We start from the raw sequence: 72,089 nt of genomic DNA, 5'->3' as shown, positions 1-72,089 counted from the left end.
GTTCCAGCTCTGAGCCCTCTCCTTATATTTATCTGGTTTACAACAGTGGGCAGGACTCAGGTAGCCTGGAAAACAGTCTACACACAGTTAACTACTTCCCAGCCTGAACTAGCTACAATTAATACAACAACAGAAATACATTCAAGGACACCCCACAGCACCTGCTTACAGACAAACAACATTTTCCAAAGGGCGTGCACTAGATGCTGGTTTATTCATTGACATGGTTCTCTTAGATCCCTGCTTGCTGGAATATAATCAGGGGTGATTGTGCAGTTGATGAGACTCATCCTAACGCTTTGGAGCTATTCATTTTTCTTTTAATTCTTTTTTGGATAGGCAATCTCAGTGTCTACTTTGGATGGCCATAATGTGATGTGGAGACGCCTTCCCCATCCCACTATTGTGGAAGTTTGGTTTTCTGATGTAGAAACCATTTGGAGATGACTTTTTTCAGCATATTTTAAATGATATATGTTTTATTTACATATTACACTGCTTTGCTTACAATGTTATCCATGAAGAAGGAGCCATAGTCTCCGAAACACATCGGGTATTTATCTTCAATTTCTGTAAACATGTAAAACTTTGTAATATTTGTATCATGTATCACAATTTTGTATGAATATACTGTAATATACACGATTTCAACAAAAGAAAGTTTTATGATGATAGTGGAATAAAGATAATTGAAAATTTTAAATACCGTATTTGCCGGCGTATAAGACGACTTTTTACCCCTTGAAAATCTTCTCAAAAGTCGGGGGTCGTCTTATACGCCGGTATACGGCATACTGACACTTTTTAGGGGGGCGGCGTGTTGCCGCCGCCGCCCCCCCCCCTTCCCCCAATGGAAGGGACACTAAGTACAGGGGTGGGCAGCGGCTGTTTCTTACCTGGTTCCGGTCCCACGACGATCCGGTCCAGGAAGCGCGGCTGCGCCTTCAGTTCGGCCACTGGATGTTCGTGCGGCTGCTCGGCTCCTCCTCCTCACCAGTGATTGGCCGCCAGAACTGTAGCTCAGGAAAGGCACACAGGCGGCCAATCACCGGCGAGGGGGTGGAGCCGAGCGGCCTCGTGAAAATCGAGTGCAGGACCAGCAGGTAAGTGGTCAGTGTAGAGGTGCTGCTGCAACCACATATGCTGGCTGCAGCAGCACCATACGAGAACAGGGTCAGCAAGTGTCAGTGGGAGGAATAGTGCCCCATCATTGGTGTCACTGATACCAATGATGGAGCACTATTCCTCCCACTGATACCAATGATGGGGCACTATTCCTCCCACTGACACCAACGATGGGGCACTATTCCTCCCACTGACACCAACGATGGGGCACTATTCCTCCCCCCCACTGACGCCAACGATGGGGCACTATTCCTCCCCCCCACTGACACCAACGATGGGGCACTATTCCTCCTCCCCACTGACATCAACGATGGGGCACTATTCCCCCCCCCCCCACTGACACCAATGATGGGGCACTATTCCACCCCCCACTGACACCAATGATGGGACACCATTCCTCCCACTGACACCAATGTTGGGACACCATTCCTCCCACTGACACCAATGATGGGGCACCATTCCCCCCACTGATACCAATGATGGGGCACTATTCCCCCCACTGATACTAATGATGGGGCACTATTCCTGCCACTGATACCAATGATGGGGCACTATTCCCCCCACTGATACTAATGATGGGGCACTATTCCTCCCACTGACACCAATGATGGGGCACTATTCCTCCCACTGATACTAATGATGGGGCACTATTCCTGCCACTAATGCAAATGATGGGGCACTATTCCTGCCACTGATACCAATGATGGGGCACTATTCCTGCCACTGATACCAATGATGGGGCACTATTCCTCCCACTGATACCAATGATGGGGCACTATTCCTGCCACTGATACCAATGATGGGGCACTATTCCTGCCACTGATACCAATGATGGGGCACTATTCCTGCCACTGGTGTGCATTGGAAGAGGGGTAGTCTTATACGGCGAGTATAGCTCAAACACTAAATTTTAGCAGGAAAAGTAGGGGGGTCGTCTTATACGCCCAGTCGTCTTATACGCCGGCAAATACGGTATATGTTTTTCTGCCTTTAAAGTGCCACTGATGTGGGGGAGGGGGAGCCTACACTGCTCAAAAAAATTAAAGGAGCACTTTTTAATCCGAGTATACATGAAGTCAATTAAACTCCTGGGATATTGAACTGGTCAATTAAGTAGCAGAGGGGGTTGGTAATCCGTTTCAGCTGCTTTGGTGTTAATGAAATTAACAACAGGTGCACTAGATAGGCAACAATGAGACGACCCCAACACAGGAATGCTTTTACAGGTGGAGGCCACTGACATTGTTTTCCCCTACTCATCTTTTCTGACTGTTTTTCACTAGTTTTGCATTTGGCTAGGGTCAGTGTCACTGCTGGTAGCATGAGGCGATACGTGAACCCTACAGAGGGTCCAATAGAACACCTCTGGTATATCATGTTTCGGTCCATCCGATGCTGCCAGGTTGCACCTCAGACTGTCCAGGAGCTCAGTGATGCCTTGTTCCAGATCTGGGAGGAAATGCCCCAGGACACCATCCGTCGTCTCATTAGGTACATGTCCCGACGTTGTCAGGCATGCATACAAGCACGTGGGAGCCATCCAAACTACTGAGTACCATCTAAAAGGAAAAGAACAGTGAGCGCTGGTCCTAAACAGCAGCTAAGCACTCTAAGCAACCGATAAATACTTATACAGAATAACATAAAAAACAGTGCAGCGCTGAAGGTAGTAATGATAGAATAGAAATAAGTCCACTGCAAGTCCAGTTCATAGTTCCGGCAGCTCGTCCCCGTCCCCCCCGGCCGCTGTCATGACTGAATTCTGGATTGAGGATCCATGGGCTTTTGATATATACTGCTTATATGTATCTTCTTTCTGGTGAGTGCGTTTTTCAGCCACTTCCTCACGGATCACCAACATTGAATTTTACTTGTCACCTGACATGTTTCTATGAACTGGACTTGCAGTGGACTTATTTCTATGTTATCATTACTACCTTCAGCGATGCACTGTTTTTTATGTTAAACTACTGAGTACCATTTTGAGTTGCTGCAATGAAATTTCAGCAAAATGGACTAGCCTGCTGCATCTTTTTTCACTTCGATTTTCAGGGTGTCTTTGAATTCAGTCCTCTATAGGTTGATAATTTTCATTTCCATCAAATGATGGAGAATCCTTGCATTCCTAACACATTACCCAGTCCATATCAGTATCCTACATTATATCCTACATTATATTTTTCCCTATTGAGATCTGATGTGTTTTCAAAGTGTTCCTTTAATGAGCAGTGTATTTATGCATATTCCTCGAATAGAGATGTTGACAGATGCATGGAGGACCTCTCTTAGTTGTCATGTAAAGAGAATGCTCTTCCCTTTCACCTGCCTAACAGATTAGAACCACACAGTGTTAGCATTTTGTGTATTTTTTCTGAGTAATGTTTATAAGCTGTATATTTATAAGCAATATGTATATATTGCATGCTGATAGATGGGTCTGGGGGCAATAAAAAAAACTGAGATGTTCTAATATATGATATTGTGCTTCAAGCAATTAAGTTTTATCATATTTCATCTTATATGATATCAATAAAACTTCAATATTATAAAAAGATTAATGTCTTCTTTCTGGTACCTTAAAATTCCACCTCTGTTCCCTGACCTACTTCAAATGGATATCCAGAATTTGTTGGCTTTTTAACCTCCCCACATAAGATAACTAGCAAAGGTCCAATCATAAAGAAGCCTAAAGGGACAGGTAATGGCACATGACAATTGCACTAATTAATTAAAGCAATGTAACTACATTACTTAGCCAAAAAGTGTTGCCTTTTAGGGCAAGGGGAACTGGAGAAATGTTAAACACTACTTTAGGAGGAAGTGGGGACATAAGTTGTTATGTCCAGAAGATTAATTATGTTCTCAGTTATTTAGGGTTTTCACAAATCTTCCCAGTTCATGTCAAATTAGCTCTTCATTAGATATCAGTTCTGCAAATGTAAGTATTTACCTCAAACAAGCTTTGGTTACAGTTATCTTGCTTGAGTTTGAGCCATACAGGATCTGACTTTGCCACAGATGGCTCCATCACAGATCTGGGAAAATTCAGTGGGGAACTGACTTTGTACTGGTAGCTAGAAATTTCAGCAGGAGAGTCAAGGATCAAGGGGTTGTTGAATTATCAGCCTGCATCCTAACCTATACTAAAATACTCCTCCGGGAAAAGTGTAACATTTAATTTGCTTGTGCATTCAAAAGTTGAATATTTTATTTCATGACTCGGGTATGGATTTTCTTTATTATCATACACAGAGAATCATACAAGGTGTGTCCAGAATATAATGAGAATGAAGTTCCTAAGCTCGAGAAGGGCTCTGTGAAGGGAGAAGCTGGCCAAGGTCACTTGGGGTGTAATGATGGGTATACTTTAGGACACTGATCAGTTGCATTGCAGCCCTGTCAGAGTCGAGATATTTCTTTTTTTGTGACACACTGTTCAAGTGCCTCATATTAGGAAGAATGCAAACGAGTTTGGAACAGCGGTACATGATAGTATTTTATGTGAAATTGGATAAAAGTGCATCGTAAACTTTGGAAATGGTGAGGAAAGTTTATGGAGAATCTGCGTTATCATGTGCACAAGTGTACTAATGGCACAAGGCCTTCAAGGAAGGACGAGAAGGTGTTGAAGATGAACAATGATCAGGATGTCACTCTTCATCAAAAAAAGAACAGAATGTGGATGCAGTGAGGTCTGTTCTCAACTGTGACTCACGGCTCACTATCAGAATGATTGCAGAGGAAATGGTAATTACCAAGTCAATTGTTCATTAAATCGTGACTCGGGATTTGAACAGGAGAAAAATGTGTGAAAAACTTGTTCCAAAGAACTTGTCACCTGATCAGAAGGAACACCGTCAACTCATTTGCCAACACCTGTTGGCCTGTTTGGAAAGTGAGCCTGATTTCTTGAGTCAAGTGATCACAGTAGATGAATCCTGGGTGTTTGAGTAGGATCCCTAGATGAAGAAACAAAGTTCAGAATGGCACACACCCACATCACCTCACCCCAATAAAGTACAAATTAGCAAAAGTCAAATCAATGGTCATTGTTTTTTTATTCACGTGGAATTGTATCTACTAATCAAACTGTGAGTCAGAGATTTTACCAGGAAATTCTTGGTTTCTTGAGATAGAGTTTTTTGTGTGTGTCCTGAGATCGGCTCAACTTGGATCCTTCATCATAACAATGCAACAAGTCACAGAAATTTGGCTGTCAGAGAGTTTTTGCCAGAAAAACACATCACATTGCTTCTCCATCCACCCTACAGCCCTAACTTTACTCCTTGCAACTTTTCCATATTCCCAAAGATGAAGAAAGCTGTGAAAGGACACCATTTTAGTAGTGTGGATAACATCCAAAGAGCCACTACGCAGGCATTGAATGTCATCCCAATTGAAGACTTCCAGGGATGCTGTGAAGAATGGAAAAATCACTGGGAGAGTTGTGTACACACACAAGGTGCATACTTTGAAGGAATCAATGTTCAATTGAACCATTTTTCAATAAAATAATTTTTAAAATATCATTCTCATTACTTTCTGGACACACCTCGTATGTAATCAAAATACATATAAACAAACAAGAATAGATAACCTGCAAGAAATAAGATGTAATACATTTCTTAAATTATAGGGTGTGGTGTAACATAACATAATCTAATACCTTAACCAGCGGTGTCAAACTCTATTTCATCGTGGGCCGTATCAGCATTATGGTTGCCATCAAAGGGCTGGTTGTATCTGTAAGACTAGATGTCCAGAGCATCCCACTCCCCATTACATCAGATGTCAAGAATCCCCCCCCCCCCAACATCACCGTGCACCCCTTTTGGGGGCAGAGCTGGAAAGCAGAAAGTGCAGGGTCTGGAGGAGGACCAGAGGAGGAGTGAAATCAGTTACCAGAGTGTGCTGAATGCTGAGACAAGGGGAGGCAGAGATGAAGGGGTGCTGCAGCTGCACTGAGAGGTGCAGGATTTGGCAGAAGAGTTCTATTCTGCTGCCAACTGCTGAGACAAGGTGGGGGTGGAGACAAGGGTGTACCTGCAGGAGATGTGCAAGGAATAAATGAAATGGCCTGGAGGGCTGGATTTGATCTGCGGGCCTTGTGTTTGACACCTGTGCCTTAATGAACATTTACACTGTGGCCAGTTTAATTAAATGATGAATGAACATAAATAAATGATAACAAAGACGTAAGCCTGTGGTGACTAGCTAATTGAGGTGAGGACCTTTTTTGGTCTAGGAGGGAATGAAGGGGACCTTACTTTGAGCAAGTAAGACTGGCCATGATACACATTACACAGCCCACACTATTTCTGGCCACCACTACAAGGAAACTCCACCCCAATCTAGCTGGCTGACCACACAAGGGCAGACACAAATCTGGCATGCAATCTGGCATGCAAACCACAAGGGCAGACACAAATCTGACATGCAATCTTTTCCTCCCGTTTTCCTCCCACACGCTAAATACATGCTGATAGTTTAATTGGGCCTATGAATGAATGTGAGTTAGGGACCTTAGATTGCAAGCTCCTTGAGGACAGGGACTGTACAATATATACATGTAAAGTGCTGTTTAAATTTATGGCGCTTTATAGGTACCTTTAATAAAACATTTCTTTTTACACTGACTTTGTTTCAGAAAAAAATACTTGATGAACAGTTCTCAGCTGATTATAGATATGTCCATCTGATGTCTGAGATCAGCTTTTCGTGAGAGCTGGATGGTTAGATGCTAAATTCAGTCTTGATCTGAACAGTGTAGATAGTAAGCCATAATGAATTTCAACTGGATACGTTTCTTATTCTTTTCAAGTTTCTTTTCTTTTACATTTAGTATGTAAAATATGTTGAACCAACCAAATTTTAATCAGTGTATGGCCAGCTTTACACTCTGGGCTCTGCTGTACAGGAACTGCAAGAAGCTGCTATTAAGTCATATTCGGGTATTTACATCCAAACTGTCCTCTCTGCTCCTCCCATGACCTCTTGTTCTCTAAATCCCTTGTCTCCTCCTCTCATGCTCATCTCTAGGACTTCTCCAGAGCCTCTCCCATCCTCTGTAACTCCCTACCCCAATCAATCTGGCTGTCTCCTACTGAGTCCACTTTTAGGCGATCCTTGAAAATCATTTCAAGGAAGTCTATCCTGCCTTCAGCTAATAACTGAATCTTTTATTTTTCCCATCAGCTCGTCCCCCACAGTTGTTATCTTTTGTTCCACCAGACCCTCCTTATTAGATTGGAAGCTCCCAGGAGCAGGGTCCTCCTAACCGTCTTGTATTGGTTTCATATTGTCTTCCTTTATATCGTAAACTGTTGATGCTATATAAATCCTGAATAAAATTAATAATAATAATACAGTGCTGCATTTAATACATATGTGATGCATTAACTATTACAGAACTGAATTGGTTTGTGTATATTAGGGTTCAGCTTTAAAGTGGTTCTAAAGGCTTAAGATGTTTTACCTTCATGCATTGTATGCTGAACCTGAACTTGGTCCAGAAATGTGCACGGGTCTCTCCCTCTTCATTGGTTGGGACACAGTAGTGGAAGCCAAGAAGGGAGTGGAGAGGCGGGGTGGAATTATGGACTCAGAGAGCGAGGCTCAGGGGTGAGCATGCACCAGTGCCCCCATAGTAAGTGGCTTACTATGGGGGCACTGCTCAGGAGGGAGGAGCTAATAGCACCTGCAGGGGATCTGAGAAGAGGAGGCTCGAGGCTGCTTTGTGCAAAACCACTGCATAGAGAAGGTAAGTATGACATGTTTGTTCTTTTAAAAGAAGAAAAAAACAAGCCTTTGGTATCACTTTAATGTTGTTAATGGCATTTTTGGGACAATGTGATCCCAAAGTGACTGTTTTATTGTTAGTTCTGTAGATGCCAAAAAGGGAAAGGCTTTGCTGAAATTACAGAGCTATATGCATATATGGCAGAGAGAGATTAGCAAAACAAATCTTTGGCGACATTTATCATTCAACACTAGTTCCTGAAACATAATTAATGAATTCATTTATTAATTAATTAGTTACTTAAATATGCAAATACAATGACTGAAAATGGATTCAACATGCCACAATTATGCATCCTGACTGCGTGAACCAAAAGTTAAATGTGCTTGTATTGCAGATTACATATTTTTAATCACTGTGCTTGAATAAATCATGATAGGAAATTAACCCTATAATGGGGCTTATTAAGATATAATAAAATGTGACATTTGTCTCTGAGCCCATCATATAACATCAAAAGGATTTCTTCCCCTCTTTCACAAGACCAGGAGGTGCCACATCAGATTTCACGTGTACTGTCATTTAGGCTGCTTTGTAGTGTAAAAAATTCTGTATACCACATGCTGCATTATCTGTGCATTCAACAAAGTAGAGAAAGCCCTCATCAGAAAGAGGTGGATTGCTTATAGGAGTGTGAGGATTGCAGCAGCATGTTACTCGGCAATGGCATCGTATTGCAGCAGTATGTTACTCAGCAATGGCACAGTATTGCAGGAGCATATTACTCAGCAATGGCACAGTACTGCAGGAGCATATTACTCGGCAATGGCATTGTATTGCAGCAGTATGTTACTCAGCAATGGCACAGTATTGCAGGAGCATATTACTCGGCAATGGCATCGTATTGCAGCAGTATGTTACTCAGCAATGGCACAGTATTGCAGGAGCATATTACTCAGCAATGGCACAGTACTGCAGGAGCATATTACTCGGCAATGGCATTGTATTGCAGCAGTATGTTACTCAGCAATGGCACAGTATTGCAGGAGCATATTACTCGGCAATGGCATCGTATTGCAGCAGTATGTTACTCAGCAATGGCACAGTATTGCAGGAGCATATTACTCAGCAATGGCACAGTACTGCAGGAGCATATTACTCGGCAATGGCATTGTATTGCAGCAGTATGTTACTCAGCAATGGCACAGTACTGCAGGAGCATATTACTCGGCAATGGCATTTTATTGCAGCAGTATGTTACTCAGCAATGGCACAGTATTGCAGGAGCATATTACTCAGCAATGGCACAGTACTGCAGGAGAATATTACTTGGCAATGGCACCATATTGCAGCAGTATATTACTCGGCAATGGCACCATATTGCAGCTGTATATTACTCGGCAATGGCACAGTATTGTAGCAGTATATTACTCGGTAATGGCACCATATTGCAGCAGTGTATTACTTGGTAATGGCACCGTATTGCAGCAGTATATTACTCGGCAATGGCACCGTATTGTAACAGTATATTACTCAGTAATGGCAGCGTATTGTAGCAGTATACTACTCGGCAATGGTACCGTATTGTAGCAGTATACTACTCGGCAATGGCACTGTATTGTAGCGGTATACTACTCGACAATGGCACCGTATTGTAGCGGTATACTACTCGACAATGGCACCGTATTGTAGCAGTATACTACTCGGCAATGGCACCGTATTGTAGCAGTATACTACTCGACAATGGCACCGTATTGTAGCAGTATACTACTCGGCAATGGCACCGTATTGTAGCAGTATACTACTCGACAATGGCACCATATTGTAGCAGTATGCTACTCGGCAATGGCACCGTATTGTAGCAGTATACTACTCGGCAATGGCACCGTATTGTAGCAGTATGCTACTCGACAATGGCACCGTATTGTAGCATTATGCTACTCAGCGATGGCACTGTATTGTAGCAGTATGCTACTCGACAATGGCGCCGTATTGTAGCAGTATGCTACTCAGCGATGGCACCGTATTGTAGCAGTATGCTACTCGACAATGGCATTGTATTGTAGCAGTATACTACTCGACAATGGCACCGTATTGTAGCAGTATGCTACTCGACAATGGCATTGTATTGTAGCAGTATACTACTCGACAATGGCACCGTATTGTAGCAGTATGCTACTCGACAATGGCACCGTATTGTAGCAGTATGCTACTCGACAATGGCACCGTATTGTAGCAGTATACTACTCGGCAATGGCACCATATTGTAGCAGTATGCTACTAGACAATGGCGCCGTATTGTAGCAGTATACTACTCGACAATGGAACCGTATTGTAGCAGTATATTACTCAGTAATGGCAACGTATTTTTGCAGTATATTACTCGGTAATGGCATAGTAGTGTAGCAGTATATTACTCAGGAATGGCACCGTATTGTAGCAGTATATTACTCGGTAATGGCACAGTATTACAGCAGTATACTACTCGGCAATGGCACCATATTGCAGCAGTATATTACTTGGTAATGGCACAGTATTGCAGCAGTATATTACTCAGCAATGGTACTGTATTGCAGAAGAATATTACTTGGTAATGGCACAGTGTTGCAGCAGTATATTACTCAAGATTGACACAGTACTTTAACAGTATATTACTCAGTAATGACATTGTATTGCAGCAGCATATTACTTGCCAATGGCACAGTACTGCAGCAGTATATTACTCAGTGATGTCACAGTACTGCAGCAGCATATTACATGGTAATGACACCGTATTGCAGAAACATATTACTCAGCAATGGCACCATATTGCAGAAACATATTACTCAGCAATTTGAAATATATTGAATATGGCCAAGATTGTAGCATTTCAAATATATGTCAATATATTTGGGAAGAATAATTTAAAAAAATATTTCAATTATATTTTTCTTCTACGTGGGAACCTGCATAGGTGTGAACCTAGCCTTAAGGTGTTTCAGCTCTGAGATGAATGTATGAGCAATGGAGACACCTTTGGACAAGAGTGTTGTCAATCCAGGAGAGGGTAGTTTTAGACTGGCAGATTTAGATGGACCTAATTAATGAATTAAAGCTGAACTCCAGTTAACTCATAGTTACACAGTTACATAGTTAGTCTGGCTGAAAAAAGACAAAAGTCCATCCAGTTCAACCATTAAAAAAAAAAAGTTATAATCCTACACCCACAGCTGATCCGGAGGAAGGCAAAAAAAAAAAACCCAGCAAAGCATGATCCAATTTGCTCCTACAGGGAAAAAAATTATTTCCTGATCCCCAAGAGGCAATCAGACATTCCCTGTATCAACTTTACCTATCCAGTTATATTCTGTGTATCCAAGAAACAATCCAGGCCTCTTTTAAAGCAATCCACTAAGCTAGCCAGAACCAACTCTTGAGGGAGTCTATTCCTCGTTTTCACAGCTCTTACGGTGAAGAAACCTTTCCGTGTTTGGAGATTACATTTCTTTTCCTCCAGACGTAAAGAGTGCCTCCTTGTCCTCTGTGATGACCTCAGGGTGAATAACTCCACACCAAGTTCACTATATGATCAACTATGTTGATCATATCCCCCCTAATCTCCTCTTCTCAAGAGAGATTACATTCAGTTCCTCTAATCTTTCCTCATAGCTGAGCTCCTCCATGCCTCGTATCAGTTTGGTTGCCCTTCTCTGTACTTTCTCCTGTTTCCCAATGTTCTTTTTGTGAACTGGTGCCCAAAACTGAACTGCATATTCCAGATGAGGTCTTGCTAATGATTTGTACAGGGGTAATATGATATCTCTCTCTCTGGAGTCTATACCTCTTTTAATACAAGAGAGGATTTTGCTCGCTTTAGAAGCTGCTGCTTGGCATTGCATGCCATTATTAAGCTTGTGATCTACCAGAACTCCCAGATCCTTCTCCACCATTGATTCCCCCAGTTGTACCCCCCCTAGTATGTATGATGCATGCATATTCTTAGTCCCCAAGTGCATAATCTTCCATTTATCAACATTAAACCTCATTTGCCACATAGTTGCCCAATTAAACAGTGCATTAAGGTCGGCTTGTAAATTGGTGACAATCTGTAAGGATGTTATTCCACTGCACAGCTTGGTGTCATCTACAAAGACTGAAATGGGATTTTTAATCCCAGACCCTATATTGTTTATAAATATATTAAAAAGTAAGGGTCCCAACACTGAACCTTGGGGTACACCACTGACAACCCTAGACCATTCAGAGTATAAATCCTTAACCACTACTCTCTGAATACGATCTTTTAGCCTTAGAACTCTTTTTAGGCAGTTGCAGCAGTTTTTTTCCTTGTGGGATAAAGGTTGTACATAAATAAAAAATAACTGACCATTGTAAGCAAATCTGAGTGGTAAATGATTTGTTTCAACCCTCTGGTTGCTACTTTTGCCAAACAGCTTGGTCTGTTTTGGCAAGGAAGTTGAAAAATAACTTACAGGCAGGATCACCAGGTGAATATGAATAAAATAAATAAATAAAATAAATAAATAAATACGTACACTAATGCAGCCACCACATCTAAGAAATTAGGAAATGTTTTTCTCCTTTGAATGTATTATAATTTAATGGAGAAGCAGCTGTATCCTCCTGCCAGCTTCTCTAACCAAACCCATGCTGTGGTCTGCAGTACTGATTGTATATGCACTATATCGCCAAAAGTATTGGGACGCCCCTCCAAATCATTGGATTCAGGTGTTCCAATCACCTCCATAGCCACAGGTGTAAAAAACAAGCACCTAGGCATGCAGACTGCTAATACAAACATTTGTGAAAGAATGGGTAGCTCTCAAGAGCTCAGTGAATTCAAGCGTGGTACCGTGATAGGTTGCCACCTGTGTAATAAGTACATCCATTAAATTTCCCTGCTACTAAATATTCCACAGTCAACTGTTAGTGGTATTATAACAAAGTGGAAGAAACTGGGAACAACAGCAACTCAGCCACAAAGTGGTAGGTCACGTAAAATGACAGAGTGGGGTCAGCGCATGCTGAAGCACACAGTGCGCAGAAGTCGCCAACTGTCTGCAGAGTCAATAACTAAAGACCTCCAAACTTCCTGAGACCTTCAGATTAGCACAACAACAGTGTGTAGAGAGCTTCATGGAATGGGTTTCCATGGTCGAGCAGCTGCATCCAAGCCTTACTATCACCAAGTGCAATGCAAAGCGTCAAATGCAGTTCTGTAAAGCATACCGCCACTGGACTCTAGAGCAGTGGAGGCATGTTCTCTGGAGTGACGAATCATGCTTCTCTGTATGGCAATCCAGTGTCTGGGTTTGGCAGTTGCCAGGAGAACGGTATTTTCCTGACTGCATTGTGCCAAGTGTAAAGTTTGGTGGACGGGATTATGGTGTGGGGTTGTTTTTCAGGGGATGGGTTTGACCCCTTATCTCCAGTGAAGGGAACTCCTAAGGAATCAGCATACCAAGACAAGCATTTTGGACAATTTCATGCTCCCAACTTTGTGGGAACAGTTTGGGGATGGCCCCTTACTGTTCCAACATGACTGAGCACCTGTGCACAAAGCAAGGTCCATAAACACATGGATGAGGGAGTTTGGGGTGGAGGAACTTGACTGGTCTGCACAGTCCTGAGTCCTGACCTCAACCCGATAGAACAACTTTGGGATGAATCAGAACAAAGACTGCGAGCCAGGCCTTCTCGTCCGACATCAGTGCCTGACCTCACAAATGCACTTCTGGAAGAATGATCAAGCATTCCCATAGACACACTCCTAAACCTTGTGGACAGTCTTCCCAGAAGTGTTGAAGCTGTTATAGCTGCAAAGGGTGGGCCAACTCAATGTTGAACCCTACGGACTAAGACTGGGATGCCATTAAAGTTCATATGCATGTAAAGGCAGGCGTCCCAATACTTTTAGCAATATAGTGTTTATTTTTATCATCCCTAATACAGTTTGCATCACTGAAAAGGCCATGTGGCTATCATCTACGATCCAACCATTGATTGTGAAAACAAAGAATAAAATCAACCTTCTCCCGAAAATGAATTTTTTCTCAGTAGCCTTGAAAAATGATTTTCACCTCTATTATTGATGCTTTTGATAGGGAGTATGACAAATAAAAGCATAGCTGCAGTAAGGTTGGAGTGAGGAAATGTACCATCTAGCCTAGTGGTCCATCTAGGAGTTTGTCTAAAGACAATTTCTTTTTGGGTTACAAAGGGAAAGAGTTTGATCTGCTGTCAGATTTTTACTGATGTCTGTGTCCCTGCTGAGTAAATGTTTTTGGTATGCAAAAGGATGAAAGGTCCAAAATGTTGCTGTTGTCACCGGAACAGGGGGCAAAGGGACATTTTTCAATGAGGACACCTATTTTAGTGAGTGTGTGAGAGGGGATTTCTCCTTTGGGAATATTTCCTTTTGTTTATTGTTGTGTCTCTGGGAATCAAAGTGAAGGGAAAACCCCACTGAATAAAAAAAAATAACGGGTTTTAACTATTCCCTACTTTTTCTAAAACAAACAAAAAAAAAGCTTGGCTTTAGATAGACTTTTCATCCCAGCCCTTTAAGGAGTTTCTGATGCCAGGAGGCGGGGTTTAGGGTCATGTGACCACCGTAATTGGCTGTCACAACAGTCATAAGATCTCTACTTGTGGGAGCATGCTATGAGGCTCCGGTAACTGTGCAGGGCCTAAAGAAAATCTGTATTCTGACATTGATGACCTCTTGCTTGAAAATAACTGTTATCTGACTGTCTCTGTCTTCAGTGTTTTCTTTGCATTTGAACTGGAACAAGTATGCAACCAGGGAAGTCATATTTGCATACTTGTTTTGTTGATAGCATTGGAACCCGAGGATCAAACTGAAAATCAAGCAACTTGGAATGTCATTGGAAGACCAACAACAGCAGCCTACATATTTCTGTTAGTACAAAAATAGTCTGGTTTTAGGTGGGCCTATGCTTTAACCCTCTCTCTGCCAGACTCTGTGCTCCATTTTAAACTCTGGTGGTCAGGCCATTTTTTGCAATTTTCCATTTTTCCTAATTTTCCCTTACAGCTGTCAAATTTTGTGAAAGACCCCGACCCCCCCCCCCCCAAACCATATATTTTCTGAAAGCATGTCACCAGTAGAATAAAAGTAAAATGCTACTGATTTTTCAGGCCCTGTGATATTTGCACAAATGTTTATCAATCAATGATTTTGCTAAAATTACACTAAAATCCTAAGTGGATACATACATGGCAAACTTTACAAAAATTCTGCTAAATTCCAACTAAATACAAAAGTTAAATCTGTACTGAGTTAATAAATAACAAATATTTGTACATTTTAAATTGCGCCTTTTTGTAAAATGGGAGAAATGGAAGGAATGCAAAACTGTAAATAAAAACTATTTACTCATTTTTCATTCACAACTTTTAGAATTTGTAAAAGACCCCCTAAAACCATATATTTTCTTAAAGCACATGATCTATAGCAGGCCCCAAAATTTCAGCTCACCTGCTCATATTGGCAAGTGGAAATATGGTGGGGGTGAGTGTATCCCCCAGGGCCGTCTTGCTGAGCAGGCTTTGAACTCAGGGCAGTCTCTGTCACTCACACTGGGAGCCATCAGACTGCTCAATAATTGAGCAAAGTGAAAGCAAAGGAAGGGGGGGTGTGTGCTGTGCTCTCTGCCTCCCCCTAAAGTGTAGTAACCGGCTCTGTGAGTGAAGGTAACAAAGTACTGCAACTTTTTATAGGGCTGTGTGTGCGTGTGTGTGTATACATGTGTCTGTATACATGTGTCTGTGTGTATATACATGTGTCTGTGTGCATGTACATGTGTCTGTATATGTATCTGTGTGTGTGTGTGTGTGTGTGTGTAAATGTGTATGTGTGTCTGTTTCTGTGTGTATGTAAATGTGTCTGTATCTGTGTGTGTGTGTATACATGTGTCTGTGTGTATGTATGTGTATGTACATGTGACTATGTGTACATGTGTTTGTGTATGTACATGTGTCTGTGTGTATGTGTCTGAGTGTATGTACATGTGTCTGTGTGTATGTACATGTGTGTGTATGTACATGTGTATGTGTGCGCATGTGTCTGTGAGTGTGTATGTACATGTGTCTGTGTATGTGCATGGGTATGTGTATGTACTATGTATGTGTGTGTGTGTACATGTATCTGTGTGTAAACATACATGTATGGGTGGTTTGGACAGGTTCAGGATGATGTGTTATTATGGGTGGTAGAGTATGGGCCATATGAGGTATTGCTGGGTTGGATAGATGGTAGGATATTCTTGGCAGAGTTATGGTTTGGTGAGTGAAAGATTATGGGGGGTTTATGGTTGTATGTGGTGCATGGTCTAAGTATGATGGAGTGTTTAGGGGGACATTGGAGGCCTTGATGTAATGTTGGGGGACTCTGGGGATGCTGATGTAATATGGGTAACATTCAACAGTGTCATTTCATGAGTTAATTTATGAGGGTGTGTTTAGAGGCGGGGCGGGGCAGGGTAGGGTTTGGGTGGGGCAACTTGTGGCTAGTAGCTCTCAAGGCCTAGCTAGTAACTCAGGACTTGAAATGCTGAGCCCTGATCTATAGAATAAAAAAATTGTGCTACTGATTTTTTGAGGCCCCGCAATAGTTCATGAAATTGCTATTTTCACAATACACTAAAATCATTATTAGTGGATACATACAGTTGTGTTCAAAATAATAGCAGTGTGTTGAAAAAAATGAATAAAGCTCAAAATCCTTCTAATAGCTTTTATTCCCATACACACAAATGTATTGGGAACACTACACATTCTATTCCAAATCAAAACATGAAGAAAAATAGATCAAATTTGTGTTGTTCCTCTAAAAAAAATTGAAGAAAAGTGAATATTAGACTGTTCAAAAAAATAGCAGTGTTTGTATTCTTCTTTACTAACTCAAACATTCACTATATAAAATGAAAAATGTTTGAAGATTTTGCTTTCCTTTGAATCACTTAATGAATATTTAGTTGTATAAGCACTGTTTCTGAGAACTGCTGTACATCTGTGTTGCATGGAGTCACCCAACTTCTGGCACCTGTGAACAGGATGATTGGATTACATTCCACAGTTCTTCTCCATTTCTTGGTTTTGCCTCAGAAACTGCATTTTTGATGTCACCCCACAAGTTTTCTATTGGATTAAGATCCGGGGATTGGGCTGGCCACTCCATAACGTCAATCTTGTTGGTCTGGAACCAAGATGTTGCACGTTTACTGGTGTGTTTGGGGTCGTTGTCTTGTTGGAACTTCCATTTCAAGGGCATTTCCTCTTCAGCATAAGGCAGCATGACCTCTTCAAGTATTCTGATGTATTCAAACTGATCCATGATCCCTGGTATGCGATAAATAGGCCCAACACCGTAGTATGAGAAACATCCCCATATCATGATGCTTGTGCAACCATGCTTCACTGTCTTCACAGTGTACTGTGGCTTGAATTCAGTGTTTGGGGGCGTCTGACAAACTGTCTCCGGCCACTAGACCCAAAAAGAACAATCTTACTTTCATCAGTCCACAAAATGTTGCGTCATTTCTCTTTAGGCCAGTCAATGTGCTCTTTCTATTCTTGCAGATAGCTTGGCTTCACATAGGCATCTTCTAATTGTAACAGTACTCACAGGTGACTTTAGACCTTCTTTGATCTTCCTGGAGCTGATTGTTGGCTGAGTCCTTGCCATTTTGGCTATTCTTCTATCCATTCGAATGGTTGTTTTTCGCTTTCTTCCACGTCTTTCAGGTTTTGGTTGCCATTTTAAAGCATTTGTGATCATTTTAGCTGAGCATCCTATCATTTTCTGCACTTCTTTATATGGTTTCCCCTCTCCAATCAACTTTTTAATCAAGGTATGCTGCTCTTCTGAACAATGTCTGGAACAACCCATTTTCCTCAGAATTTCAGAGAGAAATGCACTGTAACCAGCATGTACAACATTTGCTGCCTTCCTTCCTTAAATAAGGGCAATAATTGCCACCTGTTTTACAAAGAATGAATGACCTCACTAATAGAACTCCACACTGCTATTATTTTGAACATGCCCCTTTCAATTAGTGATTCAATTACACAGAATCAGCAGCATGCATGTCATGACTGTTGGGTCTGTTGGATTTCTGTTACTCTACTACACCTGCTAGTAAATTATTTGCCATGTAGAAATATCATTTCTACCAAAAACAGTGATTGATCAGGTTAGTGATGTCTGATTGCTGTTATTTTGAACACAACTGTACATGACAAGATTTACAAAATTCCTGCTAAATTCCAACTAAATATAAAAGCTAAAACTGCATTGAGTCAATAAATAACAAATATTTATACATTTTAAATTACACCTTTTTGTGAAATGATGAAAACAGAATGTGCGCAAAACTGTAATTATAAACAGTTTGGTCTCAAGATCTGGAGGTTACCATTTTCAATTTACAGCTTTCAGAATTTAAAAAGACCCACCAAACCATACATGTTCTGAAAGCACATGAGCTGTAGAATAAAAAAAAAGTGCTACTTGTTTTTTTTTGGCCCCGCAGTAGTTGTGCAAATGTTCATTAACTTGTTGCCGACCGCAGATAGCCGAATGACGGCTGCACTGTGGCCGGCCAGTTCTGAGTGGATGTCATATGACGTCCCCCCAGAACGCGCTCTCCTGCGCGCCCCAGGGGGCGCGCACCCGGCGATCTCCGTGATCGTTATGTCCTACGGACACAGCTGATCACGTGATGTGGTAAAAGGCCAATCACAGCGGCCTTTTACCACCTGATCAGCGGTGTCCAATGACACGCTGATCAGAGGGAAATGCAAGTGCTGGTTCTCGGCTGCACTTTCCTCACGCTGTCAGATCGTGAGGAAAGTACTGCCGAGAACCGGCAGTTGTCAGAGCGGAGATCGGCACCGATCATCAGGGCACTGATGATCAGTGCCCTGATGATCGGTGCCCAGCAGTGCCACCCGCAAGTTCCGCCCACCTGTGCCCAGCAGTGCGCCCACTAGCTCCGCCCACCTGTGCCCAGCAGATCACCCACCTGTGCCCAGCAGTGCACCCACCTGTGCCACTCTGCAATGTCACACACCTGTGCCCAGAAGTGCCACCTACCTGTGCCCAGCAGTGCCACCCACCTGTGCCCACCCACCTGTGCCCACCAGTGCCACCCACCTGTGCCCACCCACCAGTGCTGCCCACCAGTGCCACCCACCAGTGCAGCCCAGCAGTGCTGCCAGTCAGTGCCACCAGTCAGTGCCAAGCGGTTGTGCCAGTCAGTGCCGCCAGTCAGTGCCCAGCAGTGATGCCAGTCAGTGCCGTCTATCAGTACCCATCATCAGTGTCACCTATCAGTGCCGCCTATCAGTGCTGCATATTAGTGCCGCCTATCTGTGACACCTCATTAGTGCTGTCTATCAGTGCCGCCTATCCGTGCCACCTCATTAGTACTGCCTATCAGTGCCCTTTAGTGCTGCCTATCAGTGCCCATCAGTGCCGCCTATCAGTGCCCATCAGTGCCGCCTATCAGTGCCCATCAGTGCTGCCTCATCAACGCACATCAGTGAAGGAGAAAAATTACCTGTTTGAAAAATTTTATAATAGAAACAAAGAAACTTTTTTTTTTTTTCAAATTTTTGGCAATTTTTTATTTATAGCGCAAAAAGTAAAGCGCCCAGTGGCGATTAAATACCACCAAAAGAAAGCTCTATTTGTGAGAAAAAAATGATCAAAATTTCATATGGGTACAATGTTGCATGACCGCGCAATTGTCAATCAAAGTGCGGCAGCGCTGAAAGCTGAAAATTGGCCTGGTAAATAAGGGGGTATAAGTGCCTGGTAGGCAAGTGGTTAAAAAAACACTAAAAACATTATTAGTGTACACAAACACAACATGACTTTTAAAATTCCTGCTAAATTGCTATAAAGGTCTTGTTCGCATGGGCTGGGTTTACCCACATAGGGATGCTCAGGTATTCCGTGCATTCCTGTGCAGACAGTCCTATTCATGCCAGTTGGGATGCAACAGCTGCATGGGCATAACTGCTGCTCCTAATGTGACATCCATGTGGGTGTGGGTGTGGGTGCGCGACTCTGAACGCAGACATAGTGAGCTCAGGTACATGCACCCGGACCCACATAAATGTCAAATTGGGAGCAACAGCTACAGTATATTTGTGCTGTTGATACATCCCAAATTACATCAATGGCACTGCCTGCACAGGTATGTGGGTAAACACGGCCTTGCAGGGGCGTACGCTATATATGCTCTGATGCCTCTTTTTTGCGACAGAGAAAGGGACTGCAGACAGAGGGAAAGGAGGGGAAATGGTGAGGGGGGGGCTATTGTGGGGGGGGCAAAGTGGTGGGGGGAGGTCAGAATGGAGGGGGAGACATGTTTCTGTGCTTCAGAGCCCCTGCAGCACTCGAAGCAAGCTGGTGGGAGAGGTAGAGGAGGGGGGGGACATTTAATAGAAGGACAGCAATGCGGGCGGTGGAGAGGCTGAGACAGGGAAGCATTGGCAATAGGGGGAACATTTGAGACGAAACAGATGAACAGGTTTGCTATAAGCTCATGGTCACTAAAGAGCAGAAGCAGGAATGCCGGTCCATACGAAAGGGTTAAAGTACAGTTTTGGATAGAGTGGAGAGGGGTTCAAATTTATTGATGTTGTGTTTAGGGAGTTTCACCCTATTTGTCCTGTTTACCATTATCAATTTGAGTAAAAGATAAAAAAGGAATCTCAAATGTGGGGTTGTCACTAGACCAGGTATAGAGGGGAAAGTTTTCCAGGAATTTCCTCACTTTGTAGGGATTTTCTCCGACTTCCTGTTGAGGCTATGGGACAGGAAGTGAAGGGAAATCTCTTCAATTGCACACTAATGGCAAAAAAACCTGGTGGGGGTTATAACCCTCCCTTACTTCCGAAATTAAAAAAAAAAAGTTTTGCCTTTAGTTCTACTTTAATATCATTATTATAGCATAAGAGGGCCATTCTAACCCACCTGTTCATTCTAAATTGTAAATATATTACAGATTGGAAATATAGCAAACACTATTTTATGAGAACACTGCTCACATCTTCTCTTTCTGTTTTGTATCAGAAAGTTAGAATAACATCATTGGCAGGCGAGATGGGATCGGATCACTTCATTAGGCTAATATGGTTTGTTAAGGCATTTTCTGTGTAGAAAATCATGTACATGAAATTGAAGTATGTACATAATAGCAATGTTGAATAGTCTTGGAGAATAGAAATAACACTTTCAGCTTTCATATTTCTAAACTATCAGTACTGATGTTCCTATTATTATAGACTATCAAGTGTTCCAGATTTAAGCATTTCACTCGCTGCTGGAACTGAGCAGAATGTAATGAACCTAATGATGTTAGAGGGTCCAGCAGAGAGTGCTGTGGACCTTGCAGCATTTCCACTTCAATTTATCTGATGAAAGATTTGCTACCGACAGACTAATTGATAATCATCAAAATATTTATTGTCAGTTTTTCCTGTGTACATTTACTTTTATGATGTCTGAATGTGAGATCTATCTTAGCTCTTTTCTTTGTCATCTTCTCAATAATATAATTTATACTGTGCTGATACAGTATACAGATATTTGAATATTTCAGTTTTTCGGAGATGGAAGAAGTGTAAAATATAAGAGGATGTTCATTTTTCAATAACAACATGAAATAGAGTGGTGGAATGAAATGAGTAAAACCCAAATGGTGGAATTGACTGCTTCAAATACTTTTCTTTAGTAAAGGTACCTGTAAACATGAGATGACAGTCGCCCGAATGACTCTTTTATTTGTACAGGAGGCCCCCTTCTGGCTGCCATCTGGGGAAAAAATCCAGAGGATTAGAAAACCTGCAGCAGTGGCTATTGTTCCCTTGTCTGAACAGAAGTGCAAGATGCATCTGCCAGCATGGCTCATCTCCCCCATTCCCCTATTTAACACGATACTCTGTTTGCTCTTTTCAAGAACCAGCCACCTAATCCTGGTGCCCAAAAGTGCTTTAATGGCCCTAGTAGGTCCACAGAACATCATACTCAAAGAGGGGCTGGGAACCTTTAGACTTGCATGTGTAGTCAGATGAAGGAAGACTTCAGACAAGCTCAGCCTCCCACACAGTAAGGCTTTCCTCAATGGGCACTCAACAATATGTCAAACCATAGAAATACAGGGGGTTATTCACTAAAACTACATGGTGCAAAATCTGCATAGAAACCAATCAGCTTCCAGGTTTTATTGTCAAAGCTTAATTGAACAAGCTGAAGTTAGAAGCTGATTGGCTACCATGCACAGCTCCACCAGATTCCGAGTGCTCCAGTTTTAGTAAATCTCCCCCACTGAAAGGAGTACCAGACCAAAACCGGACAAAAGAATCCAAGCTAATTTTAATTGTTGGTATATGACTTTTTTAAAATCAACAATTAAAATAGTCTTGGGCTCTTTTATCCAGTTTTAGTATTTCTAGTAGGGCCTCAGGCAGCCTCAACCAAGCAGTTACAAATAGACATGTGCACGCTGTAAATTTTTGGTTTCCTTTGGTTTCAGATGAATTCATTCATTGAAGAATTTTGTTTCGTTATGTTGAACCAATATAATTTTGGAATTTGTTTTGTATCTTCGGCATTCAATTCTTATATTCGTTGTCTGGGTAGATAAGAAAAATTTTGAAGTTTTTCCAGTAGATTGGTATATATTTGATATATTATCGAATCAGACGGATTTGAATTGGAAGGATTCCATATTTTCGGACACTAGTCCAACCCACCAAGAGAAATGTCATGAGCTGATTGAACAATATCGATTGACATCTTGTGCATCTGAAGTAGCGAATGGAATATTATTGAACACATTGGAAAATGGAATTTATTTCCCCATGGGCCTGAACTACAATCGTATAATGTGAAACTAATGCATTTGTTAATTTCATTATAACTTTTTTTTTCATTTGGTGACTATCGTTACTATGTCCATTTGAAGATTCGTATACATCCAAAATGAAATTTTCATCCAAAAACATGAATTGTAAAAAAAAATGAAAAGTGCATGTCTAGGTACAAATGAATCCACAACTCTCAACAGCCTCAGTGTGTACCAACCTGTGTTATGTCACTCTCTCTGTATGTTCTTCATATACCCTACATGTTCCAATGCTCCAATCAGGACTGCTGCTCTTGGATCAGACTTGAGTGACCATCTAAAATACATATAAAAGACACACCAAAGAAATCCTTTCATTAAAACCGCATTAAACAGAAAAGCAAACATGTGTTGTATTGCAGCTTACCAGTTCTTGGATGTGATGGCTGCATTAGTTTTCTCTGTTAGGCTTTTTTCTTCTATTTTCATCTGGTGATCCAGCCAGTAAGTCTGTTGTTTTTTTTAACAGAAAACGTTCTTCTTAGTTTCTATTATAAAATTTTGCAAACAGGTAATTTTTCTCCTTCACTGAAGTGCATTGATGAGGCTGCACTGATGGGCACTGATAGGTGGCACCGATAGGCAGCACTAATGGGAGCTGATAGGCAACACTGATGGACACTGATGAGGCGGCACTGATAGGCAGCACTGGTGGGCACTAATAGACTACACTGATAGGCAGCATTGGTTGGCATTGATCAGGAGGCAGTGATGAGGCTGCACTGATATGCGGCACTGATGGGCACATAAACAGCACTGAAGGGCACTGATTGGTGGCACTGACTTGCGGCATTGATAGGTGGCACTGACTGGCTGCATTGATAGGAAAAGATTGGCTGCACTGATGGGCACAGATTGGCAGCACTGCTGGGCACTGTGGGCATATGATGCCCTCCCAGAACTGGACAACCGCATCCCCGTTATAGTGGGGTCAACAAGTGGTTAATCTATCCATTCTTATATGTTCTCCTACTATGAAGGCTCTGGTAATTTAGATCTAGGACCACAGTATATATAGAGGTCCCTTGGCATGGGCACTATGGTTTACACATAAATTTACAAATGTGTGCAAACAAAACCCTCTGCTTCTAATGTAAACTGTTAGACAGAGCCAATTCGGTTGTTTTTGCAGGCTGGCTGGTAAGCGTGCTAGGAAATCCTTTGTTTGTGATGTGCATTGCCCTTCCATGTACACTTTACTGCAAAGACCAGTTATGGACTGGGATGGTTGACATTTTTTTATACAGATTAAACTTTGCTTTACATTTCTTCAGTTACTTCTAGATTTCCATGCCTAGACAAATTATGTCATACTTACCAGGAGTCTCCAGGATGGAAGGAAGGGTTTTCTCAGCTAAGCACACCCTCCTGTCTGTATGCCTGGGCTAAGGGCAGATGGAATCCATGAAACAGTTGTTAAATGAATCATCTGCACTTATACAAAATGCCTATGGCCATAAATACTAGGGGGTGGTTTTCTAAGTGATTTCTTAGCAAAATAAATCATGGAAACGTGCATGGATGTGTAAGTTTGCTTTGAATATTAAAATTGAATGAAATTGTGCTTTTGGCTTGCGGTGATCAAATACAGTGTAGTTCTGCTTTAACCATATGCAGTCACTGTTTGGATTTTCAGCCAGCTGCAAATGCTGTGGCTGTCTGAATGCAATAGTTGGTAGTGCATATTCCTCCATGTATGCTGTTTAGCATTGATGGGCGAATCAACTTATTTCTCACAATCAGCCTGCAGGGAAAACAAAGCATGCATGGCTTGCCTTAGTATCAAAATCTGCCATGACAGCAGCATGTGTCACTCAGCTGGCAAGTTTCTGGAGCATACCTTCTTCCACAGAACCTCTGAGCCAACAGTATCAGTGTTAAAGCAATATCAAATCGGGGTAATTAATTAAAGGATTGTTCTACATGCTTTACAAGGCTTTTCATTTATTTTCAGTAGAATTACTAGAAGAAATGTGTTCAGCAGTTATAACTTGTCCTCTTCTCTTGCTGGCTTATGAACGAGATGGATTCACAAGAGATCATGTGGCTTCTTTTTGAAAATGCTAGTTAACTGGCTGCTATGCTAATTCCCTGGCTGTAACACATTTAAGTCCAGCAAGAAATTCGGAGAAAATGAAAAACTCTTTATCTGCATGTTTTTTCTGGGATAGGGATTGAAATGGTAAAAAAAAAAAAAGATAATTTTGACAGACATGCTGTTGGGATTTTTTTTTTCAAAGGAAGGGTCATCAGTGGTAGCCTCCATGGCTTTCTGTTGACACTTGTTTTTTTTTTTTTAAGAGTAACTTCTACCACATCAAGGACAGAAATGTTGGCCCTAAAATCAAATCCATCTAATTTTGTTGCAACGACTCCTTTCATCAAGGGTAAATATCCTTGAAATTAGCGCCACCTACTGGTAAGAGGCAGAATGGTGCTCTCTCTCAGGACTTTTTTGACTGAGTGGTGACATCAGCAGGTTAATAAATATTATTTAATTTGTCTGTAATGGAAACATTATTATACACTGTGTGAATTGTACCTTTAAAGTATTGTTGTAGCATAACTACTTACAATGTTAGGCATCTACAAAAACATTTGTGAAAAGGGGGAAATATAAGTGTGCCAGGACCACATTTAGTATTAAGTTTCAATTAAATGGACCATTTATTTTGAAAAAACTTGTTTATGAAAGTTCTGCAAAAGAACAGAATGAAAACTGTGGATACTATGGATTTGATATCAGGATTTAGTATTTAGTATTTAGTATTTTCGTGGCTGTCAATGCATATATTATATGAAATATAATACATATATAATATGAAATATTATACACACACACATATATATATATATATATATATATATATATATATATATATATATACAGTATCTCACCCGTCACATTTTTGTAAATATTTTATTCTATCTTTTCATGTGACAACACTGAAGGAATGACCCTTTGCTACAATGTAAAGTAGTGAGTGTACAGCTTGTATAACAGTGTAAATTTGCTGTCCCCTGAAAATAACTCAACACACAGCCATTAATGTCTAAACCGCTGGCAACAAAAGTGAGTACAACCATAAGTGAAAATGTGCAAATTGGGCCCAATTAGCCATTTTCCCTCCCTGGTGTCATGTGATTCCTTAGTGTTACAAGGTCTAATGTGTGAATGGGGAGCAGGTGTGTTAAATTTGGTGTTATCTCTCTCACTCTCTCATACTGGTCACTGGAAGTTCAACATAGCACCTCATGGCAAAGAACTCTCTGAGGATCTGGAAAAAAATAATTGTTGCTCTACATAAAGATGGACTAAGCTGTAAGATTGCCAGGATCCTGAAACTGAGCTGCAGCACAGTGGCCAAGACCATACAGCGGTTTAACAGGACAGGTTCCACTCAGAACAGGCCTCACCATGGTCGACCAAAGAAGTTGAATGCAGGTGCTCAACGTCATATCCAGAGGTTGTCTTTGGGAAATAGACGTGTGAGTGCTGCCAGCATTGTTGCAGAGGTTGAAGGGATTGGGGGTCAGCCTGTCAGTGCTCAGACTATACGCTGCACTCTGCATCAAATTGGTCTGCATGGCTGTCGTCCCAGAAGGAAGCCTCTTCTAAAGATGATGCACAAGAAAGCCCACAAACAGTTTGCTGAAGACAAGCAGACTAAGGACATGGATTACTGGAACCATGTCCTGTGGTCTGATGAGACCAAGATAAACTTATTTGGTTCAGATGGTGTCAAGCGTGTGTGGCAGCAACCAAGTGAGGAGTACAAAGACAAGTGTGTCTTGCCTACAGTCAAGCATGTTGGTGGGAGTGTTATGGTCTGGGGCTGCATGAGTGCTGCTGGCACTGGGGAGCTACAGTTCATTGAGGGAACCATGAATGCCAGCATGTACTGTGACATACTGAAGCAGAGCATGATACCCTCCCTTTGGAGACTGGGCCATAGGGCAATATTCCAACATGATAACAATCGCAAACACACCACCAAGACGACCACTGCCTTGCTAAAGAAGCTGAGGGTAAAGGTGATGGACTAGCCAAGCATGTCTCCAGACCTAAACCCTATTAAGCATCTGTGGGGCATCCTCAAATGGAAGATGGCGGAGTGCAAGGTCTTTAACATCCACCAGCTCCGTGATGTCGTCATGGAGGAGTGGAAGAGGACTCCAGTGGCAACCTGTGAAGTTCTGGTGAACTCCATGCTCAAGAGGGTTAAGGCAGTGCTGGAAAATAATGGTGGCCACACAAAATATTGACACTTTGGACCCAATTTGGACATTTTCACTTAGGGGTGTATTCACTTTTGTTACCAGCTGTTTAGACATTAATGGCTGTGTGTTGAGTGATCTTGAGGGGACAGCAAATTTACACTGTTATACAAGCTGTACACTCACTACTTGACATTGTAGCAAAGTGTCATTTCTTCAGTGTTGTCACATGAAAAGATATAATAAAATATTTTCAAAAATGTGAGGGGTGTACTCACTTCTGTGTGATACTGTGTGTGTATATAAAATATATATATCTGCCTCTCCAAATCATTGGATTCAGGGTGTTCCAATCACCCTCAGGGCCACAGGTATATAAAATGAAGCACCTAGGCATGCAGACTGCTTCTACAAACATTTGTGAAAGAATGGGTCGCTTTCAGGAGCTCAGTGAATTCAAGCGTGGTTCCGTGATAGGTTTCCACCTGTGCAATAAGTCCATCCATGAAATTTCCTTGCCACTAAATATTCCACACTCAACTGTTAGTGGTATTATAACATAGTGGAAGCAACTGGGAACAACAGTAACTCGAGGTGGTAGGCCACACAAAATGACAGAGAGGGGTCAGCGCATGCTGAAGCGCACAGTATGCAGAAGTCGCCAACTGTTTGCAGAGTAAATAGCTAAAGACCTCCAAACTTCTTGTGGCCTTCAGATTATCACAACAACAGTGCATAGAGGGCTTCATGGAATGAGTTTCCATGGCCGAGCAGCTGCATCCAAGCCTTACATCACCAAGTGCAATGCAAAGCATCGGATGCAGTGGTGTAGAGCACGCCACCACTGTTCTTTAGAGCAGTGGAGGCGTGTTTTCTGGAGTGACGAATCACGCTTCTCTCACGCAGTCCTTGCCTGACTGCATTTTGCCAAGTGTAAAGTTTGGTGGAGGGGGGATTATGGTGTGGGGTTGTTTTTCAGGGGTTGGGTTTGGCCCCTTAGTTCCAGTGAAGGGAACTCCTAAGGCATCAGCATACCAAGACAAGCATGAATTTTGGACAATTTCATGCGTCAGCATATCAAAATATTTTGGACAATTTCATGCTTCCAACTTTGTGGGAACAGTTTGGGGATAGCCCCTTCCTGTTCCAACATCACTGCACACCAGTGCACAAAGCAAGGTCCATAAAGACTTGGATGAGCGAGTTTGGGGTGAAAGAACTTGATTGGCCTGCACAGCATCCTGACCTCAACCCAATAGAACACCTTTGGGATGAATTAGAGTGGAGACTGCGAGCCAGGCCTTCTTTTCCGACATCAGTGCCTGACCTCAAAAATGTGCTTCTGGAAGAATGGTCAAACATTCCCATAGACACACTCCTAAATCTTGTGGACAGCCTTCCCAGAAGAGTTGAAGCTGTTATAACTGCAAAGGGAGGGCCAAGTGAATATTGAACCCTATGGACTAAGACTCTGATGCCATTAAAGTTCATGTGTGTGTAAAGGCAGGCGTCCCAACACTTTTGGCAATATACTGCATATATATATATATATATATATATATATATATATATATATATATAGACAACACAAAACTTGGAACATGTTGCATGAGGCTAGTAGAGATCAATGTTATTACCCTAATCAATGTTCCCACTATAAACTGTTGAGGTCTGAGACCACAAATCATATACCAAAGGGCAGCACATGGCCCTCGGGCCACAGGTTGTGTGACAGGGGTATATATACTGTATATACAGTACATACTATCTATGTATCTAGGAAATGACTTGTAGAGTAGAAAAAAAAATTATAGTAACATCATTTCTCATTTAGCTTTCTATCTTTACTAATAAATAAATATATAACCTCCTCTACTTCAAACCCCTCAAAAAGTCATACTTTCTCCCTAGAAAGTGCAATAATCATATAATATAACCTTTTTGTGATATAATAATAATACAATTAAACCCTAAAGTGTCATATGCAATCACAAAAATCCCAATAAAAATTGTCCAAAAAGAAAAAGAAAAGTCCAAAGAAAAGTCCAGTGTTCAAAAAAGTCCCAGATTTTCAAACTTTTTCATCCAATAGGAAGGATTGAATCCTATTCCATCCCGTAAGAACCTCAAAAATAAAAAAAATAAATACTCTTAAAATGTGCCAAAACCTTTTAAGAAATAAATTAATTATTTTATATAGTGCACATATGTACTACAAGTTAAACTGTGAGCACTCTGTGATCACTGCAACACTGTGCAAACACCAAAAACCAGCACCAATAGTAATAAATACTATTACCCTCTGTATGTATATAGTCAGCTTATCAGCATTACAGATCAGAGATCTTCCATTCTCTCTTCAAAGAAATTTTTCCAAGGTCCTCAGAAAGACAAGAAGGGTCTCAGGACTCATATTTAAAGTATAGGGAAAATTTTAATAGCCACTTACATTTAAAATTAAGAATTTCCAGCTCCAAACATGGTTCCTATGCAAGTTCCAACAAACAAATGCAGAAAACCATGTGTGAATAACCCACAAAATGGCCGCGGCGACACTTCCGGTTTGCGTACGTGCATCTTGACGTCACTCCACTAACGCGTTTCATCACTTCCGGATTTAGTCTGAGTCTCTTTACAGTAAAGTTGATGTGTGCTGGGTATGGAAAGACTACAAGGAATCATCAGATATTCTTAATCTGAACCAGAACATGGAGGGTACTTCAACAAAACAATGGCTGCAACCGCACAGAATACGCCTTCTGGAGTGGCCCAGTCAGAGTCCTGACCTCAACTCGATTGAAATGCTGTGGCATGACCTTAAGAGAGCGATTCACACCAGACATCCCAAGAATATTGCTACACTGAAACAGTTTTGTGAAGAGGAGTGGTCCAAAATTACTCCAGATCGTTGTGTAGGTCTGATCTGCAACTACAGGAAACGTTTGGTTGAGGTTATTGCTGCCAAAGGAAGGTCAACCAGTTATTAAGTCCAAAGGTTCACATACTTTTTCCTCCCTGCACTGTGAATGTTTACATGTTATGTGCAATTAAACCATGGCAACATCTAATGTTTGTGTAGTATTATGTTCAGCAGACTGTGTTCTTCTATTGTTGTGACTTAGATGACGTTCAGAGCACATTTTATGCCCAATTCATGCAAAACTCCACGTAATCCCAAGGGGTTCACATACTTTTTCTTGCAACTGTAACTATAAAAGCCCTGTATATTCTGTTGAGCAGTGCATTGGAGTAGTTTGGGTGCATTTTCCAGTGGCTGCAGTGAAAAGTACCCTACAATATGTGTTCACTGCAACAAAACTTTTCATGTTGAAACCACCATTTAAAAAAGCAAGGAGCCCCTCAGGTATGATTTCTCCTCCAAACAAAAAAAGGATGAAGCCACCTAACATGACACGTATACCTGTGTCATGTTCATATCTCCGTCTCACTTATAATAAGTGTGGATTTATAAACCCAAAATACTTAACATAAAAAATAGCAGTATGACAGGTGCAATACTGCTCACACAGAGTGGTTAATTGAAAATCCAAGCGGAGTAATATAACAACATTTGTTAATATTTACAAAAAAGCTTTATTTGATCTCATGGATCATAAAGAGGTTAGACATAGACATGGTGAACAAGTCATGATAAAATCACAGAATTAAAAACATTCAGCGTCTCCAAGTCTAGTTATTATTCGGCAATCAGGAATCCACATAAGGCAATGTAGTTCCTAACTACATGATCAAAGATTTCCATATGTTTTCCACACAATATCTGAATAGGGAGATCATTCTTCAAAAAAATATTTTTGGTAACCACCACAATAGACGGAATGACTTCCTAAAATGGAAAACCAAAAAGAAGATCATAGTAGAGGAAACATGAACAGGATATGTGCACTTATCATGTGCAGTAACAGAATAACCATATTAATAGGTACATTGATTGTTCCATTACCTTCTCATGAGCTTGACCATCATGAAAGGATGGATATGTGGCTTTCCTGGGTAGCCACCCCAGATGGAAGTGAATCCACAATAGCAAGTGATTCTAAAGATGTATAAATATAAAACGTGAATATCAAGCAGCATACCTGAATGAAACTAAATAAGGGTAAAAAATATATATATATTACCATACGCAAGATCAAGGAGACTCCACCTCACTTGAAGTAAGATCAGGTCTTGATATAGAATAGTGAATATGGGGGTGGGGAACCAGGTGGTTTATGTATTAAGTCCAGGCTAGTTGTTACAGTCCGTGTATACTTCAATGTATATACCCAAATCTGGGTTTCCAAAAATTGCTCAATGCTGAGAAAGTAATGCGGTTCCTTAAAAATATATATGAGACTAGTATCACATGTATCACATGCCGCAGCACATATACAGCGTGTTATATACGTGTTCCTCCAATAGGAGTTCAAAAAAATTCCCCCAAAGAGGGGCTTATAAACACATGGTTTCCAAAATGCGGGGTATGCTCCCCGCATACAAATAGCACTAAAGCCTATTTAAGCCAAAAAGCTAATAACTTGCCACCGGTGGAAATAGGCTGTGACTCAAAATCGCCATGTGCGGGCTGCTTAAGATGATGGCCTCATCGTGATTTAAGTGTCTCCTGCCTTTCCAGTGTGGAGCTGAAGCAAACCGCTTCTTCCTTCCTCCTGGGCACCGTGCCCCATGGAGACGCAGAGCGTAATGATGTCATCACGTTGACGCGTTTCTTCCGCCAATCACCGCAGACTTCGTCAGAACTGGGAGGGGACTACTTTTCCATTGCCTTATATAGAGCCTTAATTGCATACAAGATTGTTTATGTCACCCTCTTGTGTTGAAAAACCATCACTACATTAAAATCCAAAATCACATAGAAAGACATATACTGAATAGTGACATTACAGAGAAAGCCTTATTTTAAGGAAAAGCCACCTTAAAGAAAGAAAATATAATTCTTTTGACTCTGATGGCAGTGTAGATAAGTCTTAGGCTGTGGACTAAATCTTTTATTCAATTCAAAAAGACTTTAAAGTTATGATTTCTCCTCCACTGCCATTCTCATTGATGTCATAATCTAAAATAATAAAATAATGTTAATCATTGTAGCTTTTACTTGATTTTTTTTTTTAGAAAATACTGTTTTGCACAATTTTTTCATATATTGTTGCTACTGATCCCCTGCAGTCTATTTGCATTCACTTCCTCTCTACATCAATGGTTGTATGTCTCCATAATTTGTGTTGAAATTACCACTTTAGTCAGCAGCCTGTGTGACAGGGTGTCAACTCTGGCATAAGCAAGAGAGAGATATAAAGTGTTGTCGCCTATATTGGGAAGTGCCTAACCAAGAACTTTCATAGCAGGATCACCGATTTTAATTTTGGTAAATAAACTGTGCTGCACCGCATACATAAATTCACACCTTGATATATACACTGCTAAAAAAAAATTAAAGGAACACTTTTTAATTAAGAGTATAGCATCAAGTAAATTAAACTCCTAGGATATTGATCTGGTCAGTTAATTAGCAGAGGGGGTTGTAAATCAGTTTCAGCTGCTTTGGTGTTAATGAAATTAACAACAAGTGCATTAGATGGGCAACAATGAGATCACCCCCAAAACAGGAATGTTTTTTTTCCCTACTCATCTTTTTTGACTGTTTTTCACTAGTTTTGCATTTGGCTAGGGTCAGTGTCACTACTGGTAGCACGAGGCAATACCTGAACCCTACAGAGGTTGTACAGGCAGTCCAGCTCCTCCAGGATGGCACATCAATACAAGCCATTGCCAGAAGGTTTGCTGTGTCTCCAAGCACAGTCTCAAGAGCATGGAGGAGAATCCAGGAGATAGACATTTACTCTAGGAAAGCTGGACAGGGCCTTAACCTATCAGCAGGACTGGTATCTGTTCCTTTGTGCAAGGAGGAACAGGATGAGCACTGCCAGAGCCCTACAAAATGACCACCAGCAGGCCACTGGTGAGAATGTCTCTGACCAAACAATCAGAAATAGACTTTATGAGGGTGGCCTGAGGGCCAAACTTCCTTTAGTGGGTCCTGTGCTCACTGCCTGGCACTATAGAGCTTGATTGGCATTTGCCATTGAACACCAGAATTGACAGGTTCGCCACTGGCACCCTGTGTTTTTCACAGGTGAGAGCAGGTTCACCTTGAGCACATGTGACAGATGTGAAAGGGTCTGGAGAAGCCGTGTAGAATGTTGTGCTGCCTGCAACATCGTTCAGCATGACCGTTTTGGCGGTGGGCCAGTGATGGTCTGGGGAGGCATATCCATGGAGGGACGCACAGACCTCTACAGGCTAGACAATGGCACCCTGACTGCCATTAGGAATCGGGATGAAAGCCTTGAACCCATTGTCAGATCCTACGTGCCTGGTAAAGTGGGTCCTGGGTTCCTCCTGGTACACGACAATGCCCAGCCTTATGTCGATAGCATATGCAGGAAGTTCCTGGAGGATGAAGGCATTGATACCATTGAATAGCCCCCATACTCGCCTGACCTAAATCCAATAGAACACCTCTGGGATATCATGTTTTGATCCATTAAACACCGCCAGATTGCACCTCAGACTGTCCAGGAGCTCAGTGATGCCTTGGTCCAGATCTGAGAGGAAATACCCCAGGACACCATCTGTCATCTTATTAGGAACATGCCCCGACATTGTCAGGCATGCATACAAGCACATGGGGCCATACAAACTACTGAGTACCATTTTGAGTTGCTGCAATGAAACTTCAGCAAAGCGGACTAGCCTGCTGCATCATTTGTTCACTTTCATTTTCGGAGTGTCTTTGAATTCAGTCTTCTGTAGTTTGATAATTTTAATTTCCATCAAACGATGGGGCACCCTTATGTTTCTAATACATTACCCAGTCCATATCAGTATGGATATCCAGCTTGATATTTTTCCCCTTTGAGATCTGATGTGTTTTCAAAGTGTTCCTTTAATTTTTTTGAGCAGTGTGTGTGTGTGTGTGTGTATATATATATATATATATATATATATAATGTTTTCTAGTATCGGCTCTGGTGTAGCCAATGTAATTGAGATATAACTGTAGCTGACATGTCAGGCATTCATTAAATTTAATTCCACTGCATTGAACACAACAGTGCTGACAAAGTGACAATGATAGCCTGCTGCATACTTTTTTCACTTTGATTGTTGGGGTGTCTTTGAATTCAGTTCTCTGTAGGTTGATAATTTTCATTTCCGTCAAACAATGGGGCATTCTTACGTTCCTAACACATTACCCAGTTCATATCAGTATAGATATCCAGCATGATATTTTTCCCCATTGAAATCTGATGTGTTTTCAAAGTGTCAAAGTAATTTTGTAGGGCTCTGTCAGTTCTCATCTTGTTCCTCCTTGTACAAAGGAACAGATGCCTTTGATGCTGATGGGTTAAGGACCTTCTACGGCCCTGCCCAGCTCTGCCTGTCTCCTGGAATCTCTTCCATGCTCTTGAGACTTTGCTAGGAGACACAGCAAACCTTCTGGCAGTAGGACGCATTGATGTGCCATCCTGGAGGAGTTGGACTGCCTGTGCAACCTCAGTAGGGTCCAGGTAATGCTTCATGTTACCAGTGGTGACACTGACCCTAGCCAAATGCAAAATTAGTGTAAAACAGTCAGAAAATATGAGCAGGGAAAAAAATGTCAGTGGCCTCCACCTGTAAAACCAATCCTGTATTCTAAGTCATCTCATTGTTGCACATCTAGTGCACCTGTTGTTAATTTCATTAACACCAAAGCAGCTGAAACTGATTAACAACCCCCTCTGCTACTTTACTGACCAGATCAATATCCCAGATCATATTATAGTGAAGTCATATAACGCTCTGTATAATTGTGGCCAATGTTCATACTTCCATTAACCAAGTTCGCAACAAAGGGGGAAATGCAGATTTAAGACTCCATCCCCAATGGTCCCTCAAGTGTGCATATACATGTCTCCACTGCTGTCAGTTCCAGCAATGTCTCCTCTCTACTTCCTTCCTACCTTGTTTTAATTGAAGCTGCAATTTTAAAAATATTGAAAGTTACTTTTAAAATTACATTAAACTGTTAAAGTTTAAATGAGATTTTAGTGATTGTGATTACATATGCTTTCTGGCTTGTGTCTAATAGAAAATAAAAAGTCATATACTTGTCAATTCAATTAGGAATATGATTTGCATGTAATACTTACCTAACTTTCCTCTGGGTAATCCTGTTTTCTTCTATGCTATAATATTTGCATGTAATACTTGCATTGTTAACTTCAGACAGCTAGTTTAATTTAGTTAATTGTCAAAACAAAATCCACTGCACAGTGTTTTGGTGGTTATCAGTTTTTGCTGCACTTGTGTCTTCAGTTAGAGTCCTTGTCAAGACACTATCTGAATGTTTTACTGTGATATTCCAGTTTCTTTCTATACTCCACCCACATGCTGGCAGATTATTTAGCTCCTGTCTAAAATGGGCCCTAGTAAGATATACTAAGATAGTTGCCTCGCCATCTGCCCTGACTGCAGATAAAGAGTAATGCAAATTCCATTAATTTTCCTAACTCAAAAATTACATTATGGCAATGGCATAGTCAGCCAACTGGCCCTCTTAAAGGGAATCTGTTAGATCTTCTGTTACACATTTTTTCAGCCCAAGTTCCCAACCAGCAATGGGGGTTGCCACTATCAGGCATACTATGGTGCTTGCTGCTTGAAGCTTGCCCCAGTACTAGCAGAGCTTTGGTGATATAAAAAATCAACATGATATCTCTAAGTCACATGTCCATAACATTAGCGTGAATTGTTTACTAGTACACAGTTTCAGTGATGCTTCCATTCAACAATCATTCTGTACTGAGAAGAAAAAAAAATCAAATTAGGAAAATGTATATAACCAAAAGCATAAAGGCCTAGTGGGCATTATGTGTTATTATCAAAATACTTTTTGGAGTAAATGCCTAAATTCCTAAAACTAATCCGTTAACTATAAAAGTAGAAGTTCCATTGGAACTAATTTTATAGGATTATTCTTAATTTTTTTTTTGCATGAGGCTGAATTGCTTAGCTTTGTGACAATGGCTTTTCTTATCTGAAATTACAATGCTGCCTCCTGCATTGGTTCTTTGTAATACTATATTATCATTTAAATTCAGCTCTTTGAGCTTAGACTTCTCAAAAATAATCTTTGTTAGAACAACAATAGCATATTTTGTTAGGAGTTTTATAGTTTAGCTAGTTGCTGTAAGAGGAGGATCTCATTCAGCCGCACTATGCTGGAAAATGAGAACATCCAGTAATGACACTAGGAAGGCAAATGACGAGCCAGAACTCGTACTGTGTCGGAAGATCTGCAATGGCCAGATTTTAACATGCAAATGCTTTCGCTTCACTGAGCTTGACATGTCTGATTGGAAATAGATTAGTGAACCTGCGTGCAGTTCTTAGAAAATTGGTTGCTATTAATGTAGACTTGCACTCAAAAAGTGAACATTTGCTATATTATAGGGAATATCTACAAATGATAAGTGTGCATAACGAGTACAGATGTACAAATGCACATTTTGTCTTGAATTCCTGAAAAAAAAAGCAGCGCACTCATGTTCCTAATGCCTCGTAGTTGCATATCTGCCTTGTGTGATCATCTAAGGCACTGCTGCCTGTGAATGCCAGTCTCATGGAAATAGGAGTAAGTACTGCAGCTTAAACACAATAGCTGCTTTTATAGGTATAGTTTAATAATAGCCCCATTTCTTTTTTGCAGCTGACAGGAGTGGATCTCATCATTGTATTTTCCTGCCCAAGCTCTTCCTCTTTTTAGCCCAATATCAGATTCCAAATTTATTTTTTTTTTTAATTAAGCCCTGTTAAAAGGAAAAAATGCAGCTTTTGCTGCAATGCCCACCTGGTGTTGATGCTGTATTGTAGAGAAACTCCATTCAGCCTAATAGTTGCCAACCATTTCCAAGGTGAATGATATTAAGGGTTACTTAAAGTGTTACTAAACCCAGGACTTTGAATTCACTATATGTGGTCTACCACAGTACACAGAACATGGAAATGCAATTATTTTAGTAAATATAAATTGCTAACACAGTGAGTATAGCAAGCATGCTTTATTGCATATACAGACTGATTTTACTGTTGTGGGTATAGTAACACTTTAAAATGGTAGTAAACAGTTTAAATGTTTTCTGTCAGAGGGCACCAGTGTTACATTGCCACCACTCCCACTGCTCATGGGCTTCTATCTTTGCCTGGTCTTCCTTACGTGTTCTGTCTCTTTGGCTGAGCCACAATGACATCACTCCTGCACATGCACACAGGAGTCACATCACCATGGTACAGAGCAGATGCCGTAAATGTGGTCTGCGTTGTGCATGTGTGGGTTGAATTATATTACTGCTGACAGGCAGTTTGAAGCATTTATGCCTGTCAGCAGTTTTACATTTTTTTTAGTCCAATACCAGTTTAATCTGAAAGCATTCAGGCAGTCATGACTACACCCTCTGCAGTCCTCTGGACTACACAAAGTCTGGTAGCACTGGTGCCACATACATACACAATGCTGTGTAATGTGTGTATGCACTGCCATAGTCCTTCAAAAGGACGTTGTTGGATTAGTAATGCCAATTGCAAAGTTGTTGGATATTGCTACTCCATTGCCTATTCAGGGCAATGACAGGTTCTCTTGACCACCCTCTTACCCTATCACTGATACATTCCTTTGCTGAACCCCACCCCACACCATCCCCACCACTACCACTACTTCCTTTACCTTACAGAGCTATTTTTCTGGGTATGTGACCATCTTTCCTTTCCCAAGAAGTGATCATCTCCTGAGTTGCTGGAGATACAGTTGCACAGTTTGATAAATGGCCTTTTTGCATTAACAGACAGGTGAAACTAATATAAAGGTAATGACTGTATAAGCTGGGCATGGGAGAGCATGGGAGCTTTTTCCTTTTCTGGAGGTAAAGTGCTCATCTCCTGAGTGGCCAATTGCCAGGCCCAAGCAGTGTTTCAAGGCCCTTGGAGGCAAACAGGTCAATGGAGGAGTGTGTACCTATTAGCAGGTGATGGCTACGTTTGGTTGAACCTCTTGATTATGGCTGCATTCTTTATGTATAGAGTTACAGTTGCACAGTTTGATATGTGGCCTTTTTGCATTAGCAAAAGCTGGGCATGGGAGTGCATGTGAACATCTCGATAAAGTGCTAATCTCCTAAGTGGCCAATTGCCAGGCCTGAGCAGTGTCTCAAGGCCCTTAGAGGTGAATGGGGCAATGGAGGGCAGTGTACCTATCAGCGGGTGATAGCTAAGGTTGGTTGAACCTCTTGATTATGTCTGCATTCTTTGTGTATAGTGTTGCAGTTGCAGTTTGATATTTGGCCTTTTTGCATTAACAGACAGGTGCAACTAATATAAAGATAATGACTGTATGTACAAACTGGGCATTGGAGAGCATGTTATCTTCTTCCTTTTCCCAAGATAAAGTGCTTAGCTCCTAAGTGGCCAATTGCCAGGCTCAAAAAGTTTCTCAAGGCCCTTGGAGGTAAACAGGGCAATGGAGGAGTATATACCTGTCAGCAGGTGATAACTAAATTTGGTTGAACCTCTTGATTATGTCTGCATTCTTTGAGTATAGAGTTGTAGTTGCACAGTTTGCTATTTGGCCTTTTTGCATTAACAGACAGGTCCAACTAATATAAAGATGATGAATGTACAAGCACATTCACAGGATGTGAGAAACACAGAAAAAGAATGAGTGTATGTATGTGAAAGTGTGAGGGTAAAAGGTCTTTTATGTCCACTTAGATTCATGGCTTTTAGTCTTCCAAGTCTTTAGAGATTTCTATGCATTAGGTAACATTTTGTGACATGAATATACTACTTCCAGCAGATAATAACTTCACAAGGCTGATAAGAATAAGAGAAAATGTATAGTCTTAATATCTCTTCACCTTCTGAAAAGAAGCTGGTAATATAAAGATGACAAATCCGAGAAGTTCTAAGAGACCCACAGAGCGCAATAGATAGTCTAACGAATGCTCCTCACTTCATGTGTTTTTCCCAATCCCAACTCGATTATCACAAACAATATACTGCCACTAAGAATAAAACATTAAATGGTATTCTCTGAAGAATTCTTGTATCACATTATTTAGAGAAATCTATGTAATTGTATGGCAGGGCACTCTGAAATCATTTCTCATCTTATCTCTGATATTCTTCCACTGGGCTACAGAAATTTTTTTGGTCCCATTTAACTTCAGTAAAAATAGGGCACAATAGTGATATATTTATTTAAACTGAATTGCAATTATTTTTACTCAGTGTGGTATAAGAATCACACTGGCTTTAGTTCTTATTTCCTTTTTTACGAGGGGAGGACAATGACACTAGAAGCACAGTATCTTGCAACTGTAGTGAAATGTCTCTTCTATCAAAAATAAAAAGGAAATTCTTGTGTAGGACATAAATCAGAAAAAAATCATCTTTTGCTACACATGTAATGTATCGCATTGTCCACGGCATCAGAGTTTGTCTTCAGTTTGGTGAATATATATGGTACTTGAGTTGCTTTTATAGTCTTTTTTATTACTTTTAATAGCAAGATTGATTTAGGACTCTATTAACAAGGATTTGTGGCAAGCAAGAAAGTGCAGGGAAAAGGGAATTTGACACGCTTTTAAAAAGTTCTGCTTGATGTATGTTAAATTTAGGAACGGAAGATTGTGTCTAACATTTTTTTTTCTTTGTTAAAGAAACTCATGGTGGTGATAATTGATTGATCCAGCTGTTTTTAGACAGTCTGGCAATGACATCATTTCCGTGATGGTTGGAAGATGTCCTATGGCCATTAGGTCTCAGACTGGAATACTAGAACAATGTGCAGCCATGTTAGTTAAAACAAAGATAAACTTTCTGGTGCCCAGGTTTTGCAAAAATGAGCAATTTGACCAGCATTATGGCAGATGTACCTGAAAAATCACCCACCTCCCATCCCCTTTAATGATGCTACGACCATGATCTCACCTGTTGTTCCTTTCCTGCTATTGACATGTTCTTCTGGTCTGCAGCAGGATTCAGCAAACTAGCTGAAGGTCATTAGCTGGGATGACATGGCTATTGTTAATTTGCACAATAATTAAAGACTACAGTTTTCCTAAGCAAATTGTTTTTTGTGAACCTGTTGCAAAATTTCTTAGCTGGAGATCTTGCTAGTACAAACCCTTTCTGTTGAAGGCTGACAAGGCCTGCAATGCATGTTCCTTCAGTTGACTAAGTTTATAGAATGATAGGTGTATTTGATAGACCTACTTGGCAACTGTTGCCAACTTTGAGGCAGTTTTTAAGGCCCTGCTATATCAATACATGCACATGAATGATAGCATGCATTACATACATTAGTGTGATGTAGTACCTTTCATTCTGAATGGATTCCAAGGCAACTTCACCACACACTTGCATTGCAGTGCAATGCAACACATAGCAACAAATGTACAGTATGTGCATGCATCTTTTTTGGTGCAATTTGGTGATGTAGGCAGTGCATTAAATGGGCTGCCTCAACGGTATTGCACATTGACATGAAATATACCATGAATTAATGTGCATGCGCCAATGCAGTGCAACAGTGCGAATGGGCCTACGTGTTTTCTGCCCCCAGCTGGAAGTTCTGTTGTAGTAGCAACACAATGCCACACAATACATCTCTGGATGCGTAACAGGAATTTTGCTCTTCTTCCTTACAGTGGCTCAAAGATGTTATGATTCATCTAATATTTATTAGCACCTTAGCATGACATAAACCACAACTAAAAATACATTTTTTTCAGTTTCTTATAGAAGGTTAAACTCTGTATGGTTGATTTTACATGGTTCACTATGTTACCTTTGACCCTTTCATTTGGCATTAAGTATAATAAACCCTAAGAGTGAATTGTTTATGCAATTGGTAGGTTCCTTTTCCTGCTGAAAAAAAAAAATAAAAAAAAAAATAAATATGTACAAAAAAGATTCTGAAATGGGCTAGGGCACACCCTTGTGGGATTTCTAGTGCCAAGTTATCCCTAAAGGCAGCAGAGAAGTGTGGTGACATCACCCACACCTCCCAGAAGTAGTGTTGAAAACCAAGACTAATTTTGTATCTGTTTTTGTAACATCTTTTTTTTCAAAGGTTCTTTTGCAGATCATTTTATTTCAGTGACAAGGGATGGCAGGTAAGTAAACTTTCCATTTTTTATGGAAGGTCTGCTTTAAGTGTTGATTATGAAGGATTGCATTGTTTTTATTTCTTTATTTATAGTATTAGCAATGGATCATTCCTGACCTACAGGAGCTGCAACTCTTCCCACAATGTCTGGATCTACAGTAAACTAACATGGTCTGACACCTGATCGATGCTAATACATTATTTTGCACTGCTTTTTCATTTTTTATAGACTGATTTTTTCAGTTCGGTAACTTGTGCTTCTGCCCCGCCTCTTCTCTATTCCTTGCATAGTAAGTGAACATTGGTGACACGCACCCTGAACTGTGAACTTTGTCTATAAATCCACCTAAATTAATTTTCCTTCTGTCTACCAACATGCAACATGCACTGCTACTACATGCCTAGATTCAGTTTTCTTCTGGCTTATGGCAGGTAAGTACTCATTTGAATAAAAATATACGTTTTCTTCTGGTTTATTGCAGGTAGGTACACAAGCTAAATATAAAATAATGTCATGTAGTAGGATAAGAGAACTAGAAAGTACCATAGCACCGATACCAGTATTGGTATCGGTATCAGTGTCAATACCAGGGGCGGACTGACCATTTGGAAACTCGGGCACTGCCTGAGGGCCCCGGGTTAGTAGGGGGCCCCATGAGATGCCCCTGGTACCTTTTTCATAGGCTTTTTTGAGTTTGGGCAAGGACACAGGGGCCCCATAATCCCCTATTGCCCGGGGGCCCCATGAGTTGTTAGTCCACCCCTGGTCAATACTAAGCATTTGCACGAGTACTTGTACTCATGCAAATGCTCCGATATGAAAACCGCTAACGTCAAGTCCACTGTCTGTAACCACCGCCTTTATAGCTTATTTATTTAGGAATATGTGCTGTGAAATTTGAGCTTTCACAACTTTGTGACAAGCAAATAAAAATGTTTTATTTGTTTTATATTGTCTTTTAATTTACAGTGCTTCATAATTTAAAAAAAAAAACAGTAATCATTTTTCATTAGTCCAAAAATACTGTCACATGACACTAAAAATAGGTATTGGTAATTGGTATCCGTGAGTACTTGAAAAAAAGTATTGGTACTCAAAAACTTGTATTACTGCATTCCTACTAAAAAGTATTTTTGTATATTTGTCTCTAAAGCTGCAAATATAAAGCATAATTTATACTAAATATGTGAATTCAGATACCAAATTCAGACACCTTTGATGTTTATTTATGTGAAGATTTTGAATAAGTATGATAAACATTGGCTGGTGTTTTTCTCATCCCTATTTTAAGTATATCTCATATAATTGTATTACAGGAAGCGCTAAGTAGAAGTCATGGCCTCCTCACCTAGCTGATCTCATACAATCATAAATCCTGCCAATAAGTGTTCACACATTGATATTACACACACTTCATAAGTTCTTAATTGTCACCAAGCAAAAATGACTCAAGCAATCGATCTGTTACTGAAAAAATAAAACCACAGAAATATAAAATCCCAGAAATATTGGGCAAGAGAATCAGTCAATTCTGTCCTTTTGGCACAATGCATAAGGGTATGTCACTGGAGTGCAAGAGGCTAATAAATCAATCCAATTCCAAGTCCAAGTATTAAATCAATATTACTTTTACTGTTACTTTCTAATAGTGGTTTTTATATACCTTATCTCAAAAGGTAACATTTTCTGAAGTTCTGCAGGAAGGAAAGCTATTTCATGTATTGACAAATTAATAAATTAAGGCATATAAGTGAATGCATGTGTCTGTAGTGGGGGAGGGATAGATAATTAAATCTTTAGTTTGTCCTTATTGATGTCATTAAAGGAGAAAATTATAGGCAACTAGACAATACATCAGATAATGCTGCATGTTTTTCCGCAATATATCACAAGGCAAGTAGCCCAGAAGGGGAGAAAATAAGTGAATAAAATGAAAGTGGTTGAAAAGGCTGAAGGTTTTTTACCTTCATGCATTCTATTCAGTGAGCAAATGAAGAGATAGCCGGGGACGGGGCTAAGCTAAGGCTCTATGTGTCTTATGTGTCTCACCAGTGCCCCTATAGCAAGCAACTTGCTATTGGGGGCACTGGTCAAGGGGGAGAACCCGAGAAAAAGAAGATTGGGGCTGCTCTATACAAAGCCATTACACAAAGCAGGTAAGTATTGATGTATTTGTTATTATTATTATTATACAGGATTTATATAGCGCCAACATTTTGCGCAGCGCTTTACAATATAAAGGAGACAGTACAATTACAATACATTCAGTACAGAAGGAATAGAAGGGCCCTGCTCGTGGAGCTTACAATCTAAAGCAGTGTTTCTCAACTCCAGTCCTCATGGACCCCCAACAGGTCATGTTTTCAGGATTTCCCTCAGATGAAACAGCTGTGGTAATTACTAAGGCAGTGAAACTGATCAAATCACCTGTGCAAAATAATGGAAATCCTGAAAACATGACCTGTTGGGGGTCCATGAGGACTGGAGATGAGAAACACTGATCTAAAGGAAGGGGGAGGTGATACAAAAGGTGATACCTGTGGGGGATGATCTGGCGGAGGTGATTCAAGTACAGTTCTTAGGTGGAGGTGGGGTAGGCTTCCCTAAAGAAGTGAGTTTTCAAAGATCGCCTAAAGGCAGACAGGGTGGGGGCTGACCGGACATGCTGTGGTAGGGAGTTCCAGAGGACGGGAGAGGCTCTAGAGAGGTCTTGGAGGCAAGGAGGTGATGAGGGAGCTAGAGAGGAGGATATCATGGGAGGAGCGGAGTGGGCGATTTTGGTGGTATCTGTGGATGAGGTTGGTGATGTAGCTAGGGGCAGTGTTGTGGATTTGTAAGCTGTGGTTTGTTATTTGTTTTTAAAAATGAACCTTTATTTTCACTTTAAAGATATATTTCAGCATAAGCAAATATTATCTAACTAGAAGCGTAAGAGGCATGTGTTTCACGTATTTCTTCCGGAAATGTACAATAATTCAGCCTGAAATTTTGTCTTTGTGCAGGAGCTTCCTATAATAAAGGCCGGTCACTGGTGCTCTCTCTCCTTGTGCTAAGTGACTGGTCTTGTATCCACCCCCTCCTGTAGTTTCCTGCAGGTATCCTGTAGTGGGTAGGGCCTGCTGGGTCCCTCCCATGGCTCTGCTTTCTGTACAGGTTTTGTGTAGATTATGTCCAGGGGCGGACTGACAACTCATGGGGCCCCCGGGCAATAGGGGATCATGGGGCCCCTGTGCCCTTGCCCAAACTCAAAAAAGCCTATGAAAAAGGTACCAGGGGCATCTCATGGGGCCCTCAGGTCAGTCCTCCCCAGATTATGTCACTGCTACTTTTATATGGTAATATCTGGGTTTAAAAGGACATTTGGTACACACAATGTGGAATCATAGCCTTTGTGGCTTTTGAGAAATACATTTAAATTCAAGCTTTTGTGCCCCAGGGATTGCAGACATTGCCTAACAATTTAGCTAGTTAAATTTATCAAGGAAATAATATCAGGACAGACTGGAAAACTGACTGATTACTGTTTACAATAAGATAAACTAGCAACGGGTATGCTCTATTCCTTTCCATAGGTTTGAACAATATGAACAAATGTGAACACATCCAAACACATAATTTATTAAAAAGGCCACAGCTAGAATCTGGAGCAGCAGTATACAGCAACCAATAGGTTTCTATGTTCAGCTTGTCCAGTTAAGCTTTAAAAATGAAAAACAGGTGTTGATTGGTTGACCTGTGCAACTTCTTCAGATTCTGTCTGCTCCAGAGCTTCCCCTCCATATGACTGTGCTCTGATGTGTAATGCCAATGTAGAGATAATAGAATCCAGATTAAGTCTGAACATTCACTTGAAAGTGAGGAGTAGGAAGGATTTTCAAACGTTTGTTCGTCTCCACCCATAAAATGCTATGTTAAGAGTTCAGCTTATCATAATAGATTTCACCAGTTTCCCTTTGGTTTGCATGCTAAAAAACCTACTTTTGTCATTCTAGGATATGAAAGTCATTAACTCTAATGAGTCTGTCTGCAGGTAGACTTGCAGATTACATATCATGTCCACCTGAGAGTCACACAAGATTTTAGCACACAATCTTTGACAAATCATATAGCTGATTTGTAAACCATGTTTGTTATATTGCACTTGTTCTAAAAAGATTTGATGAGACTACATTTCAATTTGATTGTTTAACCACCTCCTGCCTGCCGTGTAAGGAGATGATGTAGTGTAGGCATGGCACAGCGATCGGTGGTGCACCTAGGACACAGAGCATCACCGATCATGGTAGAGTTGATGACGTAGGCTCTACCATGTGATCAGCTGTGTCCAACCACAGCTGATCACATATAACAGTAAATGCTGGTTATCTGCAGTCCTCTCCTCACACTGACAGCACGTGAGGAGAGGAGAGCCGGTAAATGACATTCTTCAGAGGGGACATCTACACTGATCATCAGTGCCCTGTTTATTAGTCCAGCCCATCAGTGCTGTCTTTCAGTGCCTATCATTGCCACAGATCAGTGCCCATCAATGCCACATATCAGTGCCCATCAGTGATGCCTTTCAGTGCCCATCAGTGATGCCGTTCAATGCCCATTAGTGCCACCTAGCAGTGCCTGCTCATCAGAGCAGTCTATCAGTACCTATCATTGTCATCTATCAGTGCCAATCAGTGCCCAACAGTGCTGCCATTTAGTTCTACCTTTCAGTGCCCATCAATGCTGCCTATCAGTGCTGTCTAACAGTGCCACCTATCAGTGCCCATGAGTGCTGCCTATCAGTGAAGCCTCATCAGCACACATTAGTGAAGGAGAAAAATTACTTATTTACAACATTTTATAACAGAAAGAAAAACTTTTTTTTTTAAAACTTTATCTTTTTTAGTCTATTTAAAAAATAAATAAATAAAATACCGCCAAAAAAGCTCTATCTGTCTCAAAAAAATTATAAAAGTTTGGTTTGGGTACACTGTTGCATAACCGTGCAATTGTCATTCAAAGTGCGACAGTGCTTAAAGCTAAAAATTGGCCTGGCGAGAAAGTGCCCAGTAGGCAAGTGGTTAATTGTAAGCTCATTGGGGCTCATAACAAAGTGGTATGTATTTCTGCCCACAACCTTTTAGCAGGACATATATTAGCTGGTCGAGAAAGCAATTACACAAGAACTGGTTATGGGAGAGAGAAAGATTGTAAACTGATGTGTAACTAAAGGATCAAAAAGCAGGGGGCAGGTAGGTACAGGGGGAGCAAGCGGAGAATGGTCGGGGTCACAGGCCAGGTTCAGCAGGTAGCGGGCAGCGTGGTACAGAGGGTCAGGCAGAGGGATGGTCAGGGTCACAAGCCAGGGATCAGAACAGGAGAAGTCAGCAGAGGTCAGAATCAAGCAGGGTCAGCAACAAGACAGGAACAGGAACAGGAACACAGGTTTACAAGATACAGGGCCCAGGAAAAACATACACCAAGGCAGAGTCTGCAGGTCTGGCCATCCCTTAAATACCCCAGTGTAAGCAGTTTCAGGTGTTTAGCTGGCTGCAAGGTTGATTCTCTGATTGCTGGGAGCACCCGCTGGCCAGCCCCGGTACTGCAGACCATAAGGCAGGCGAGTCCCACCATTGCTGGCCAGTCCATTCCTGACACTAATACAGGGAGTGAAGGTGAAAAAGTAAATAGGCATTATGTACCAGATAGAAAGAGTGAGAAAGAACAAAAGGCAGAAATAAACAATCAATGATAGGAATAGGAGAAAGGATTATAAAAGGGGGGAAGGGAAAATGTAGGAAAGCCAGGGAGTCCACAATAATCCAGAAAGGGATATAATAGAGGTGCCAGCAGAGTTATCTGGAAGGATGCTACCTAAAACATATTGCAAAAACAAAAAGAGGAAAAAATAGGCTGCACACCTAAAAGGCTAACCTCAAAACATATTTATTAATAAATAACATTCACAGTAAAAAACATTGCATCGGAGATCTGGTGTGTATACCCAATCACAAGGACCCCCCACTCCCGGCATGGCCTCCCATGTGAGACACTCGCCGACGGTAAAAAGTGTCCCCTGGGTACATACTGTCAAGGTCCTACCTTTTCCCAGAAGTTATATTTAGAGATGAGCGAATTATTCAAAAATTCGATTCGGCTGATTCGCCGAATTTGCGGAATAAATTCGATTCGATGCAAATTTATTCACTGCAAATTTAACTTATTAAAAGGGTTTCTAGGCTTCAGAGAGCCTTTATATTAGTGCAGAACACTGTACCTTTAATTTAAATGCCCTTGGAGTCTGCTGGGGAAGAGAAATAATACTGTCAGTCAGTATGACATGCAGATGAGTGCCGTCGATCTTAGAATCACCGCACACTTCACTCATTTGGGCAGTCACGGGGCCAAAACCAGAGTGTGGAGCCACAGTGTGGCGGTGGAGGCAGCAGCAATGGGAGGCCATACAGCACCCTATGACAAAATGGAACCCACCAGCAGTGTGAGGAGACCTGAAAGTGGCACATGGCAGAGTGTGGCGATGGAGACAGCAGCAATGGGAGGCCGTACAGGGACCCATGACACACTCTGGACCTGGCAGCAGCATGAGGAGGTGGTACAGGGGCCCATGACAGATTACGGGCCTGGCAGCAGCATGAGGAGGCGGTACAGGGGCCCATGGCAGAGTGGCGAAGCGTAAGCAGCTTAAATTGAAGGCCATACAGAGGCCTATGTTAAAAAGTCCCCCCAGCAGCAGTGTGGGGAGACGACTATCAAGAGTCCAATGGCAGAGTGGCGGAGCAGAAGCAGCTTCAATTGAAGAAGAAGAGGATGAGGATGAAGAAGAAGAAGAAGAAGAAGAGGATGAGGATGAAGAAGAAGAAGATGAGGATGAAGAAGAAGAAGAAGAAGAAGAGGATGAGGATAAGGATGAAGAAGAAGAGGATGAGGAAGAAGAAGAAGAAGAAGAAGAAGAAGAAGAAGAGGATGAGGATGAAGAAGAGGATGAGGATGAGGAAGAAGAAGAAGAAGAAGAAGAGGATGAGGATGAAGAAGAAGAGGATGAGGAAGAAGAAGAAGAAGAAGACGAAGAAGAGGATGAGAATGAAGAAGAAGAAGAAGAAGACGAAGAAGAGGATGAGAATGAAGAAGAAGAAGAGGATGAGGATGAAGAAGAAGAAGAAGAAGAGGATGAAGAAGAAGAAGAAGAAGAAGAGGATGAGGATGAAGAAGAAGAAGAAGAAGAAGAGGATGAGGATGAAGAAGAAGAAGAAGAAGAAGATGAGGATGAAGAAGAAGAAGATGAGGATGATGAAGAAGAAGAAGAAGAGGATGAGGATGAAGAAGAAGAAGAAGAAGAGGATGAAGAAGAAGAAGAAGAAGAGGATGAAGAAGAAGAAGAAGAGGATGAGGATGAAGAAGAAGAAGAAGAAGAAGAGGATGAGGATGAGGAAGAAGAAGAAGATGAGGATGAAGAAGAAGAAGAGGATGAGGATGAAGAAGAAGAAGAAGATGAGGATGAAGAAGAAGAAGAAGATGATGAGGATAAGGATGAAGAAGAAGAGGATGAGGAAGAAGAAGAAGAAGAAGAAGAAGAAGAAGAAGAGGATGAGGATGAAGAAGAGGATGAGGATGAGGAAGAAGAAGAAGAAGAAGAAGAAGAAGAGGATGAGGATGAAGAAGAAGAAGAAGAAGAGGATGAGGAAGAAGAAGAAGAAGAAGACGAAGAAGAGGATGAGAATGAAGAAGAAGAAGAAGACGAAGAAGAGGATGAGAATGAAGAAGAAGAAGAAGACGAAGAAGAGGATGAGAATGAAGAAGAAGAAGAAGAAGAAGAAGAAGAGGATGAGGATGAAGAAGAAGAAGAAGAAGAAGAAGAAGAGGATGAAGAAGAAGAAGAAGAAGAAGAAGAGGATGAGGATGAAGAAGAAGAAGAAGAAGAAGAAGATGAGGATGAAGAAGAAGAAGATGAGGATGATGAAGAAGAAGAAGAAGAAGAGGATGAGGATGAGGAAGAAGAAGAAGAGGATGAGGATGAAGAAGAAGAAGAAGAGGATGAGGATGAAGAAGAAGAAGAAGAAGAGGATGATGAAGAAGAAGAAGAAGAGGAAGAAGAAGAAGAAGAAGAAGAAGAAGAAGAAGAAGAGGATGAGGGTGAAGAAGAAGAAGAAGAAGAAGAAGAAGAAGAAGAAGAGGATGAGGATGAGGATGAGGAAGAAGAAGAAGAAGAAGAAGAAGAAGAAGAGGATGAGGATGAGGAAGAAGAAGAAGAAGAAGAAGAAGAAGAAGAAGAAGAGGATGAGGATGAAGAAGAAGAGGATGAGGATGAAGAAGAAGAGAATGAGGATGAAGAAGAAGAAGAAGAAGAAGAGGATGAGGATGAGGATGAAGAAGAAGAAGAAGAAGTAGGATGAAAATAAGAAGAATTCTATTCCAGCAAAAAGTGTATCTGCAGAGAGCTCCGCTATTTCTGACAGTTCTCTGACAGTTCCTTCACATTTACAGCGGTTGAAACATTGTATCTATTTGTTTCCGAATAAAAACATCTGTATCCTAAATGGAAACAAATAGATACAATGTTTCAACCGCTGTAAATGTGAAGGAACTGTCAGAGAACTGTCAGAAATAGCGGAGCTCTCTGCAGTGACACTTTTTGCCGGCTGATCGGGGAAAATTCGATTTGTGCATCCGAAGTTTGCTAATTTTCGGATTCAGCGCGAATCAAATTTTTCCTAATATTCGAAACGAATTCCACTTCGCCAAGTTCGATTCGCTCATCTCTAGTTATATTACTCCATGTGCTGGCATCCATCTTGGATTTATACTGAGCATGGTGGGAAGCTTTTATGCCTTCAGGTCTCTGAGGTCCATTCCCCAGAGGGGTGTGGCTGAGTACATATAAGCCTGTGATCCGCACATGCTCTTTGCACTTGTGTCTTGTGTCTTGGTCTTGCTACAGCTCTGTGTATATGCTCGTGACTCTTCTGGTATTTGACTCGGCTTGTGACTAGACCATTCTCTGTGTTTTCCTTCGATCTGACCTTCCGTTGCTGAATCCGGCCCGTGACCTGTGATTCTCTGTCTACTGTTCTGTACTGTTTTGTCCCGTTGTTGTTGACCCAGCTTGCCTGACTACGCTATTGTCATTCTCACCAGCTACACGCCATTGGCGGCGGCCATTACCGCAGCCGGGGTGTCTCAGGGGCCGCGACCTGGTTCCTGGCTGCGTCAAGTCCATCCCCACCATCAGGGGCCCTGGTGAAGGGCAGCCTGGAACTTAGAATCCGCGCCCTGAGGGACTTCGGTCTGTTGGTGGTGGTTGTCGTCAGCCAGTGCGTTACCCTGCCACTAGGCATACCTGTCCGTTCCACAGCCCTGCCCTGACACATACCATGTATATAACTCCCCGATGTGGACTCAACCCCCCCCCCCCACTAACCAATCCTTCGAGACAACCCCAACCACCTGAACCCTACAAATCCTCCAACCCCAAAAAAAAACCAAAACAGAAACAGCACCTCAAGAAGGACCTCTCGAGGAACCCCAATGCTCCTCCCACAATGCCCCCCCCCCAAAAAAAGAGAAACTCACCCACCAAATCACCCCCCTCCAAGTAGGGGAGAGACGGGCACTGAGGTAAAAACACTGGCTCGCTAATGCCTCCTATCCCCCAGACCCCACTCGATGTAATAGCCCATCCAACAACCCAGCAAAAAATGCCAAAAAGTGCACCCGGAAAATAAAGCAGACTGCAGTAACTACAAAATCTAGATGCATTAATGTGTGGTTAACCAGATAGGTCTAAATATTTTGTATAAAAGTAAATAGGGCCGTAGCCTCAGAGTCCGACCCAGCTTCCGGTACTGAGAAGAGTGTATATAGTCTGGTGTATCCAAACCAGATGAAGGGCAAATATCTATGGTATAATCCAATGGAAAAAGTCCACTATGACCATAGATGTAAAAATATCAAAAATTAACACAGGCAGCCTGCAGTGATGGACCAGCTGGTGGCCAGGCAGTACAATCATGGTGTGATGAAAGTGAGCCTCTACATGGAGTCCAATCAGCACATAGGCAGTGGAGTGCGAACCAGCCAACAGATATAGTTCAGCAACAAAATGAGAACTGGCACAGCGACCTCAATGTGTATGACCAGTCCAGCTTGTGCAAGCCTGCACAGCTGATATGACCTGGGTGACAACACAGGGTCGCCAGTACACACAATATGATGGGACCACCAAGGTTCTGTGCATCAAGCAGTGGCTAATTGTCCCGGTATAAAAACCATATCCTGTGGAGGCTCCTGCTGATGCTCCAAAATTAGCTGCCGGCCGTTCATGATGGACAGATTGCCCTATCCATAGGAGTAATATACTATGAAGTCCAGTGAGGCACCATGTGTTATGGAGATGGCATGTGGGCCCTCGGTCAGTCCGCCCCTGGAGGAGTGAGTCCGGTGTCACCCCGTGCAAAAGGTGTCACCCGGTGCGGCGCACACCCCCTGCCTAGGGACAACTGCAGGTCAAATGCACATATCAATTAATTTTGGTTGATATTTGAAGTATCCAACAGTGGTATCATCGACACAAGTCCAAAGCCCATTGATACGGATTGTTAATCTACCAAACTGTTGCCAGCAAATGCAGACTAATCTAGGGAAGCAAATGTCCCTGCATTCTCAAATCCTATATAAATAGATGTCAATATATATTCTACTCATTAGTGGTGTTCGAACAAATTCTTAAAAACTAGATCCCATGCAAGTTAATACCTTTCAGTCAGTAATAAATACCCAACCCAATTAGGTGCCATCTTCTTGCCACTGTAAATCCTTCTTGCTTACACACAAGGGTGATGGGCTTTTGCTGGCCTCTGTACATTCAGGGGTCCCAGTGCAATTATAGCACATGAACCCACTATAGATCTATCACTGCCTTGTGGAGTGCTGTGTGTTGTTTGAATTTTTGAATCTATTTTAGTTTATAATAGATTAGTACATGCTTCAATAAACTGAAACCAGCAATATGGAAAATACTGGAGATACATGCATATTTAATCAAAATACCAAAATAGATCTTACATCTGCATAACAAAAAGTACTTCAAGAATGTTTGATCTGTGATTTTCTTAAGACTCTATTGATCTCCATTCTTAGTTTATCAATGTATACTGACAGCTTAAGAACATTAGCAAAGACAACATAGCTACCTACCAAATTAAAGTTGTCAATTTCTTTCAGATCTTGATGTACATCTAAACTGCTAACTAGTGATCTAGGGACATATAGCAAGAATAAAGCTTCATTTATAGACCTCCAATTCCCAAGGTCTTTTAAACATAGCCTTTTCAACATTTAGCCATTTTGAGAGGATCATGGCATATTGACTAGTTTTATTTTGCTGAGCACCTGCCTATATTGATTCTCAGCTGCTCTTCACATGACCAGTTTTCAATTTCTTTTGTTGATTTCCTACATACTGTATATACCCTTCATACTGCAATAGAATAAAATGCCCTTGATGTTTGAATAAATTGCTTAAAACACTCAGTACTCAGTTTGTTAAATTGTTCAGTCAAACTACAGGAACTACTGGTATCCTTCTGAAATACAAAACAAATTTTATTGTAAGTTCAGTGATATGATACAAACTAATTTAGACTTTTCTTTGAACTGGAGCATAAAATATGTATACAAAAGCACCAGTAACCCCTTGGTGACTGAGCTGTTATTTGCTCCTGTAGTTCATATGCTTGGCAGCAGAACTTACATTCACAGTATTGTCATTGAACACTTGTGACACTGAAGGCATATGCCAACTGTGTTTGAGATGACCAAATTTGAATAGTGCCCTTACTATAGGTGTAGTCCATTTATGTACCTGCCAAAGCCTGACTGATAAACTCTCAGAGGTGGCATTATACCATCCTGCCTTGTTGCTAGGCAGTTGCTAAGACACTCCCATCCAATTCAAATCCCTCACATACTCCCTCTTCCTTGTCACAGTAGGTCTGAACTCAGTGATGCTTCTACAGAGGAGATAGTAGACCATACATGATCAGGGATTTGAGAGCCCACTCCTGCAATGATAGGGGTGAACAGTAACAGCTGGATTGTCCTGGCAACATCCTAGCAACAAGGCAGGATGAAATTGTGCCATCGTTGGAAGTTTTTTAAGTCAGACTTCAGGAGGTACGAAAACGGCAGATGCGGACTGACCATTTAGGCACTCAGGCACTGCCCGAAGGCCCAGGGTCAGCAGGGGGCCCCATGAGATGCCCCTGGTACCTTTCATAGGGTTTTTTGGGTGTGGTTTGAGTGTGGGCAAGGACACAGGGGCCCCATGATTTCCAATTGCCCGGGGGCCTCATGAGTTGTCAGTCCGCCCCTGGAAAACGGCCTACACCTTTAGCATTATCCAACTTAGGCAAAGCGACAGCTTGTTTTTATCTACAGATGCCCCTTAACTACAAAGGCAGTTTTTTGGTAAAGGTGAACTAATCCTTTAAAGTGGCCCTTCCTTATGATTCCAAAGTTTTTCTGCTCTTTCCTACCTTTTACAGTCCAGGGAGACAGCCCAACAAAGTGTTGAACCAATAGAAATGCATTGAAGTGGGATTTAAAAGCATATACTTTGCTATACAAAGATTTGTCTGTCTTAAAGGCCTGGCATTTGTCCATGACAGGAAGGTTTGGGATGATCCTGCAGGTATGTGCAAGCATCTCTAGGTTCCTGCACATTATAGCTTCACTAGTTTATTCCCAAAAGTTTCAGAAAGTCTCCTTTCAGGTACTAAGTGGTCAATCCTTTGACTGCAAGCTAAATTGTTATGACCAAATGTTATAGTCTTAGCAGCTCTGCATAAAGACTTGCTCTTGCTCTTATGGCGTTCTGTCATTGGAACAGAGGTGTATGGCTTTTTCTTCCAGACCAGGGGCGGACTGACTATTTGGAAACTCGGGCACTGCCCGAGGGCCCGGGGTCAGTAGGGGGCCCCATGAGAAGCCCCCGGTACCTTTTTCATAGGTTTTTTGAGTTTGGGCAAGGACACAGGGGCCCCATGATCCCCTATTGCCCGGGGGCCCCATGAGTTGTCAGTCCGCCCCTGTTCCAGACTGAATCCTTTGTCTTAGGTGCTAAGGCCAAGTTTGCATGGGAGCAACTGCAATAGTCTGGGATTCCTATCCTACTTCACATTGTACTTTCTTTGTAAGAAGTAAATCTTGTGCTGATGAAGTTCTCTTTATAGAACCAAGTAGTAAATTCCTATCAAAACTGTTTTTTGTAAGTAAAAAGTATTACTACTACCGATAGTAAGCAAAGTGATGCATGAAGGTAGCCAACCAGACTACCATCTGTGCTAGTTTCATGTTTAAGTGGTATCCCTGGGCACTTTGATTTCTTCTAATGCTTCCTGATATCATATTGGGATAGTGATCTGCATTCATACATTTGACGCCATGATTTTAAATTCCATTAGGATGTTTTCCACATTTTCAATATAAATGTTTTCTCCGTGCTTCCATGTCTTTCTCTTATTTCCATCTTCATTCCAAATGCATGCAGGCAGATTAACTGGCTTCTGCTCTGACAGCTGTGTTGTTTTTGGTGTAGAAAGTATGAAATAGCAGCAGGAAGTAGGATATGAATGGCATCCATATAGGCGCTTCTAAGCAAATGACAACAGGAAGGGGTCTGAAAAATGTTAAACTTTAAATTGCATTTTCTATTTCAACCCTTTTCTCCCCTCCCCATAATAAAGTCATTTCTGATGGAAGAGAAAATATGCTCCTTTCTAGCTGGAAAATCAAACTATTTAGTTTGACAGACCAAATATCTGATTTATTATATGATTGAAGACAGCTTTTTCTTCTGCAGTGGTTTTCCCAAGTGTGCCTGATGATAGAAAGTGATTATTATGTTATGGATAAAATTCTTTCCCAACAGCCAAAAAGGAAATGCATAGTGCATATTAATTCAGTTCTGCCTTTGTACAAAATCACCTATAGGAAACATAGACGCTCTGGTAGAAAAAAATGTTCTCCCTGTGGATCAAATAGCTTCTTTGAATGTTACACTCTCCTTTCAGGTGTAAATTTAAATAATAAATTAAAGCCGAACTTCATAGAAATTAAAAATTACCCTTGATATTGAGCTCCCTTCAAACTGCACGTAATCAATGCTCTTTTTTGCCTGGTGAGCCATTAAGAAAATATTTGTACTTATTTTATGCCTCACTCCTCTTCTCTCCGACACTCTGGACTGTGAACAAGACTTACAATGCAGAACTGCTGGTCCTGTATGGTTTGTGATGATGTCAGTGTGCAACCATCAAAGAGAACCTGGAGACAAATGGTTTCACAAAGTGGAGGAAGCTGCAAGAGTGAGGGATACAGTGCTAAGATTTCTTTTTAATTATACCCTAGGTAAAAACAAGCATTAACCCTTGCTGTACAGAGGGATCTGCACTGAAAGGGTAGCTTTTTAATTTCCCCAGAATTCAGCTTTAAACATTATTTTAAATCTGTGTGGCTTATATATTATTTCTATATATTTCTAAATCAATTTAGGAATTCTATAAAGATCAGCTTTAGACAACAAATAAAATAATTTAGTGAACTGCTGAGTCAATACAAGAGACATTATCATTATGATAATGTCCACTGAATTCACCTTAATTTGATTATCACATAGTTTTTCTGTTGCCCAACTAATAAAGTATTTAAAATTGCCTTTGATATGACTGCAGTTTCTTGCAAGCTATGTTTGGCCATTCAAGATAATTCATGAGCAATGATTTCAAAAGACTAAAGATCAGCTTTAGACAACAAATAAAAGCATTCGGTGAACTGCTGAGTCAATACAAGAGACATTATTATTATGATAATGTCCACTGAATTCACCTTCATTTGAGTATCATATAGTTTTTTTCTGTTGGCCAACTAAAAATGTCTTTAAAATTGCCTTCGATATGACTGTAGTTTCTTACCGGCTATGTTGGGCCATTCAAGATAATTCATAAGCAATGATTTCATAGGTGCAAATGATGTAACTGTGCTGAGTGCCAAAAAAATCCAAACAAATTGTAAATCATAAAGCAAACAGTGAAACAATAGCTGCACTCAGAAAATAGTAATATAAATACATGATATCCAGTTATTGTTGCTCTATTGATAAAAACTACTAATAGTGTGTCACTTATACTTTAAATGGGCTCCTACCAATAATATTATTAAGTCAAACTGCATGAAAAACAAAAAAATGAAAAACTCTTTTGCTGACAGAATCCAGATTATGATGAACAGCTGTGTCTACAATGATCCTCCATATATGTAGTGAAATAGAGACTCTCAGCCCACCACCACCACCACCACAAAAAACACACTACTCCTTACCAAATAGTTAGACCCCACATTATAGGTGTTCTAACACAGCAAGATGCTGAACATAACTTGCTTGTAACATCCTAGATAGAAAAGAGGTGTCACGGAGTTTGGTATCTCTCCTCTTCTCTTCCTCCCTTATTATGATCGATGTGCTATAAAAAAAAAAGATCAACAATTTTGATAAAAAAACAATATTTCCTTCCTGCCAAGGCCAATCTTCAGCATTCAGCGCTGTCGCACTTTGAATGACAATTGCGAGGTCATGCAACACTGTACCCATATGGAGTTTTTATAATTTTTTTTCACACAAATAGAGCTTTCTTTTGGTGGTATTTAATCGCCACTGCGTGTTTTATTTTTTGCGCTATAAACAAAAAAATGACAAAAATTTTAAAAAAAAGTTTTTCTTTGTTTCTATTATAAAATTTTGCAAACAGGTAATTTTACTCATTCACTGATGTGCATTGATGAGACTGCACTGATAGGCAGGACTGATGGGTACTGATAGGTAGCACTGATGGACACTGAAAGGCAGTACTGATGAGGTGGCGCGGATAGGCAGCACTGATAGGCACTGATAGGCAGCACTGATTAGCTGGCACTGATGATGCTGCACTGATATGCAGCAATGATGGGCACTGATAGGTGGCACTGATGGGCACTGATAGGTGGCACTGACAGGTGGCACTGATGGGCACTGACTGGCAGCACTGATGGGTGGCACTGCTGGGCAGCACTGATAGGTGGCACTGCTGGGTACTGGTGGGTGGCACTGCTAGGCACTGATAGGCACAGGTGGGTGGCACTGCTGGGCACTAATGGGCACAGGTGGGTGGGACTGCTTGGCACTTGTGGGTGGCACTGCTGGGCACTGATCATCAGTGCTGATCTGTTTTCTGAGAATTGCTGATTATCGGCAGTACTCTGCTATGCAGAGCCATACAAAGCAGTATGCTGGAGCTGACAGGGGAGAGAACTGTATTGTTTACATACAGTTCTCTCCTCCCGTCAGTATTACTCAGTGAATACCGGGTGATGGCGAGTAATCACTGGCCGGGACCCGGTAGTTGACAGCCAAGGCCCCAAAATGGTGGCGCAGAAAGGTTGCTCGCGTGGCTCACATGTGCCCCCTACTCGTAACTGCAATTTGCACACCCTTGCTGCCCTGTAGCAGTATTTCTGCTATAGGGCGGACGTCAAGTGGTTAAAATAAATAAAAAACCACTTACAAACTTCAAAGACAAATGAGCATGTAAGTCATAAACGCCGCTAGTGACGGCTTCAGACAGGTGTGGGTGATGTCAGCACAGTCTCCGCCCAGCTGGGCTGGTGTCACCCACATGCTGATTGTGCTGACGTCACCCACACCTGTCTGGCACCAGTGGCATTTATGACTTACATGCTCATAAAGTGCTAGTATGCGGTAACCTGCAGGGGGATGATTTTTTTTTCATCTAATTTAACTGCCTCCTGCCTGGCCTATAGACAAATGATGGATGAGCAGATGACACATTAGTATACTGGGCCTCTGCTGGTACCATGGTGGGATCTCTGTGACCAATCAAAGCAAATCATATGGCAATTGTACACAATGAACATTTTCCTTTTATAGCCTATTCATTGTGTACTATTGTATTGATCTATGTGATCCAATGAATGGATTTCATTCATAAAAACTGCTTGCTTATAACAGTAATTATCATTTATTTAACAAAAAAACAAAAAAAAAACAGTGGTTGTTAAATACCACCAAAAGAAAGCTGTAAAAATTTCATTTGGGTACAGTGCAGGGGCAGACTGACAATTCATGGGGCCCCCAGGCAATTGGGGATCATGGGGCCCCTGTGTCCTTGTCCAAACTCAAAAAAAGTATGAAAAAGGTACCAGGGGCATCTCATGGGGCCTCCTACTGACCCCGGGCCTTTGGGAAGTGCCTGAGTTTCCAAATGGTCAGTCCGCCCCTGGTACAGTGTTTCATGACCGAGCAATTGTCATTCAAACTGTGACAGTGTAGAAAGCTGATAATTGGCCTGGGCAGGAAGGGGGTAAAAGTGTCCGGTATTGCAGTAGTTAATAGCATTCCAGTGCACCTTACCAACACACCTGCATTGAGGCATGCAACAATCCAAGGTAACAAAACACCCTGGTGATGGTGCACTGCAGAACAACAAATAGTATTTGCATTTTTGGTGCAATTTTGTTCATTAGGCATTGCATTCAAATAAATGGTCTGCTTTGACAAAATGTATGTCAATGAAGTGCATAACGCACATACGTTAATGCACCAACCTTGTAGAAATCCAGCCTAATTATTTTTATGGTATGGTTTAAATTAGCATATTTTATTACATAATTTATTTGTTGGGATGTTGTAGAAATATGCAGAGATGTGATTATATGAATTTAAACTAAGTATTAATGTGGTATATACAAATTATAATATGTAATAATAAAATATTTTAAACAATCAATGTAACTTCTAGGAGATTATATCCTGATTGATCTGCCCTAAAACTGGTGGGATATGATAAAAACAAATGCATATATCTCATAGTGCCCATGTACAGGGAATTTCTGGTTGATTTCTATGGTTAACTTCATAGTCTCACTCCGTTCTACATTCCATTATTAAATAGCTCTTAATCTAGAGACAAAAAAAAAATCTTGCCAGTGTACTCTGGCTATTGGCACATACTTGCACCATAAATCCCTTTAATATATGTTATAAACCGCACTTGGGCCTTCATTAAACATTACCATTGCAAAGTGTATTGAGTTCATTATCATGACTTCAGATTAGAGCAGTAAAGATAAATAGCCAACATTATGCCTGCTTCTATATTTGTGGGTTTCAGCCTGGAAACTGTTTGGCACTTTTACATTATCCTATTGATAAAATAATTAGTAGAGAATTGAACATTACTGCAGCAGGTAATGGAAATTGAGCGAAGATAAGCTCAATCTGTACTTGCTGTATATTGTAACTTCCCAAAGTTAAACTAATGCCCTTACTAATTTCTGCTGCATACATTATATAGTAGTGATTGTCAGAACTCAGAACGGTAACTGAGCTGTACCTGAAAATGTGCATATCACTGATAAGCTTCTTAGACCTCCAGTGCATGGCCCGGTTTACACAAATGATGCCATGGATCCAAAAATTGACTGTTATAATTGGGCAATGGAACACATTTTGTAAAAAATAATCAGCATAGGTATTACCTGCAGAGATTTTCTCATGCATAGGACAATATCTAAGAGTTTAAAAAAAAAACAAAACAATCATTTAAATGCAAATATGGTCAGGCAAATGTTGATTATTTGTGACAAATTTAACAAATGGTAACTGGCTCATCTACTTTGTCCACATATTTACAGATTATGGATACTGTTAAAGCCCCATTCCAGTTCAACCGCTTGCCCGCCACTCTATAGTAGTACTACTGCTACAGGGCAGAAGGGCTGTGCAAAATCATGCATATATACATGATATGCATTTCTGGGTAGGGCATGTGTGCATGCGGCCTTACCGGTGCCGCCACTGGCAGCTATGGATGTCTATCACTGAAATTCCCCGCTGGCACCCGGCGATCAATAAGTAACAAAGGTTTCTCTCCTGCCAGCAAGAACATGCTGCTGTGTATTTCTCTGCACAGCAGCATGTTTTCGTAGTAAAAAACAAAAAACACATTATATAAAACAGCACACAGTTAACCCTCTGATCACCCCAGATGTTAACCTCTTCCTGCCCAGTGTCATTAGTACATTGTAAGTACTTTTTATTAACACTGGTCATTGTATTAGTGTCATTGGGATGTGAGTGGCACCAAGTCAGTTCCCACCCAGTGTCAGAATGCCCGCTGCCTCCTGCAGTCCAGCTATAAGTCACTGATCGCTGCCATTAATAGTATAAAAATTAAAATAAAAATTCTAGTATATATACCACCATTTGTAGATGCTATAACTTTCACGTAAACCAATTAATGTACATGTATTGGGATTTCTTTTTAGCAGACATTTAGCAGAATACATTTTGGCCTAACTTTGTGATGAAATTTGTATTTGTTTACATTTTTTTACTGAATACTTTTTATAGCAAAAAGTCAAAAATATTGTTTTGGTATTTTTTTTTCAAATTGTAAGTCTTTTTTTGTTTATAGTGCAAAAAATAAAAAACACACAGGTGATCAAATACCACTGAAAGAAAGCTATATTTGTAGGAAAAAAGGACATAAACTTCATTTATGTACAACGTAGCATGACCACGCAATTGTCAGTTAAAGTAACGCAATGCCATATCACAAAAAATGGCAAATCTTCTGGAGGGCAAGTGGTTAAATGCTAATTTAAAAAATAAGTAACCCAGTTGTTATCTTTGCTACACTGTGAGCTGCAGACTCACAGCTTCAGTCAGAATGCAAACATTAAAAAAGGGAAGGGCTGTTGACCTTTAGTGGCTGGCCAGGAATGGCGTAATCAGACCACCATGAAATACTCTGGTAAAGATCAGCCCCTTTAGTGGTACCTCCAAAAGGTGATAAAGAGCACTTTTGACAATGTAGAAACTTAATATTTCCCAAAAAAAATATTATAATAAAATAAAATAGTAAAATATTTGTGCAATTTGGTCTTATGACAGCAATACATTTTCTCTAACAGGGTTCTCGATGAAATTGGACAAAGCCTTTAGAAGTACCTCTAAATGGTTATAAAGAGTGCCACAGAAACCACTGTGACTTAGGCTCCTAGAGGGCCCAGGGGCCAGCCTCCTTCCCATCGACTATGGGCCCAGGACTAGGGAGAACCCCCTCTTGGGGTTACAAGGAAACTTTTCCTCAAGAGAGTTATATTGCTTCCCTGGGTACTTGACTGGCAGTGAATTATAACAGCTACCATTTCCATGCAGTTATGGCTGGAGGGATTGTTTCTGGGACCCCTTAGCATACTGTGCATAGTGAAACTATGGTCCCAGAGCAATGTGTTATGTGCAGGGCGTGAATTCCAGCATATGTGGGGTTAGGAAACTTTATTTTCTGTTTTGCTTTCCTGGCATCAACTATTGTTTGCTGTAGTTAGGTTTAGGTGCTAAGCTCTCACTTTGTTTAATCACCTCCAGAGTTCAGACTGCTAGGTGCCAGGGAGGAATCCATTGTTTTCTTGTGTTTTATTGTTTATTCGTTTATGTAATGTAAATTTCTCCTGGGACTTGTAATGAATGCCATGCCTTTTTGGGGGAGAGTTTTTGTGTATAAATGCTGTGCTGTTTGTTAATAAACGCAGTCCTGTTTTACTGTAGCCAGGGGCGGACTGACCATTTGGAAACTCGGGCACTGCCCAAGGGCCCGGGGTCAGTAGGGGGCCCCATGAGATGCCCCTGGTACCTTTTTCATAGGCTTTTTTGAATTTGGGCAAGGACACAGGGGCCCCATGATCCCCTATTGCCCGGGGGCCCCATGAGTTGTCAGTCCGCCCCTGACTGTAGCATTGGTTCTGTGTAGTGCTTTGGGTAAATTTGCTATATTATGGTTCTAGAGTGGAGGAAGCTGTAGTTTGGTGGAGATACCCAGTCAGGGTGTCAGGCAGTCCATCACAAAGAGCACATCTGACAGTGTAGAAATGAAATATTTTCTGAATAAATTTTCTGACTTGTAAAATATCTGTGCAATTTGGTCTAATGACAACAATAAAACCTTCTCCAGCAGAGGTTCTCCTTAATGTAACTGGACATAGCCTGGCTCCTAAACAGTGAGGTTGTACATCGAGCAATGAGCATTAGTAAGTCTCTCTCTTCTTTTCTCACAGGTTAAGTAACAATTGCCATTGATGATTTAACCTCCACATTCTGTATTCTTGTATTCATAATTATATAAACAACCAACATCAAACCGATCATGCTCATGTATCATTAATTGTAGATACAGTATAACAATTTATAGCAGGGGTTCTCTGTGACATGAAAAGTATTTCAAGGATTCCTCCTTAATAAATGCTTTAAAAAAAGCAGATCTAATATGTCTATTGGTAGCCTAAGTGATGAAGATTCCTGTTTAAATCGAAATGAATCATTTTCTGTTGTCTTTCTCATAATGTGAGGTTAATGCTTTACAGAGTTTGCACCATCACATCTGTTCATGTGAGAAGCCTACCAGTTTAAAAGAAACATCTTAACAAAAATCCAAACCTTTCTAATCGTCAAGAGACAAATGTGAAATCTGACATCCTGCTGAGAAAACTAAATAGATCTCTTCAAAGAGAAGAGCCAAGAAAAGTATACATGTTGTCTGAAAGAATAGCTTGCCTAGCTGCCGATAAGAAGACATCTACCCTATAATAATTAGATTATTATTATATATGTCTTAGGTGGGAAGATTCTGTGCTTTGTTCTCAAAAAAAAAAAAAACAATGAAGTGAACATTCTGAAAAAAAAATGACAACTCACAAAGGATTCTTAATGGAAGAGGAATGCTTATGTTTTTATTCATTTAGTGATGCATCTGTTTTCAATGAAAACTGTTCACGCCTAGGCAGTTATGTACCATGCTCTTAAGAACACCTAATAAGGCTGCATCTGTTCTTGGTGCACAAGGGTTTAGGGAATTAAAATACTATTTGTTCACAGGAGCTCTCAGTTCTTTGACTGGCATTAAACGATGCTTTAATGGGGCTGCTTGTTGCAAACCAAAACAAGGTCTTAAATATCCTATTTTTATATTAAGTTAAAGACATTACTTAAAGGGTATTTTCACTTTTGTAGCCAAATTGAAAAAAATACCTCCTTTACAGTATATTCTTTACATGTCCCAATTCACATAGCAAATTAAAAAAAATTATGTTTACCCTTTTAGATGCTTTTTTATGGAACTTCCAGCAAGGAAACATTCTACTGAGTTCTCTTTGTTTTGAGGTGGTCTGGGAAGCTGTGTTACCTTAATTAATCCTGTCAGGAGGCAGATATCTCATTAGCTATACCAGGTTTTAACAACATCTTTCTAAACAAAAGGTTAATTATTATTATTATTCAAACTCTCACATTTGTCTGAGGTTCTTGTATACTGATTATCTGTTTGATGTTACCTGACATTCATTTTTATACCACCAATAGTATTGGTAACTGGCTATTTGGTTTTAACCACTTCAATACTGGGCACTTTCAACCCCTTCCTGCCCAGGCTAATTTTCAGTTTTCAGAGCGGTCGCACTTTGAATGACAATTGCACAGTCATGCAACAGTGTACCCAAATCAAATCTTTTTGAGACAGATACAGCTTTCTTTGGGTGTATTTAATCACCACTTTTTTTTTTACTAAACAAGCAAAAAAAGACTAAACATTTTGAAAAAAAAATAAAGTTTTTCTTCTTTACTGATATGCGTTGATGAGGCTGCACTGATGGGCACTGATGAGGCTGCACAGAAGAGGTAGCACTGATGGGCACTGATAGACAACACTGGGCACTGATAGGCAGCACTGATGGACATTGATAGGTGGCACTGATAGGCAGCACTGATGGGCACTGATAGGCAGCACTGATAGGCACTGATTGGCACTGATTGGGATGGACTGATGATCAGTGCCCTGATTATCAGTGTAAACAGTGTGCTGACAGGATTCCTGGTTATCGGCAGTCCTTTCCTCACACAGACACATAGAGTGTGAGGAAAGAACTGCCAATAACCTGCAAGTCTGTTTACATGAGATTGGACACAGCTGATCGCATGGTAAAGGGCCACTGTGATTGGCCCTTTACCCTGACCTGTGATCAGCTGTGTCCAAAGGACACATCAGTCAAAGAGCGCACCCCATAAACACTGCAGGAGGTGGGCAGGGGGCAGGGCTCTGGGAGGAAGTCTATGGATGGCCTCCCAGAACTATAGTACTGCACTCTATCCATCTTTTGGCTATAGCATGGTACTAAAGTGGTTAAACATGACCCCAGTATGATACTGTATTGATATCAGACTGATTTCCTAATGCTTTTTTAGAATTTTTACACACCAGAAAAGCACTGTGATGCTTCTAGTTCCATTTTTTGTTACATTACACTACAAGTACAGGAGATCATACATCCTTTGGGGTATAGAAGCTCCCTGCCTGGGAACCAGATCATTTACATCAACATCAGTACTTTAAGATAGCAATACCAGTGAAATAACAGTCCACTGCTATTTTTCCACTTTTCTTATTTTAACAGAAGATTTAGGAGCTTGGCTAGTGTAAAAATGCTTGGAGTCAGCCATGACTCCTTCATCTCAGAAAAATGTAAATACATTTTTTTTTTAAACTTTGCTGTGTTAATTGGAACACATAATGAACTTATAATGGGGTTTTCACATTTGACTACAAAAGTGAAAACACAACTGCTCCTTTATATCTCATATAAAGGGTTTCTTTCAACAAATTGTACACTATTTAATACCATTTGATATAGCTTTTAAAATACGCAGGGTAAATATACTGTCTGAAATAAATTCAATCTTTATATTGTCACGTGCGATGTTACATACTTGATGAGCAGATGATATAAAGCAGGGTTTAAAATTTCAAGTCCTGAGCTACTAGCCAGGCCTTAAGAGTTACTCACCACCAGTTGCCCCACCCAACACTTACCCTGCCTCGCCCCTAATTCTGCCCCTAATTCCGCCCCTAAACACGCCCTCGTAAATTATTTCATGAAATGACACTGGTAAATGTTACCCACATTACATCAGGGTCCCCAGAGTCCCCTCACATTACATCAGTGTCCCCAAAGTCCTCCCACATTACATCAGGGCCTCCAATGTCCCCCTAAACACTCCATCATACTTAGACCATGCACCGCAAAGAACCATAACCCCCCATAATCTTTCACTCACAAAACCATAACTCTACCAAGCATATCTTACCTACTATCCAACCCAGCAGTACCTCAAATGGCCCATACCCTACCACCCATAATAACCACATAATCCTGAACCTGTCCAAACCACCCATACATGTAGGTTTACATAGAGACACATGTACATACACACACACAAACAGAGACACCTGTACATACACACAGACATGTACATATAGAAACTTACACACACAGAAACATGTACACACACGCACAGAGACACATGTACACACACACACATACAGACATATGTATACAGACACACATACATGTACATATACACAGAAATACACACGTACATACACACAGATACATGTACATACAGACACATGTACGCACATACACGCACACACACACATGTACACACACACAGACACATGTACATGCACACACACAGAAACATGTACACACACGTACAGATACATACATGTACAGTTGCAAGAAAAAGTATGTGAACCCCTTGGGATTACGTGGAGTTTTGCATGAATTGGGCATAAAATGTGCTCTGAACGTCATCTAAGTCACAACATTAGAAGAACACAGTCTGCTGAACATAATACTACACAAACATTAGATGTTGCCATGGTTTAATTGCACATAACATGTAAACATTCACAGTGCAGGGAGGAAAAAGTATGTGAGTCCCTAGCTTAATGACTTCCCCCAGAGCTAATTGGAGCCAGGAGTGAGCCAACCTTGACTCCAATCAGTGTGGTGATATTGGATGTGTTGCTGACAGCTGTCCTGCCCTTAAAAAACACACACCTGTTTTGGGTTTACTGGTTTCAAGAAGCACTGTCTGATGTGAACCATGCCTCGCAGAAAGAGCTCTCAGAAGACCTACGAAAAAGAATTGTTGACTTGCATGAAGCTGGAAAGGTTTACAAAAGTATCTCCAAAAGCCTTGATGTTCATGTGTCCACGGTAAGACAGACTGTCTACAAATGGAGAAAGTTTACCACTGTTGCTACTCTCCCTAGACGTGGTCGTCCTGTAAAAATGACTGCAAGAGCACAGCGCAGAATGCTGCATGAGGTAAAGAAGAATCCCAGAGTGTCAGCTAAAGACCTACAGAAATCTCTGGCACATGCTAACATTTTTGTTAACACATCTACAATAAGGAAAACATTAAACAAGAATGGAGTACATGGGAGGACACCACGGAGGAAGCCATTGCTGTCCAAAAAGAATATTGCAGCACGTTTGAAGTTTGCAAAAGAGCACCTGGATGTTCCACAGCACTACTGGCAAAATATACTGTGGACAGATGAAACCAAGATTGAGTTGTTTGGGAAGAACACACAACACTATGTGTGGAGAAAAAAAGGCACAGCACACCAACATCAAAACCTCATCCCCACTGTAAAACATGGCGGAGGGAGCATCATGGTTTGGGGCTGCTTTGCTGCCTCAGGGCCTGGACAGATTGTTGTCATTGATGGGAAAATGAATTCCAGAGTTTATCAAGACATTTTTCAGGAAAACGTACGACCATCTGTCCACCAACTGAAGCTCCGCAGAGGATGGGTGATGCAACAGGACAATGACCCAAAGCATACAAGTAATTCAACAGAACAATGGCTGCAACAGCACAGAATACGCCTTCTGGAGTGGCCCAGTCAGAGTCCTGACCTCAACCCGATTGAAATGCTGTGGCATGACCTTAAGAGAGCGATTCACACCAGACATCCCAAGAATATTGCTACACTGAAACAGTTTTGTGAAGAGGAGTGGTCCAAAATTACTCCAGATCGTTGTGCAGGTCTGATCTGCAACTACAGGAAACGTTTGGTTGAGGTTATTGCTGCCAAAGGAGGGTCAACCAGTTATTAAGTCCAAAGGTTCACATACTTTTTCCTCCCTGCACTGTGAATGTTTACATGTTATGTGCAATTAAACCATGGCAACATCTAATGTTTGTGTAGTATTATGTTCAGCAGACTGTGTTCTTCTATTGTTGTGACTTAGATGACGTTCAGAGCACATTTTATGCCCAATTCATGCAAAACTCCACATAATCCCAAGGGGTTCACATACTTTTTCTTGCAACTGTACATACACACAGACACATGTACATGCATACACAGACACACACAAACACACACACACAGATACATGTACATACACACACGGACACTGCCCTATAAAGAGTTGCAGTAGTTTGTTACCTTCACTCACAGAGCCGGGTACTGCACTCTAGGGGGAGGCAGAGAGCACAGCACACACTCCTTCCTTTGCTTTCACTTTGCTCAACTATTGAGCAGTCTGATGGCTCCCAGTATGAGTGACAGATCTGGCCCTGAGTTCTGAGCCTGCTCAGCAAGACGGCCCTGGGGACACACTTGCCCCCACCAAAATTTCCACTCGCCAATGCGAGCAGGCGAGTGGAAATTTCAAGGCCTGATATAAAGTATAGTAAACTCTGAGCCTCCCACTAAAACAGAGCCATCTAAAGGTAGAATAAAATGCATGGATACTGGAGCAATACAGCATCAGAAGGAGTAAGTCGTCTAAGAACAAATACAAGGGGTCTTCAAAAAGTTTCTGCACTTTTATATAATTAAAAGAGTTTAAAAAAGTGTGGAAACTTTTTGAAGAACAGTGGGGCAGACAGCATAGGATCAATGCCTCACACATTAGGGGAGGTCAAGCCAGACAGTACAAGCCCCAAATCATTTACTTTAGGACAGGTTGTGTCAGAGCAAAATAACTGCAATGCATATACTTTTCCTCATGTTTGATCCCTTTAAAAATGCTAAAAAAAAAATACAAATTGATCCTGCCACAAATGCATTCAGCTCGTATCTTTCTGTACTGACACAAGAACATAGTAGGATTGTTTTACTAACAGCAAATAGGTAGTTCACTTTGCTAGGGAACTTTCCCATAGCTTAATGAATGTTGTAAAAATTCACTTTACAAAGATGATCTAATCAGGTTCAAGGAAAATAAAACAACAACAGTGTTATTGCACATGATGGAATAATTGGAGTTAGCAAAGCTTTACCCCATTCACAGCCTGTTTGCATTTAGTAAATAAACAGTGTCTGTGCTGTGCTAAAATCCCACAGTGTTACTAGCCCTGCCTAGTTCCAGTTGGACTACAGAACATCCCCCACTATGTTATGAACATGTGGAGAGGGGGTGGTGTTCAGAAGTCCATCACAGAAAGAACAAAGCAGGGCTGAAAACAATGCTTAGAATTTCAGATCAGTAGAGGCACTACACCATCAGTTAAACATAGAGAACACTGGATTTCTGACAGATCACAGGTGCCTCTGTAACCCAATGTAGGTATCCTCTATATGTGGGGGCTGTGGGTGTCATTTCTTACATCTCAGCTAAAGCACTGTTATAAGCACCTATATTTTTATGACTCAAGATCCATTAAGACACATTTATAAATAGATAAAATATGTTATTCACAGAAATTTCAATTAAAGTGTAAGTGTAGGCAGATAAAAACTATTGAACCCACTTATGTCTTTAATAAGAAATACTTTAATGCATTTTTATAGTACATCAATCTGTTAGCCAGTCAGGTTTAACTCTATTGCACAGTGCAGTGAATCCAACAAATGCTGCCTAGAATTGTTGATTAAGGGAAAGAGCACATTATTGGTGAGCTGCTGTTGAAAAAGAACTTCACCTATTAAAAAAAAATAAAGTCGGAAGCAACAAATACTTTAGCTGCTAACTTTTAAAAGTAAGTACACGGAGTCCAGCGCTACTTACTGCAGTTCACTCTTCTCATTGCTGTGGATACCCAGTGCAACTATCTTGGATTTGGTAGCCAGGTGAGATATGTGGATGTGGAAGCTGGAATCTGTCTAAAAGAGGTAACTGCTCCCAGGGGTGGACAAAGAAAGGCAAAGGCACAATGAAAGGGTTAAATGATAATTCCTGAACTGAACATAAAACAGATGTAATCCATAAATGTCCAAAAAAAGTCCAAAAAAGTCATTTTAAAACCAGAAAGCATCCTCACAGTTTGTCAGCTCTGTGTTAGGAAGATAAATGGAACGACAGGGGGAAGCACCACTGAGTGCAATGTTGAAAAAGACTTTAATTAGCAAACAGTAATATACACTCACAGGAGTTAGTAAAAAATGGTGCTCATCATAAATCAAAGTAACAGTCAATCATTCCTATCCCATAGAATCCTCAGGTGTGTTCCCTGGTGCTGTGGATGCAGTGGAGCAGAGCCAGGACATCTGGAAGTCTTCTGAATCAGCTTGGAAAGCACACGTGGGTGGATGTGATGTCACAGGGGGCTCTACTCCTCTCCATCCACAGCTCCAGGGAACACATCAGTGGATTCTAAGGGATGTGAACGAGTGATGGTAGCTTTGATTTATGATGAGCCACATGCTTTCCTAATACCTGTGAGTGTATATTACCATTTTTTAACCAAAGTCTCTTTCAAAAGTGGCACTTCCCTCGGTCTATGCTCCCAGGTCAGGGGTGGGTAAGGGGATGAGCAGGATTTTCCCTTTATGAGTGAAGGTCCAGTTTAAAGAACCTTCTGTCTGGGCAAAATGACAGGTTTTTCTAAAAGAACAATCCTCTTCCCCACATCCTTTGTGCTCCCTTGCCTTTCTGTTACTTTGTGCCTGGGTAGCATCTCATATGCTCCTAGTATACAGTACTAAGATATAGGTGGCCAATTTCCTGGCCCAAACACTATCATGTGAGCAAATGGAGGAGGTAATTGATGTAACCATCATGTAAGCTCCAAGCTTACACAATGGAGGAACAGAACAGCTGTGGAGAATGAGAATTGACACTTTCCCTGAATTGCTGTCTTGCTTTGACTGCAGTGGAGAAAAATAAATGATTAGGACTTACCATAATGTCCAGATTAGAAAAACTGGCTGAAAAATTTTAAGTCCTTTGGCAGGTAAGACAGATTCCTTACATTATATGTATTTGAGCTGTGTATTAACATGTCATTAAACCCAGACTATGACAAAACTTTTATTACAAGGTTTATAACAAAGTTTGCATACTTACAAAGCCACTAAAGCTTTTGTTTTGCGTAAATTGAAATACACTCACTAGCCACTTTATTAGGTACAACTTTTCAATTGCTTGATAACACAAATTGCTAATCAGCCAATCACATGGCAGCAGCGCAACGCATTTAAGCATCTAGATGTGGTGAAGATGACTTGTTGAAGTTATAACCGAGCATCAGAATGGGGAAAAAAGGGGATTTAAGTGACTTTGAATGTGGCATGGTTGTTGGTGCCAGACGTGTTGGTCTGAGTATTTAAAAAACTGCTGATCTACTGGGATTTTCACACACAACCATCTCTAGGGTTTACACAGGATGGTTTGAAAAAGAGAAAATATCCAATGAGCAGCAGTTGAGTGGACAAAAATGCCTTGTTGATGTCAGAGACAAGGGGAGCATGGGTACACTGGTTTGAGATGATAGAAAGGTGACAGTAACTCATGTCAATATGGACCAAAATATCTGAGGAATGTTTCCAACACGTTGTTGAATCTATACCTTGAAAAATGAAGGCAGTTATGAAGGCAGAAGAGGGTACCTAATAAAGTGGCTGGGGAGTGTACATCTGGTTGATCCTGCCTTCAGCTGTCCCTCCCATCTTCTCTGTGTCCTAATTGCAGCCTGAGATTGTGTAAACCAGATATTGTCATGTACTGAGCATGCTCAATTTCAGTTCCCTTCTAAGCACTTAATTTCCTCTTTTTTCTTAACAGTGCAGCCCATGTGACTATAGAGTCACATGGGAGGGTGTATACACAATTGTAAATGACACTACCTTCTCCCCTCCTCCATGTCCTCCTATTGCTAAGCGCTATTGGGGTGGGATATAGTATGCTGATTGATTACATTCACTAAGAAACTCACAGAAAGCTTAGCTTTAAAATAAATCAGTATTAAATATATCAAACATAACTGCTAATACTTGTAAATTATAAAAAAGACTTGGATGCAGATGATGTCTTAACAAGATGAAAGCTAGTGTCAATCAACTTTGACTCCGCCTACACACATACATATTTGATGTTCAATAAAGTTTTATTGGGAGCTATAAAACAGCTTTTTTATATTTATAATTCAATTTGAATTGCTCTTCTGAAACTTTGTTTTAGTTATGTGACTGGCACAGCACCAATTAGGGCTTTGCAGACAGATTCATAATGTAGTAATAGAAGCCCCTTCCAAGGATCTTTCGCTGCAGATACCAAAGAACACTGAAAGATCATATGCAGGAAAAAGGTAAAAAAACAAAACAAAATACCATGACATGATATATATGATTTATGTGAATGAATGATGGTAAATAACAGTTCTCTGTTTAGTATCAATTTAAACTGTATACCTATACTTACACTTTTAGGAACAAAAAGATATTTATTCAAGGCCCAGTGGCTAAATGGTTAGCACTTCCGCCTGGCAGTACTGGGGTCGTTGGTTCAAATCCCAACCACAGCACCACCTGACTGGAGTTTGCATGTTCTCCCTGTGCCTGCGTGGGTTTTCTCCGGGTACTCCGGTTTCCTCCCATACACAAAGACATGCTTGTAGGTTAATTGGCTCCTGTCTAAATTGTCCCTAGTATG

The sequence above is a fragment of the Staurois parvus genome, unplaced genomic scaffold, assembly GCF_062004578.1.
Source record: "Staurois parvus isolate SC_StPar_1 unplaced genomic scaffold, SC_StPar_1.0 ptg000064l, whole genome shotgun sequence".
NCBI lineage: Eukaryota > Metazoa > Chordata > Amphibia > Anura > Ranidae > Staurois > Staurois parvus.
Note: the sequence above shows the minus strand (reverse complement) of the source record.